At 40.0% G+C, this 72,089-nt stretch overlaps 2 protein-coding genes across 9 annotated transcripts; one reads left to right on the top strand and one right to left on the bottom strand.

Moving 5' to 3' along the window:
- Positions 1-34,837: 34,837 nt before the first annotated feature.
- Positions 34,838-49,835, top strand: HSF2 (heat shock transcription factor 2). 8 transcript variants are annotated; one of them, XM_059469124.1, is made up of 13 exons: positions 34,838-35,061; positions 38,320-38,428; positions 38,615-38,742; positions 40,131-40,255; positions 42,237-42,312; positions 43,462-43,523; positions 43,638-43,722; positions 44,523-44,692; positions 45,973-46,251; positions 46,820-46,925; positions 47,803-47,862; positions 48,458-48,524; positions 48,899-49,835. In XM_059469124.1, the coding sequence occupies exons 1-13, from the start codon at positions 34,900-34,902 to the stop codon at positions 49,186-49,188; spliced, it is 1,719 nt and encodes a 572-aa protein (XP_059325107.1). In that variant the 5' UTR covers positions 34,838-34,899; the 3' UTR covers positions 49,189-49,835. The 8 variants fall into 8 exon arrangements, 6 of the variants coding, with proteins under 6 accessions (XP_059325107.1, XP_059325106.1, XP_059325109.1 ...); XM_059469123.1 differs by having other exon boundaries at positions 48,458-48,542; XR_009418125.1 differs by lacking the exon at positions 46,820-46,925 and having other exon boundaries at positions 48,899-49,071.
- A 707-nt stretch (positions 49,836-50,542) lies between these two features.
- On the bottom strand, positions 50,543-68,705 carry SERINC1 (serine incorporator 1). The gene is made up of 10 exons (XM_059467533.1): positions 68,558-68,705; positions 61,962-62,123; positions 60,294-60,487; positions 57,406-57,485; positions 57,080-57,217; positions 55,650-55,819; positions 55,460-55,550; positions 54,156-54,297; positions 53,818-54,048; positions 50,543-52,080 (listed from the first exon to the last, which is right to left on the bottom strand). Exons 1-10 carry the CDS (start codon positions 68,594-68,596, stop codon positions 51,942-51,944), a joined length of 1,386 nt encoding a protein of 461 aa, XP_059323516.1. The 5' UTR covers positions 68,597-68,705; the 3' UTR covers positions 50,543-51,941.
- Between the last annotated feature and the right edge of the window lie 3,384 nt (positions 68,706-72,089).

Here is a 72,089-nt window from a genome sequence, read left to right as displayed (position 1 = left end):
TTGTGGAGGGGAAAAAAAACCCCATGGAATGCTCATTTAACTCCTCATTTTTTCAAGCCAATAAAATACAAAGCTGGGAAAGGAAGCCTAGGAACCCAACATCTGCTATCACACCCTGCCATGTCATTCTTTTCATAAATTCTGTCTGAAGCAGTTTAGGTTTTTGTCTGTGTTACTTGTCCTAGCAGGTTATTCCAGAGCATCCAGACTCTGACAGTCAGAGACCACACTCTCCATTCCTGGATGAGTCTATCTGTGCTTCTCCACAGACTGTAGTGCTCATCTTACACAGGTTTTCCCCTTTTTAATATTTAAAGTCTGTTGTCTTTACAGGCAATATAACCCTCTCCTCTCACCCTTTTCTCCCTGAATATTGTGATCATCACTTTTTGCATTATGAGTTACTTCTTGTCTCAGTTTTGACCAGTGCAGCCATAGTTGTCACCCCTAAAGAGATGGCAATCACAACACTTCAGAACTGAGAAGAAACAGAAGTTTTTGGTCTCCCAAAAATTCCATGTAGAGTTTTTCACTGTTTTTCAGAACAGTGCAAACAAGTATGATGACATGAAATGGATGTTGTGACCTTTCAGGAGTCTGTTAGCCTGGGTGTTGAAAAAGGATGTTTTAAATATCTGTCTTTCTCATCTGTGTTTCCCAATACAGAAATACTTAGATTAAGTAGTAAATTATTTCCTTGCCTATATTTTGACCAACAGTGTTCTCACTCTTGTTCTCCCCCTGTCCTGCTGTCAGCAGTGAATGGCTGTGGGGGTCCTTGGCCAAGTCCTGAGGCCAACTCTACACACATATAAACAGGGTGCATTTCTGAGGTAAAACAAATTTCCCCAGCTGTCCTTCAGGAACTCCTACTGTCTGTTTTGGGAACTGAACATTGCCCAGCTAGCAAGGAAGTTTCCTTATCCAGGTAACAGAAAGAAAGAAAAGGTCTGAAAACAGAAGAATGTAAAGATAATATTATTTACTCTAATTGTAAGCAGAAAATACCAAGTTTAGTAAAACCACTTTAGACTGACTCCCAATGAAGTGTCCATTATCAGATCAAAGACACCACAGATGAGCAGGTCTGGTATATGAGAAATGACAAAGCCAGCAATTCCCAGTACAAGAAAGAGGAGGAAAAGGGGATGGGGAGAATAGCCTTGAAATTATGATCACATAAGCTAGATGTCTTCAAATCTGCTTGACCTTGTAGAGTTGCTTCTAAGATGCCAGCATATCAGCACTTATTCCTGAGAACTCCTGAAGGAAGGGGGAGGCATCAGAGGCCTCAGAAATTAAAAACTGTGAACTGTGCCACTCATTAAAAGAAGATAATGGTTTGAGTTGACAGAAATTCTGTTCCGCTTCAGATACCAAAAAAAAAAAAAAAAAAAAAAAAAAATTACTATGCAGAAGAAAAATAGGAGACTGGGAATTTTTCAAGAATGCATTGTTTTAAACCATTCTGTCTTTCATCTAGGGCAATGTAATAACTGACTTTAGCAAAGCATCTATTGCCTGCTTGTTCCTACCAAATAAATTCTAAAGTTCTGTAAGGGTCTTCCCTGGATGCAATATGTTCAGTATTCATATTAGCCACCTCAGGGATATTATACAGAGTACACTTAATAAAAACACTGGCAACACTAAACTAGAAGGGATTGAAATCACATTAGATCAAAAAAACTATTTTGTTCAGGAAAAGTAAAGCGTTATTCAGGTATGAAACATTTTATAAAATAATTTATTTGAAACAGAATTAAGCTACTGAAAACATCACAGTTCTGTGGGAGCTAATTGGAAAGGTTATAAAGGATAACAAGTTAAACACAAGTTAATAACTTCATGCTGTTGTTATAATAAATTTAAAAAAAAAAGATACACTAGATTTGTATTTAAGATTACAGATTGCAAGATTTACAAAGGGATCCTTCTGTTCCATCCAACATCAAGAGCTTTTCTATAAAATGTATCTGTTGACCAAAATTCAAGGAAGACTAAGAACAACTAGAAAAGTGTAGAGCAGAGCAATAAGAACAATGAGAAGTAGAAAATACTCTTAGTTAGGGAAGCTAACAAAATTAGAAGAGAGGGTGAGGTAAGATATAGTAAATCTTTCAAAAGCAGAATAAACTGAAATAAACAGAAAATGATTAGTTTATTCTCTAATGTCATTTTACATGTCCTAATGTATCCCACTTGGCCCCAGTTGCCTGTACAGGACAGCATCCTGTAGGATTTGTTCCACATGGGCCAAGCCTTCAGAGATGCCATCGGGCATTTGAAATGTCATTGGGCACCTCTGACAGCAGTCTCCTTTTCTAATGGAAGATGACTGCCATAGAGATTATGCTGTGGGCAACAGACCTCAAGGCTAAGTAAATACTGAGCAGTGTGCCTTCTACCTATACTCCATTACTTCCAAAAGTCTTATATCTGAAATAAATCAGATGACTTGCACTCTAAGTATTTACTCGGCTCCATTCTCCACAAGGGGTGAGCAACTAAGACAGGTGTATACATATGTGCTGTAAAAATAAGCTGTGATATGACATTGGTTTCCCCCATAGTACAAATAAATATTAACTCCTGGGTCATCCAATATTTTTCACTCCATCACAAGTAATGATGCAAGAAATAAAAACTGAAGTACTACAAGCTATGCTGAAAAGGTCAGATAGTAAATACTTTGATTATTCATTTAACCTCTTCTGTTTTCTACTCTTCTGCAGAGTTCCACTAAACTTCCTGAACTCTGGTAAGAATTGCCATTACACACTGCAGAAGTCATAAATCATGAAAACAGCATGACTGCTCTGTAGGTAATATCACTCCTCCAAACAAAAGGAAAGAAAATTTTAGCTGTTATTTTAGCTGTTATGAATTCAACAGAGAAGGCAGTAGATGCACTGTAATATGGTTGTGCTTGGCATTTTATCTCTATATTGCGTTTTAAACTTCGTTGTCAGATGCCATTAAGAAGATCAAATGAAGACCACATTTTGGCCTCAATAAAAGATGAAATGTTTTCCATCTCTGAAAACACTCATTCACAGTAATTGGCCATCCACCTAGCAAGATATAACCCAGATCATTCCAAATTGGTATCTTTTAGTTTCATCTGTGTTTTGAAGGAGGGAAGAAAATAACAAAAAGGAAACAAACCAACAAAACAAAACCATCGCTTCTCTGCAGAAATTAATTTCCAGCTTTCCCATCCTGCCTATTTACTCTGTGTCAAATAGGGCATAAATGAAAGAATGGTGAGACCATTGGTGTGACTTTTTTCTCATAATCTGACAATTCAATAAAACAGCACCCAGTACACCTGGCAATTGCAAACTCCTACTGGCAACAACCTCTTCAAAGAAGTTCTCAAAGTAGTCTATACAATAAACAAATCTTCTATGACTCCAATTTACTTAAGTAGGACTGTGGTCATGTTTTCCAGAAAATTTTGCAATCCTTTAGCAGCATGGTGAAAAGCATGTCTAGGATGAAACGCATGACAGACTAGTCCTGGGTATATGTGTGTAAGCTATCAGCTGACTTGGCTCTTTGATTCCTTGTGAAGTCTTTGATAGACTAATTTATAAACTGCTGTTGAGCTTCACCTTCAGTTTCTGGCATGCTAAATGGTGAAGTTTACAGTACTTTTTATTATCTTTGTGGCACAAATACAAGCAAAGGATACAATCAAAGAAATTAAGTGAAACTGAATGGATTAGGCTTGAAAACCCTTACCAAATATGAAGGAAAAAGATCTTTTAGGCACTTGGATCTCAACTTGTATTTTGCTTCAGCACCGTCCTATAGGCAGTGTGATATTCTGGGATAACCTTGTTTCTAACACAGAAAGCAGCTGAAAAGTTTACACCAGTGTTTACAAAGCTCACATTGTATGTAGTGAAAATTAATGACCAAATAACTGTGCATAATATTTTCTGTTCTTCATTTACCTCTTGGATATCTACAGATCTGAGCACAGCCACAAACTAGTTAGGCTTTTTGCAATACTCTTGTTGCCAAAAGCTCAGCATGCAACTTTATAATAACCAATGGTAACTGAAACAAAATTGATTTCACTCACATGGATTCTCCCATACCCCCATTCTCATTTCAAACAGTCTGGCTAGGGACACTTCAGTGACAAGACAAGGGACACTGGCTATTTGTAATATCACCTGACTTAGGTCATACCACAAATCAAGCATGTATGTGCTTGTTCCCTGATTTACCTTTTGTGCCTGCTAGGGCTTGACAGGAATGCAGGTATTTTGCCTTTTCCACCAAGTAGCACTCCTGTAAGTCATCAGGTAACACTGATGATTTTGCTTTGGATTCCATTTCCATGTGTAGCCTGTCCTTTATCTTACTCTGTCCTTCATTTTCCTTCCTGCAATGTCTCGAGAATATGGAAATAACTGTACTTACCAGTTTCTAACCTGAATGCCATGAACATGTGCCATTCTCTTATTCCTTCTTCTTGATTTTTGGGATTTTTTAAAATTAATTTTATGGGTACTTTTATATATAGACACTCTCATTCCTGTCAGTCTTAACATTTCTATTGTGATTCTCTACATTCTTAATGCTGAAACCCAGTAGGGAATGGTAAACATCACTAATTTTATTAGCCCTTTCCCTGTTCATTCATGAAAACAGTAAACCAAAATCCTTTTCCTACCTGAATGCATAATACAAAGAGCAAAGCACAGCATAAAAACAAATATACAAAATACCTGAATAACAGGATCAAAATGAGTGTTAAAATGCAGTTCCATCTCATATATGGAAATTCTCTTGGCAATAAGAAGAAAGCATAGAGGTGATAATTCTGAAATTTTCAAGGCAATCACTAACTGAAGAGCAATTAAAAATCTAGGATAAAGGAAAGCACTTTAAAAAATATGTTTTCATAAAAGGCAATTGCCACTCAATCAGCATGACTGTAACAAACCCATATTTAATATGATCCCCATCACTTGCCTGATATACCAACACACCATAAGGCAGGCACGTACTTCCACAGTATCCTGAATTCAGGATACTTTGTCTAATTTTAGTGCTTTTTGTGCTTTTTACACTGCCACCAGAAAGGAATGAGCACAGAGTCTTGAAAGATGCTTTTTCTCCCTGTGCTTGGCAATTCACTGCAACTCACAACTGATCAAGGGCATTATGATACGAGTGCCACTACTCCTGCACATCAGAACAATAGCTGTTTTCAAAGGCAACAAAAGAATGATGGACAAATGGTTTAGTATGAACTAACAAATCTTAAAAGGCTTTTGCCTTGTCCTCCACCTGCCCTTTTGGAAAGGAGCTTTTGTGTTATCCTTATAGCTTAGCTACAGTGCATACACCATTTAAGTGTCTAAAAACCTTCAGAGATATTCACATTCTGTCATTTAAGGGAAAGAATGGAGTTTTTCAGAGCACAGCTATTTGTCAAGCACTGTCATATTTGAGATAATAATGCCGTGTACTTTATAAACCTAAAGATGGGGGTTTCAAAATAGCTCTTAGTATCACCGCTCCTTCTTGCTTTTAAAATGCTGCAACAGAACTAGGGAAAATGCAACATATTGTAGCAGTGTAGGGAGAAAACATGGCAATTCTGGGAAAGTAACAGAAAAGGTGGGTTAGGGTGTTCTTAATTTAAACAAGAAAGTTACCAGGGAGCTTTGTTTTAAGTGTTTGTATCCCAGCAGAGAGGAGAAGGGAGATGGTTGTGATGGACAGAAGTCTGTCTCCTCTTGATATGAAGGATAAAAATGAAGCCACAGCAAGCCCAGTACCACTGCAAGCAGCTGTCTCCACCACGGTCTGAAGTCCTGAGAAAACAGGACCTGACTGCCCAAACAGCCCCAAAGATCCCACACCCAGGAAAACGGTGTAGCTCACAATATTTGGTGCAGCTCTATACTTACCTTGTTCATTATATAGAAGATTCAGGTACTCATCATCATTTTTGTACTAAGAATGCACTGATAGAAGGCATACAGGTTACCCTTTGTGGAATATTATGAGCAAAATAAGTGTAAAGAAAATACAAGCATTAAGAAACTCTCTTATTTAACATCAGAAAAAAAAATAAACATTGAGGAATAAAAGGTTAGAATCACAATTAAGTTTCTAAAAGAGACATTAATGAAGAGACCTGTCTAAAAGAGACCTTATCTAAAATTTATCCAAATACTAAAATCTGAAACAGGAACAGGTAAAGGGTCTTCAAAGGCACATTCTTTGTATCCCTTTATTCCTCACACAGATGGGTATCTCTGGTTACTTGAAATGACAACTGGCATTCATGTGGAAGGAAGGAGTTTCTTTTTTCACTATTACCTCATTGTATATACAAAAACGTTCTTCTGAGAGATTATGCGATTTGACATGAAGTGAGGCAATGGTAAAAAGATTTTTTAAAGGTTTCTTTCAGCTTGGGTGATTCCTGTCAACTTACAAGACTGCCACAGAGCAAAATGTTTTGTGAATAATTAGCAGGTTAATTACCCATAAGGAGTGAGTAATTTGTATTACCTATGTGGTTAGCTCACCGCACTCAGACCCATGCTGATTGCACATGTCTGTGTTGCACTACAAATTAAAGGATCAACCCTTCAAGGCACTGTCTGTCCTTGAGTCCTGTTGTTGTTACAACAGTGCACAACACCTAATCCAAAAAAGATTCCTAATGGATGACAAATGTGTGGTGGGATGGATGGGATGCCCTAGGACAACATACTTTTGAAAATAATAGAGTCAAGAAAAGCAAAGGAAAGGCAAGTTTCAGTGAATGAGACCCATCACAGCAAAATGAAATACTTGTTCTTCTGCTTATAATAATTTTGCTTTATTGTCTATTCAGTATTCATGAAATCACAGGAATCATCTGCTGTAGGAAATGAGACAAACACTAATGCTGGAGTGGCCTCAGCTGCCAACCATATGCATGCCAACATCCCCTGCCTGCACCCACCTCATCCTGGGGCTCCAGGAAAATGAGAAATTTCTTATTTTGCCCAGAAACACATTCACAGTGTTCCTCTGAACTTTCTTTAGCTCATGTCTGTTGTTTTCAGTCATACAAACACACTTGCAATTTGTAGGTCAACAGAGTTGGTTACCCATGGTTAAATAAACCTTATTGATTATATTTGGAGAAATTTGTGGAATTTTACTATACTGTATACAGTGAAACCAAAACTTCCCCTGACAACACTGCACAGCCAAGCTCCCTGGTGAATCCATAAGGTCATTTTGTGACCTGACCTGAAACAGATGTGTGGCAGGAAGGCAGTGGGTTCACAGCCTGTTCATGCTGCACTGCACCAGGCACAGCCCCAAACACAAAGCATTTCCTGGATGGCACTGGATCAGGGTGAGTTTAAGGCACATCGCTGCCACCCAGCCGTCTCCCCTTCCTCTCCCACCAGGCTGTGCAGCCCACCTGCATCTCACAGATGAGACACTGCTTTGAATAGATTTCCTTTTGATTTAATAAAACATTGAGGTGAGCTACAGGACAACCTGTCTCTGAACCTTGCCTCAACTGGAAACTGTAATGCTAAAAAAGAAAATTATCAGTCAACAACAGTGACTCAGAAGCGAGTTCCCACTTTTTGGTATCCAAAAGCCATTAAGTAAGCATCAGAATGCCAAGTATCCTAGGCTGCCAAGGGAAGTATGTGTGAATGAGGCAGGAGGATAAAAAAGTATCCTGAGCTATGTAGAAATTTTACAGTACAGTCCAAAGGAAACATGTCTGAATGAATAATCATGTCTTATTTAGTATGAAAGAACAGAGTCCGTTTTACTGCAGGCATAAAAGGCTTCTTCATTTTCTGCATACTCTGCACAAATCTCTTCCAAAAAGAAGAGAAAGAAAGTTTTACTTTGCTTTTTCACCAAAATACTTAAAGGCTTACAAGGGCTTGTTTTCCCAAAGGCCTTCAAAATTCTGGTAGACAGAGCTGTGAGTCTTGTGCCACAGATCCTACAACATGAGAATTACTCTATCCTACTTTCAGGCAAAATCAAAATGCAATCTGTAATATGGCAAAAACATGAATTCAGTCATTAGACTGTGGGATCTCAGCACCTCAGGATGGAGGTGCAGAGAGGCCGAGACCACCCTTGGGGGGCTCGGGAATCCTGGAATGTTGCCAGAAGTGTCTGGTGGCAGGATTTTGATCCTACACAGGAGATGAGACCTGTATGAGGACTGGGAGGAATTCACTGGGTGAATGGTGAAGGGATAAGTTAGTTAAAGTGTAAAACACAGGGTTTAGGATTTTGGTACAGGGGGGTCTAAAGAAGTAAGATGGAGGAATTGGGGCGTGTCCTGTCCTTCTTCTTCTTCTTGGCCTCCATCTTCTGTGGTGGTGGTGGCACTTTGGGATTGGTCATTACTAAAAGTGCACCGGTTAATAAGGGTAGAAGGTATTGGGGAGAAATGATAAATATTGTACACGTAACTTAGGGTATAAAGATAAGTGACCGCCCGGGGGCTTCGGGAGTGTGCCCATGGCTGACTTGCTGTGCAGACCTCTGTCGGGCTGAAAGAAAATCTTTTAGATAAACAATTAATAAACACCAAGACCGAGACAAGATCAGAAGTCTCTCCTCGTCCTTTGAAGCGTCGGCTCTTCAAGGCCATCCCTGGGCCTTTCCAGGCCACCTAAACAGCTCACAGAAAACCTTACAAGCCAAAACAGCCGAGAAACCAAGCAAATGTCATCCCTGAGCAATCTCAGGACATAAATCACCCGGTCATAAATCAGCCGAGCAAAGAGAAAAGAGAAACGCCGAAAATTTACAAGCGGCGTCCCTGAAATATCTCAGGACGTAAATCAGCAAAGAAGAATGCCGGAAATTTACATTAGACTAGTGCTTGTGTAAGATGCTGCTCCAAGTAGCAAGCAAACTAATATCCAGCATGCTGCAGCTCTTTAATTTGACATTTGCTTAAAGAAGGGCATTTAACTCCATTTCTGAAACAATAAGCTTCTGTGGGTTTGAACAAGACCTTTAAAATATTTAAACATGTTTATCAGAAATTGTGGGCATTCTCTGTAGTTGCAAATCATCAATATACGGTCTGTTGCAATGATGCACTTCCCTCTACTCAAAAGCTGGGGGCAGAAGTTTTTCGCTGGTGCTTGAATGTTTCCCAAAACTGTGTTCTTAACCACTGGAATAGCGTTAGCACCACCTAGAGGCACATGTAAAAAATCGCTTACTTTTTGCCCAGAAAGACTAACTTGAATACGTCTTTTTCTTACCCAAAAAGACTTTCATTTGAAATTGCCTTTATGTCATATCTCTTTAGTTTAGGGAGGCTCCCTTGGGCCAGTTGTTTTGGAGGCTATTTCATATATAAAACTGTACTCCAACATCTTCACCAAACATGATATTTTTAATCACAAAAAGAGGAATGTTTTTTTGCTTTTATCTTCTGCCTTGAAAGAAACCTAGAAAGAAAATTAATTCAGATTTCTTTTCATATCATTTGAATGGAAAAATTCTACACAGCAATGACAGCCAAAACCCACAAATTGTTCTGTTTTAAACAAATTAACAAATTGCACTAAAACGGCAGTCTTAGTAAACGTAACTTTGAACACAGTTTATCAGATATGTCTTTCAAGTAAGCTCAGCCACCTTCAGCATCTCCTTAAGGCTCAGATATACTTTTCCTAATCCATATCATGTCAGTGACTTCAAGGCATCACAGAGTGCTCCTGATAAAGACTTAGTGATTCTGACTGAGTCTCACAAACAGTTTGGGAAAGATGTATGCCAACTTTTCTTGTCAATTTTATTCTGCTTTTAAAACAGTATTAAGAGAACAAAATTCATTAATATGGGAAAATGACAGTCTTTTTTTGAGGGTACTGATTACCTTTTGGTCAGTTTCAGTACTGATGTCACATTGATGATTCTTTTTAAACAACATACTGTTTTGTAAAATAGCTAAGGACTCTGTGTGTTCTTAGGTGAAAAGATAGTAACCAAGGCCCTCAGTGCTTCTACGCTATCATTCCCAATCAAAGTACTACATCAAAGTGGAAGTAATCATCCAGAATTGGATTATAATGTCAAGAAGACTGAAAGCACAGTCTAGTAATTTAACTTTCACATTGAATAGGTGAGAATTAGTTTGCCTTTTGTCTTCTAAGGCAAGAGATAGGAACGAAAAATTGAATGCAATTGTATGGACAGATTACTGGATACAATACCATTCAATACTGGATTGAATGGTTGTTTTTTGGTTTTTGATTTGGGTTTTTGGTTTTCTGTTTTTTTTTTTTTTTTTAAGGAACTAAACAGTATAAACCTAAAGCTGTTCTTTTGACTCAAAAGGCTGAAAACAGAATATGTTTATTAAACCAGATCTCAAATATAAGGCCCAAATTGTTAGATTAGCAGTGTGCCATTCTGGCCATTTGTTTTACTAGCTCAGCCATTCCACTGGCAGGAAAGGCAATATGAGGTTTTGAAAGACATGCTAAGCTTTCTGACAAGTACAGAGCAAGAATGAAAACACAAAATTAGCTCAATTTTAAAAATTGATTAGTATTATTCAAAATGTTACATTGCTTTGGTTATTTCAAATAATTGCTAGTAATGAAGAGTTACTAAAAATCTAGCTTCTGTTCTGTCTTCCATATAGGTTAGCCTTTACCAAACTAATTGCTCTTCATCCTCTCTTTCTCTGAGTTGGGTCTGATTATTTTCCTGTGCAAAGATTAAGCCCCTACATGCTGAAATCTGGCATTTTGGAATTTATAAAATACTCTTACCATAATAAATACATTGTTTTGTCTTAGTCACATTTCTATCAGCTTTACTGTAGATATATCTGCTTGTCTTGTCCAATGTAGTAGATCAGAGCCCAGGCACAGAGGACAATTATTAGCTGCACAGGCAGGATTAATCTTTACAGCTTCAAAGCCCAGTACTTAAAGCCTTGCCTTAAAGCCTTACATACTCTTGGGACAAAAAGTACTTGCTTTGGTCTAAAGGCTTGTGTTGTTAACCTGTCAGTAAAATGACTGTTCCTCTTCTTTTTTCTGCAGAAAAATGCAAGGTTTCCACTTACAGGACATCATGTGTACTGTCTAATTTATTAATGTATCACAGGTTACTTTGTATTCAATGAGGCCTTATTGATCTGCTGAATCTGCTCCTACTTTGGTGTTCTCCTCTTACAAGACTGTAACATCATCTTTTTATGATAACTTCTCACAGGGTTCTTTCACATTAGTTTTCCTACCTAGTTTCACTTTGTTGGTTACAGTAAAATTTAGGAGCATGTCATACACATGTAAGCTGCAAGCCAACACAGCAAAAATGTTTTACTAACATTTTACAGATAGATTTGAAGAATATGCTGTGATTCTATTTTCTTTTTGCATAAAATGTCTGTCACATCCTAATGCAAGAAAACAGTTCCAAATATTTTGACAACTTTCATAAATATTTTTATTTATCCTAAGACAGCATAAAAGTTTTTGTCTTTGGGTTTTGGTGTTGGGTTCTTTTTTCCATTGTTGCTGGTTTTTCTTAGGTGTTCTGTCACTTGACTACTTCTGACCCTAATTTTCGCATTCATCTTAGCTTAACAGGTAAAAAATATTTTATATGTTATGCTTGGTAATTCAGTGGCAGAATTCAGAAACAGATATAAAAAGTTTAAAATAAATTGAAAAGGACTTTGTACTTACTAAAAGATAAGATTTCTGGAGAGGAAAAAGAATGCATGTGCATGTTTACATTATGTAACAGAAGCCCTTCTGATTTTGGCAGAGTACAACTGTCATATGTTCACCTTTCAGTTCCTTTGGTAACTTGCTCCTCTAACTGTTTTCTGCCCCCAAATAAGAGTCTGTGAGTTTTCTTTGCTGTGAACTCTGTCCTTTTCAGCTCCTCAGTTTGGGGTCCTTGGCTGGAGTAAAGGTGTGTCATTCTTTTCAAAGCACTGAGTGTTTTAGTCTAATGCTGAAGAACTTTTATGTATTAGACTGTTTAAAGTAGTTTCCTCAGGGGTATCAAGATCCATAATGCAATTTCCGTGGACTGAGAATCCAGGTGCTATCTTTGTACAGAAGTGAAGAATATAGGCCAAAGACTTTAGTGGGGACATGTTTTTGTGGTTAGTGGGAGGTGTTTGGGTTTTTTCACTCTGGGTCTTTGTCAAAATGTGGATACCTCAATTGCCATTTAGACTTTAGAATATTTGAAAAGGACCTTCAAATTCCAAGAGGAGATTTCTCTCCTTCTCCCTCTCCCCACCTCCTAGTCCCATTCTGGAGAAAAACTTCAGTCTGTTTTGTTGTTTTTGTTTTGTTTTTTTCTTTTTCATAAAAGGTCAAAACTTTGGCCACATGTGCGTCCAGTTTCAGCAGCTGAATGTACTGTTCTCCTGGCTAATGCAAGTCTTAACTGTTTTCTTTTTTTCCTTTTTATTTGCACACAAAGACATGCCATTTGCCTTAAACTTTGCGTTTGTTTTTCATTACTTTTAAATTACTTTCAACAATTTATACAATATGAGTACATACTGTATACAATATGTAAATATACAATATGGGGCTTTGCTAAGCAAGAGCAATATGGTTCTGGAAAGCAGCAACTCCTTTTTCAATAAGGGTCAGGAAAATTTGCTGTGAAAGATAAAAAGAAAAGTAACTTCAATTTAAGCTTCTAGGTAATAATAGCTTGAGTTTGTTCCTTGGTTTGAAATACCACACATCTGCTTGGTTTTAGGGCATCTCACAGATCAGATACAGATATCTTCTAGCCTTGGACTTTTGGTCAGTCATATTCATATTGTAAGGTATGAGAGGCCTTTATAGGTGCTGCTGGAGAGTGTCAGTATTGCTACTATGAAGTTTTTCTGGTCGCACACTGAGGCTACAGCCTCTGTAGTGCTCTGTTGGCACTGTGGTACAAAAAAACTTTTCATGGTGAGCCACTTAACACATTATCTTCAGTTAAAAATGAAGATAAGGCACAAACTGCTGTCTCGGAAGGCACAGTTTGTGTCTGATCCCGAAATGCTGACCATTCATGCAAGTCTAACTGCTGTATCTAAAGAGCTGTATAAACAATGTTCTTATTTTGGAATTTAAAGACCTCATTTCAGTTAATGTGAATGTTAGAAGTGCACAAACTTGTTTGTTCTCGTTCTTCAAGCTCATTTTCCTTCTGTTCTATCATATGACACAAAGGGGACAGACAGGTTCTTTTAAGGATCCTGGGCATCACAATGATAGCACCAACCTGTAGTTACAATTAAAACTTTATTTTCTTCGCAGTCTACTATGATTAGTATAGAACAGAATTTACAGTTAGTATGGCACAGGATTTCTAGAAGCAGAATCATGTAGTACAATTTATAACTGCATAATACAGCACTTGCAATGCAATTATTCTTACAATTCCTAATCATCTGGACCCTCTGCAGGTTGAGTCAGGTCTTAATATGTGGTTTGCTGTATCAATATAATAACCATAATCTAGACTCACATTCATATACAAGAATACAAGTGACTCCTTCAAACCTCCAGCAGTAGAGGCATCCCTGGTCATGGGGATGTCTTGAGCCTTGCAGTCCAGCAGCAGTTTGGGTCCAAGTTCTCCACTTAGGACTTGCTGATTTTGCAGCCAGCTCTGTGTGCTGTTAGGCTTCCCTCAGAGTCAACAACAGCACATCCCTGGCTGGGTGCCTGGGGCCTCCAGGGCTGGCAGAGAAGGCAGTAATTGTCATCGTGCTCAGCAACCTTGAGACGGGTCAAGGGGAAAAAGAAATCTCTTTGCTTTGTCTGCTTGGTTCACAGGACCTTTGGAACCTGATAACAGGGGGAAGGGAATGAATCCTCTGCTCAGACACAGAGAGTGGTGGCTTGACTTACAAAACGCTGTTAGTTAGGCTAACCACAGTGGGGGATACTGGTCACAGATATGTGCTTTCCTTTCCATGAGCCTTTTGAGAATATGAGGGAGATGTTGTGGATGCTGAGAACTGGTCAGAGAAAAAGTCAGATAAACTTTCCCAGGCATTGCTCCTTGAAGTTTTGGGATATTTCAGAGAAGGAATTAAAACAACTCCTAATCTTTGCAGCTGGTGTTGTTTTCTCATAAGGATGTTTACAAAAGGGCACTGTGTCTAATTACCCAATGGTGTGAGTAATATTGATTGAGGACCAGCCAGGTCCACCTGTATCATTATTGTCTATAAAAATGTGTGTTTTTAATAAAGTTGGTTTTTTATAAAGTCAGCTTTTTTTACCTTCTGAGGCTTAGGATTCTATGTGTTGCTTCATTTAGCCATTCTCAATACAATAGCAACAAGATACTGACTAAAGTAAGTTGTTAAGCATTTGTTTAGTCTCTTTCCCACTCCTTTTATTCAGTGGGAACAACCATTTTGGTTGTTTTAGGGACTTTTATCCTGCACAGAAATTGGTAAGCATGATCTAGAGGAGATTGACAAGGTGTTAGTTCATCAGGTTCAAGGAAAGCACGATGTAACTGATTCCACAGTTTGACCATTAAAACAGTATGTTAAACCCCTCTAAAGTAGGTATTTATCAGAGCTGAGCATATGTGTTCTCTCTTGGTTTATAGGTGGGAGGTTACTTGTTTTCTTTTTTCTTATTTTCATCCTCAACAGTCAAAATCCTTGTATGTTTGGGTACTGCTGGGAAAAGTAATTCCAATTTTTCTCTGGAAAATGATCCCATTATAAACCTGCACCACTGCTGGTTGCCATAGGGGTCTGCTTAATGGGGTTGGACTGATTTGCTAATGAAATGTGGTAGGTAACAGGTTACTGTGTACTGCATTTCATGGGCTGGGCCACTGAATTTGATTTAGGTAAAGCACTGCTCTTTTTTAGCAATGCTGAACCACATTCCTAAATAACATCTTTAGGATCCCAATACTAACCAACTTAGTAATAATTTTATTTGTGACCAGGTATCAAGCAGGGAAGACAAGAAATAATCAAACTACTAAACTGAAGAACTCTAACTTGAAAATTAGATCTCTAAAGTCACCTTCTTCCAGCATGCAATAAATTACTTTTTAGATGTTCATGGCTCCCTGAATCTGGGTTCATTAGCTTAGGTGTCATCTTTTGAGAGGCCTGAAGGTGGCTGAAATGCAGCATGCCTGGAGTGCCTTATGCCTGTTGCAGTTAGTTGAGTCTGATGTGCAACTGATTTATGAGAATGCATTTCTTAAGCAGAATTTAACATCTTGTAAAAGAAAGTTAGGGAATCTAAACTGCTTACCATGTCATGTTCTTCTACAACCTTTTTTCTTGGAGAACCTCTAGTGGTGAAAGCCAAGGTGCCATCTGAGGGCTGGTACCTCACTGAGACCTTTTCACAACTTTTGAACACTTTCCTGAAGAGTTGATCTTTAAAGCTAATTCAGGAGAAGGTGTCAGTACCTTGGATAATTTGTCAGTACATCATTTCTGCTTCTTCAGGTGAATCATCTGCTCATGATGATTGTTAGCCAACTTCCTCTCCCATGTTGCTTCATGTTTTCTAAGAGAAACAGCTTCTGTAATACAAAAAATTCTTTTATTAAACACCATTACAATAATGAAGTTCTTCCCTGTCCCCAGGGATTCAATTTCTTCCTGCTGCCTTTTTCCACTGAATTGCATTACAAAATTAACATAGTGTAAGGGTGCTGCTTTCTCAATCTAGGGAGTTCCCAAAAATGCAATGCTTTCTGATATATCAAGGCACTTTTTATTTGGCCTAGATTTTTTGCTGTGCATGACATTTTGATGAAGTACTGTAACAGTCTTGAGAGATTCTGCATTATGAAACTACATGAATCTTGCTAAACCAGTATCCTGATTTTTCACTATCATCTCTTTGCAGAGACTAAGTGTGGTAAAATGATATATATCAGCTGAGGTTTGTGGAGGGAGGTAGTTGTCTTTTATTACACTGGCTTATAATGGGACAGGCTGCCACACAAGCTTTTGGTCACATGGTGACCTCAGAAGGCTTATGTGCCCAGACGCTCATCAGGGTTTTCTTCCAGCTATATTAGTTAATCTAATAAAAGGAATTACCTCTCCATAGAAACACTGCCTGACTTGAAGATTTCATGGTCTAAATGTACAGCAACATGGTAACCATTTTCAAGTCTGAACAGCGTGCTTTTCTATGTAATCACACAATTTCTCTCCTCTTTTGTTTGCCATGTGCACCCTTCTTTTCAGGTCTAGGGGGTTTTATACTTGAGATGTAAAGTCCTCTTTAATCACTGTGAATTGTAATTAAATTGGGAAACAAAATCTGTCTAAATTGAAATGGAAAATTTTGCTTTGCAGTGCCTCTGGCATGTTTCACCATCAATTTAGAGCACGTTTTTAGTAAGTGAGATCCAGATTTATAACTCTGGGAACCTAAAGGTCATCCATGTTTCAGGTATAAGCAGGTGTAATCTATCACCATGTCATGTTTGCTTTAAAACTAATTTGTGTGCATCAGCACTACAATGCTTCATGGGACATTTATTGTTGCCTTCCAGTTACTGAGGGATATTAGAAACTTGTTTACAAGGTCTACTTTATGCAAGATTATTTCCTGTTTGAGATAACGATTACACTTAAAAGCAGTTTAACTAATGAAGTGTTAGAATGTGTCAGTAATGGTCTCTTTACTTGCCCTGTTTTATCTCCACAGATCTCTGTTTTCATGTAAATAGGCTTTACAGGAGCATGATTGTTTTAAAGAGTTTAATGTTGCTTACAACATTCCAATCTCCCTTCACCTTTTCTTCTGTAAATGCTAGGCTTTTTTAAGATCCACTGAAATATTTCCCTTGAACTTTCAAGGGAAAAAGAGCCCTTTGAAAGGAAATTATTGATCTTAATGCAGAAACAATGAGGCATCAATAGCTCTGTTGAGGTAGTGAGTAACCACAGCTCCAGAGTGATGCTAAAACATAAAACTTGCTATGGTTTAAAATTGTGTCATTATGTTCAGCTTACTTAAGTACTTCTGACACGGAGGAGCATACTGGTGTCCACCTGTGTTTGCCAACTGTATGGACTTCCAACACAAATTTTGGCTCAAACAGGTAAAATATTGTGGAGGTTTATTTTGCTTCTCTCCAGAATTCTTTACTTACACCTGATTATTCTGAGGTATTTCAGATTAAATATTTAATGTCTTTCCTTATCTTAGAAATGTGTTTGTATATAAGAAGTATCAATATGACATATCTGTCTATGCAGTTAAAATGATCAAGAGGAGGGAGCCAGCAAGACACCTTTGCTCTGGTGGTTTTCACACTGTCAACAATCCCTGTAGTACCTCTGCTTCATTAGTAATATTGGTTTTGCAGGCAATTTAAGGCTCATGGCTGTTCATTATGTAAGTTTTTGGGGTTTTTAACTGTGATCTAATTAGTTATTGAGAAAACTGATTTTTGTAAGAGCAGAAAATATAGCCATAGAGCCCAAAAATATACATTTTCATAAACTGTGTGCATTTACTTTTCTATTAAAATGTGCAACCATTCCTCAAGTCTTCTAATGACTATCTGAAGTCAGAGCTCTGTGTTTTCAATGTTATTGAAGTTACAATACTCTCATAAGTAATATATAAACCTCCAGCTGTAGCCTTCTCCAAGGCTTTTATTATGGCTCTTGAAAATTATGTATTAAATGAATTTTGGTCAGTTGCTAGTAGGTTGTCCTTACCTTATCTATCCTTACCTGGGTATCAGTACTCTTCTGATTCATATCTCTTTTGTTGTTTTGGAAGTTACAGCATTCTTAATGTTAGGACAGAGGAATTTAATACAGTTAATGCCACCTCATGGTTCTGAGGTTTTTGTCTTATAAGTGAAAACAATAACTCACATGTTGCTTAGCTTGATTATGAATGAACATCTGGAGTTCAACTGATGTAGGAAAAATTACTTTTACTAACTGGAGTGGCAAGTGGTCTGTTCTCCAGATCACATTCCCTCCTCCCCTCCCCACCCCCCAAAAAAACCCCTCACATTACAATCTTATAGTCCAACTCTTGGCCTGACACAAACCCAAACAAACAAACAAAACCACTAAATGAAAGCAATAATGAAACTTTCACTTTGTGAAAACATTTGGCCAGGTGTTCTGCATTGTCTGTATCTCTACTATAGTATCTATTATGGGTTCCTCTTAAAATTTCAGTCTCTTTTTTCAGATCCAATTTAAGAAATTTCATCTCTTGATAGTCAAGTAATCTAAATGTGTGGCTAGCGGGGTTTTAGTCCTTTTGCTTCATAGTTATTTGAGTTACTTAAAATTTATACTTCTACACAAGTGCCTGTAAATGACAGACACTTTTTTCCGAACCATTTTTTTAATGTAACACCTTTTGGTGTTTGAATTCTACGTCTAAATCTGTTTCAAGCCTATTTCTGAAAGGAACTCCTGAAAAATTTGTTGTCTTATAATATGCGGAGTTGGAAAGAACCCATCAGGATCATTGAGTCCAACTCCTGGCCCTGCACAGGAACCCCAAGAGTCACACCACATGCCTGAGAGTGTTGTCCAAACACTTCTTGAACTCTGTCAGCCTGATGCTGTGACCACCTTTTTGGGAGCCCCCCAGTGCCCAACCACCCTCTGGGTGAAAAACCTTTTCCTGATATCCAGCCTAAACCTCCCCTGACACAGATTCATGCCATTTTCTCAATTAGTGTCACTGATCATGAAAGTGGTAGGTAAGAACATACACATATAGCACTTGTAATATTAATATATTTAGATTTGTTTGTTACCAGATGTCATTTGCAGGTCCCTTAAAAGTAAACAATCCATACCCTTGAGATAGAAGTTTAAAACTACTGGTGTCTATTCCCATAAAATTTGTTTTGTTTGTTTGTTTCTTTGTTTTCCCTGTATTCTCAGCCAGTAACTGTTCTATCACAAACCCCAAGATCTTACACTCCTCTCTAGACTAACTGGTGATGTTCAACACAAATTTGTGCTGTCATGCCTCCAGCTCACTCAGTCTGCATTTGAATTCACAGCTTATGGATAGATGTTACAATTAACAAAGCAGTTAATTCATAGTAGTAAACAGTCAGTTCTACTTGATCCTCCCTAAAGATGTTGAGAAAGGAATTCTTCCTCTCAGAGGTTTTTCATTTGTCCCTAGGCTCTAACTCTCATTAGCTTTTTAGCTTAGTAATAACTATCATCACTTAATGCTGATGCAGCTAATGGAGTTTTTGCAGTGTTTGTTTTTCTTATTTTCAATGGGGATCTAAATAATATGAAAACAACAAGGAGTGTATACACTGAAAAATATGAAGTAACTTTTGTGACCTCCCTGTAAAAGTGCGCTCACTCCATTCTGTATAGCACCAGTGCAGTTTTTGGGTAGTCTCAGTGTTAAGGGGTGTGGGTGTTTAAATTAAAAGCAAAAACCAGGTGCTTAACTGGAACAGTTCTCATGTGTTCTGTTGTGTATTTTTCAGGGTCAAATATCTGATTGAAAAAAGTGTGTTCTTCATGGCATTGTGAAAATATGCCACATATGACAGTAATTCTTACTACTTACATGTGGTCATTCTAACTTGCTGTTCTTGAAAATAGGTTTATTTTTAAACCTTCAAGTTACTATCATGCAGTGTTGAATTGGCATCTGTTCAGTCCTGAGACAAAGAATCTCAAAGTTGAACAAAATGTTTTAGTAGTCACACTATACTGTTAGCACAGTAATCTCAATATTTGGAAATTGAGGAGTAAGCTTTATTATTAGACTCATCTGGAAAATATTCACTTCCTGAAAGATATCCTACATAAAGTCTTGCTATGCTACTTAATATCTGAACTATTGAGCAAGAATGTTATGTAACTTGAGTTTAATCTTTTACATGCTAGTTGTAAGGGGCTGTAATTCAGCAAGCATGGTAAAAATTTTAAATTAAATGAGTACTTTTTTTTTTCAAATCCTTTGGATTTTCATCTGGGAACACTCATTTCCCTACTGAACTTTAAAGTGCCAGATGCTTTTTTGGGAATAGAAAAGATCAATTTTCTGAATTTTAAAAGATTTATTTATTTTAAACTTCTGATACAACTAAAATATTGAAAGAAATGGGGTTTGGAGCCTTCAGAGAGGAGAGGGTTTTTGAGGGACTGTATAAAAATAGTATGCCCTACTGAAAGAGCAGGAAAATGAATTGGTGGCCTTAGAGCTGCAGTCATAAGAGGACCATATAAAAGCACTAAACAACCCTGATGACAAAAAATTATATTGTTAAATGTAGGGATGAAGATCAAAATGTCAGAAAATTTACCTTTCTCTGAAAAAGGGATTTTGGTAAATTCAATGAATCAAATTTCTGAATTTGGAAATAAAGTGTTAGGAAGCCCATGTTTGATCCTTGTTGACGTTGATCAACTCATTTGTGTTATTAATGACTGAAGCTCAAAGCCCTCGTATGCTCTGTAATACCTACACTTAAGAGCAAACCTGCTACTGGAATGGGCTGCCGGGGAGGTGGTAGAGCCACGTCCCTGAAGCTGTTTAGGAAAAGAATGGATATGGCACTTAGTGCCATGGTTTAGTTGATAAGGTGATGTTAGGTCATAGGCTGGACTTGACAGTGTCCAAAGTCTTTTCCAACCTACTTGATTCTGCCATTCAAAGAAGATCTACGCTCTCTGTTGTCCCTAAGCTGTGCTGAAGCAAGGCCATTTTAGAGGTTATTCAATACTGTCATTTCTGTTTGTGACTGTAGCACTCTTCCTCACATTTCTTGTATAATCTAAGCTAAACTTCAATAATTCCTTGCAACATAAATTAAATAGGGCCATACAGTTATGTATTTTATTTTTATTTCGCTTTACATTGATTAAAGATTTAATTGTTTCAAAGAAAAATGCAGCCTTGTACGGGGAAAAGTTTGGGGCTGGGATTTTTTTGTTTGTTTCTGTCTGAGGAGTTTTTTGCCTAAAAGCAACCATTGAGATGCCTTTTTTTTTCCTTTCAGAGTTTGGAAAAATTAATGTCATGGGACAGGAAGCAGAACCAAAGTTGAAGCTGGAGTTGGTGGTCTTGATCAATGAAGAGTTGGAGCAGACATATCTCAAACACAGAAAAGGACAGCTAAAGAGTAAGAGCAGTGTATTTAATTTTAGGAGGAAAACAGTTCCAGAATTTTTAGATCTAGCTAAGCAAGGAAGCTTAGCTTGATCTTGAAGTTTAGCATTGTGCAACAAGGAGGAGAGAGCTTTCCTGTAACCAAGTTGAACTAATGTCCTTCCTTCTTGTATCCTGTTTGCCTTCAGCTGTGGCTGAAGTTGCCCTGATTCATGACAGCTGGTTCAGCATTTTCGAGCTTGTGATCACAGCTGTTTTGAGTTAACTGATTTTAAACTAAAAAGGGGAAAATTAGTAGTAGGAGAAAGGAAGAGTATTGTGTGGGGTAGGAGGGCATGTTGGGAAGGATCAGTAGATAGTACACATGTTTGAATGTTGAAAAGAGTAATGAGATAGCTAAGAATAGTGGGCTGATCCATAACCCTACCTGTCCTTTTTGTTCCTGAATAAGAACAAGAAATAGAGCTTTTGCAAGTTCTAGTAAGATACAAGGAGGCTGGGAAGAGTCCCTTCTGGTGGCAGAACGAGGGTGAGAAACACTGACATTTTTCTGGCTCTGTAGAGACTCTTTCCTCATAGACCTGCTGGTTCTCAGGGTATTACTTGTTTTTATTTGGTATATTATGAGTTGAAAAGTGAATTTTGGGTTTTTTGTTTGCTTGGGTTTTCTGTTTTTGTTGTAAGTGGCGTTAAGGCAGATATGGGCAGTGATGAGGACAGTGTGTTCAGTCACTGTAAGTTGTTGTGGTCAAACAGTTGCTCCAAGTGAGTCGTGACACAGATGCATTTCAGCTCTTGCTGTTGAGTGTGGAGTTCTGCCATGTACAAAAGTAAAGGCCTCAGAATGGCAGCTTGGGTTCAGTGCTGGTCTGAAGTGGGAATGGGCTTTTTTGGCTCCCTACCCAAGGAGTGCACGTGCCAGTTGTTAGTGCAACTTCTCTTTAAAGAACAGGTATTCTAGTTAGGCTCTTAAAAGGGACTTTGAATAGTATTCAGCATATGGGTATGCCAGAATGAACGTACATTGTGGACTCTGGAACTACCATCTGACATGCTAATGAGATACACCTTCCTGAACAAAACAAAGACATGAAGCTGTTGCTGTTTTGAATCCACTGCTGTTCTTTCAGACAGCTCAGGTAATACTTGAGATGTGCCAGGCAAAATCCCACAAATTTGAACCAGGTGTCCTTTGGTTTAAAACTGCCTCTCTAGAATATGCTTAAGAGTGTGTTAATCTTTGGCATATGTTTTTGCTGATGTCAGGTTATCTTGCAGAATGGTAATTTATTGAAGCTTTTTTTACATGGATAAATTTTCCTCCATGCTTTCTGGTGGGTTGGTGTTGAGAAGTTGTTGAGCAAATGTGTCCTATTTTGTAGTCATGCTTTAACTTCTTTGCTAGAATCAAAAGACCAAATAAGTTGATAGGCAGACCACTGTGTTTTGACTCCAAGAGAACAGAACAAAAGTTTAAGAAAATGTAGTGATTGCAGTCTGTATGCTCCTGGAGCTGCCTACCTAAATAGTATGAGTGAGCACTTCAAGAAGGCTGAGATTGAGAAGCTTGCTGCCAGTTCTGAGGAACTCAGAGTGTAACTAACTGATTTCACATCTCTGCTGCAGGGTATATGAAACAGCCAGCACTTTATAAATAAAGTGAAAACTAGATCAAGATTTGCACAAGGTTGTGGTGTCATTAAATTATTTCACCAACTTCCCTGCTACAGTCAGTAGAATTTGTCTACTCTGTTGTGGTTTGAAGCATTTCTGTTGTTTAAAAGATTTACCTCTCCTCAGTCTCCTTAGGCTTCCCTCCAACTGCAAGATCATTAGCCGAAACATTCTAAGAAATAATCCAGATCTGGTCCCTATTTTCAGTGTAAAGTTATGGGAAAAATGATTTGTTTGTTGACTATTTACTGTGTATGCACACAGAGGTGCCCATGTTGCTTGTGACTTCCAAAAATGCTGAAAATTAACACATAGTTGAAATGACATGATTCTGTGATATCAAACAATTTGACTTGCTGATAGGATCCTTTGCTTTAGTGAAGAACTATCCTTTTTTACACCTTTGCTCATGCAGTTTGAGAGAGAAAGAATGTGCATAAGCACAGTAATATGAACACAGGGGTTAAAATGGAATTTACTCCATAAGAAGTCACTATAACTGATGTGCAAAACAAGTCAGTCATTTAAGAAAAACACAGCTGTGGGCTGTGTAAAACCCAAAATTTGCTCATCACTTGCATTTCAACTCCTGTCTGGCATGGTTACTAATCATGTTACCAAGAAAAGCTCCATAACTGGATGAATGTTATCCTAACGTGTGCATAAAATCAAAGAAACTAAATTGTTAGTTAAAACTTCTGCTCATTTTATGCAAGGAGGCAAGTGGCTGGCTTCAGTCACTTTTGGTTGTTTTTTTCAGTAGGTCTAAACTTTTATCGGGGTTACCTTTTATTGGAACACTTCTAAATAATTTGGGGTTGCACAGCACATGATGAGTTAATGCTTTCTTTTTATTTTTAGTATGCTAGAACTATCTGTTCCATCCTACAGGATGAGCTGGCTTTTTTTTTCCCTTGGTCACATTCCTTACAGTTCATCTGCCTATAAATGTTTTTAGACTACACCAAATGATGATGCTAAGATACTGCTGTGTGAAGTCATTTACAATAAAAATCAAACATAAAATTTTGTGGCTCATTTTGCCCAAACACATTCCGCTACTACTACAAAATCAACCAACCTCTATTTTTAATAAAAATCTTATTTGGAAGCTTTTAATCTAAAATCAGCATTTGTGACAGTTGTTGATAATGTCTGTGGGGGACATTTTTGTTTCTAGTAAAATGACTTGAGGTTTGTGGAAAGCAAAGAGCAAAAGTTTATTTGTGATTAGGGCAGGCAGTGTGAAATGTCTCAGACTTGGGGAGAATCTGAATGTGTTTTCCAAGACACTAAGAAATTAAGGAGCCTAAAAGAGGATATATTCCTGTTCGGCTAGCAAGTTATGTTTTCTGAGAGGTGAGTGATTTTCACTTGATAATCTTCATCCAAAACAACACTGTTATTTTGGGATGTTGTGGTATAAAGCATTGTATATTTACAAAGCAGCAGAGGTTGCTACTTCTTGCTTTACCTCAGTAATTATTGATCTAAAAATACTAACAAATTTAGAGCTGCCTGCAGTTCACAAACTGTAGATTTTGCAGCAGGCTCCCCTGGATTTCTGAGCATACTTCACAAGTAATGCTTCCACTGGTGGAGCCTTGAACTTAAACTGCTTTTAAGCAAGTCATAGATCTTGTGATCCCACAGTGGAAAAAGAAAACAGGTGGTAGGGCTAGATGTAATGGCTCTTTCCATTTTTACCAATGCTCTGACAGCTTGCCCTAGGAAGTTTTCCCTTTAGAAAAGAGATAAAATAGTATGCAGAACTGCCCAGGCATATACAGTGCATGTCAGCCTCTGACTCTTCCCATAAACCTTTAAACTATAAATTAAGAATTGGTCCTTTACTTGTTTATGCAGCAACAAAACATTTTATTCTTCCTTGAAAAAAAGCCAAACTTTTGTTGTCAGTGTAGGACATGTCTGACAATGCCTATGCATGGCTTTAAAAAAAGTCTTGAGTAATTGATTCAATGCAATATCTCTATATTCTTTACCAGATCCAGACCAGTATCTAAATAGAGCTGCATACACCCACAGTCTTCTATGTAATAATTCTTATGTATTTAATATTAGTGTCTTCTAACACAGTTCCTCTTCCCTCATGGTAGAAAAGGTTTTGAAATGAGAATTCTGTATGTGTTTGAGTCAATATAAACAGCTTTGCACTGGTATTGTTCTCATCAACAGCCACTCAGGGATGAGCAGAGCACCATGCCACTGGCACAAACCTAGATTGCATCAAGAAAGAAGGAACAAGCAGAACTGATCCTATTTTATCTGTATCACCACAGCAGATACTATATTAGGACTCTTCAACACTCAAATGAGCATTGCATCCACATTTGGATCTTCCCTGTAAGAATGCTCAGGAAAATGAGGCTTAAATACCTGTGCATAATATGTCATGTCTGGCATGTCAGTATCCAAATCTTGGTGGGTTAACCAAGCTTTTTTGAAAAAGCATGTTCACTTACTTCACTGATTTGATATTATTTTCTTCTATGATGCAGCCTTTTCTTCAGATCCTTGTGCTAATTAAGTATAGCAATGATGGCTTACATGAGTTATCTCAAATGAGTATTTAAAGGGTTAGACTCTTGATTCAAATCATAATGATTTTATCCTTTAGATAGTGGGGTGACTCAAAATGCCTTTGTCAGATGTCTTTAACCTCTCCAGCTGTCCTGTCAGTGAGGATGAGTCAGAAACTGGAGTCCTACAACTAACACGCCCTAAATGTGGAAAGCTCAGCTGTTGCCATAACTGATTTGGCAGCTTGGAGCAGGATGGGGACTGGTGTCTTACTGAAGTGACAGCAGCTTTTCCAGAGTGCTCCTGCATCTTTCAGAGAAGAAAGAAAAGTCTTGTCCTTTGTTTTATTCTACACTGGTAGTAAAACCAGTATTTTCTAAGGGAACTGAGCTGACTGGGCTATAGTAGAAACAATGACCTTGGTAACTTCTGAGGCTGACAGTATTGAATGCTTTGTTCACTTCCTACGCTGGCATTTGGGGCAAGGTGCTGAACTTGTAGAACATGTATGTGGTACAGGATGTGATTGGTCTGTGGTCCCCTGGAGTCTGAAGAAAGGTGTCTAGTCCAGGCAGAGAGGACTCCATTAAGAACTGGGCATTCCCACTGCTTGGTAGATATATATTTTTATATATGTATATATACATATATGGCATACACACAGACTGAATTCATGTGTTCAGTCCTGAGATATCTATACCTGTGTCACCCAATGCTAAGGGGACAGACAAGTTCTTTTAGGGATCTTAGGCAGAAGGATGATCATGATGATAACCTGTAGTAGCAATTAAAGCTTTATTTTCTTAGCAAACTATTAAAATTAGTATATCAAAGAATTTATCGCTAGAATGGCACTGGATTTCTAGAAGCAGAATGAAGGTAGTCCAATTAAGAAGTATCCTAATACAGCATTTATAATACAACCTAACTTACAATTACAGCTCTGTGTGCTGTTAGGCTTCCCTCAGGGTCATCAACAGCACCTCCCTGGCTGGGTGCCTGGGGCCTCCAGGGCTGGCAGGCAAGGGAGTAATTATCCTGGCGCCCAGCAACCTTGAGGCGGGTTGGGAGGGGAAGAAGAAATCTCTTTGCTTTGTCTGCTTGGTTCATAGGACCTTCAGGGCCTGATAATGAGGGAAAGTGAACAAATACATTACCTACTTGGTTCCAGAATGCAGCTGCTTGCCTTATAGAACAGCATTGGTTATCCCAACCATACAACATAGGGTCAGGAGCAGGGGGTACTGGTCTCATACACATGATGGTTTTTGTAGCACTGTCCTATGGATGTTAAGTAGAAATACCCTTCCTCACAGTGAGAGTAAGAAAATACTTCATAGAAAGCCATTCTGCAAACTGTAGTTAGAGTAAGTTGCATTTGTGGCCTTTGCTGCCTTGAGGCCTTCCAAAGGGGAGCTCTGCACTTCATGACCACCTGGCAACTGCATATACAACAGTGATTTTACTCTTTTCAACTAGCCATAGTTATAATCTGCTACGGTCATATATTTTTTCCCCTGTTCCAAAGAAACTCCACAGATCTAACAGCAATTTTTAAATTTGTACTTGTTTTAAAATTTCATTTAAAATTTCAGGTCTGTAGGAATAACAAAACAATGCTTTCCTGAGGTTTTGTTGATGGTTACTATGGCTGCATGTTTGAGTAGATTTGTGTTTTGGTTGTCTTTCAGGGTAATGTTAAGACTATTACACAAACAATGCTTTCATTTTACTTCCACAATGTCTACTACAGGCTTCAACAGAAATGCACACAGGAAAGGATATTTAGTTTTAGCATTTTCATTATTATCTTTAAAATGCAGCTTTTACAGCAGTAATAATAAAATTTTCAACTGTTTTTGCTTGTTTTTTTTTAGCTAGCTGGATTTTGAGTAGTCTGTTGAATAGTTGTGAAAAGGAATTAGTGTGTATAATAAAGTTACTAAGCCTGAGATCTCCTTTAGTCAGGATCTGTTTTCGAGTACTTTAAGTACTTGAAAATAGAATTGTCTTTCAATTGGCTTTTATTGTGCCTCACCTCTCTTCATAAATCCTTTGCTGGCTGGAGAGAATCCCAAGGTATAGTGTGTCCTAACTCAAGCTTCTTAGCTCTTCACTTCCAGTGCTAGGACATTGTTTTGGCTGGGATGCTGCAACTGCTTTTGGATCTGAATTACTTAAACTGGACTATAGAACTGATACAGGATAAAAGCTCACTCCCCCCAGGTGTCTAAAGAATTATTTTTGTGTGTGTGTTTTTTAATTCAATTTGCCTTGATCTAATAGTTATTGTAACCTAGTGTGGGAGGTAGCCCAGCAGTAAGAGAGTGAAAAGCATTGAATAACACTGCATTGTAAGGGAAGACAGAGCAGGGAGAAATTGTTATTGAAGTAGAGTCTTTCATGTTCTTAGGATTCTTGCAGCATTCTCTCTGTGAAGGAGCAGCACTTAGTTGAAGTTAAGAGGAGCAGTGTCCTAACAATAGCATGGAGAAAAACCTTTGTTTCTTTAAAAGACATATTATTTGAATGTAACTAGTAAATGTGCAAGTGGAATGTCCTACTGTGTGTTACTGGCTTGGTAAAAGAAGAACATAGGATACAGCTTTCAGAGTACAGATTCTGGTTCATAATACTTGCCAGTAATGTCATGCTTGTGAAAGAAATAATGTGGCCAGTAAGACCAGAGCAATGACTGCCCCTCTGTACTCGGGACTGATAAGGACACACCTTGAGTCCTGTGTCCAGTTTTGGGCCTCACGCTACAAGAAAATATTGAGGTGCTGGAGCATGTCCTGAGAAGGGAAATTGAGCTGGTGAAGGGTCTGGACAAGTCATATGAAGAGCAGCTGGGATTGTTTAGCCTGGAGAAAAGGAGACTCAGAGGAGATCTTATCACTGTCCACAACTACCTGAAGGGAGGGTATAGCCAGGTGGAGGTCAGTCTCCTTTCTCAAGTAATAAGCAAAGGGACAAGAGGAAATGACCTCAAGTTGCATCAGGGGAGGTTTAGATCAGATATTAGGGAAAATCTCTTCACTGAAAAGGTGGTCAAGCATTGTAACAGGCTGCCCAGAGAAGTGGTGGAGTCCTCATCCCTGGAGATTTTTAAAAGACAAGTAGCATGGTGCTTAGGGACATGTTTTAGTGGTGCACTTGGCAGTGCTAGGTTGATGGCAGGACCTGATTATCTTAAAGGTAATCTTTTCCAACCTAAATGATTCCATGGTTTTCTAATTTTCAAGTGCTTTGCTCATACAGCAAATTATGACTACAATCATAAGGTGCTCTAAGAACACCTGACACTTGTACCCCAGCACTGAAGGATGGACCTTAATGATGAGGAGTGAAGTCAAATGAATATTAATTTATTTGTTATGTCCCCAAAAGATGTATTAGCCCATACCCATAGATGGGCTATGACTGTACCTCTTATCTAGAACAGGGGAGAGGAGAAAGAGACAGTGTTGAGACTACATTAAAATTCCAGGATAAGGCACCAAATATGTGTAAACCACAGACAGAATCTGCCAGAACTGTGAAGTCAAGATGCTCTGTGTTGAGCTCTTACATCTGCATAATACAGAAAACTACCAGTTGCAGGGGGTTCTCAACTTAATGGTCAATTTGTGTGGGGAAGAATAAGCAGCCCAGCACAGCAGACAGCGTTGATGCACATTCAATAAGGGTTTGATTACATTTGACTAACTTACCAAAGGTGATGACAGCTGCAATTGCAGTTACAGCATAGATAGCCTTTCAGTCACCAGCTGTCCACTCAACTCTGGTGTGTGGCTGCTTCAGCAGAACTTTTAACCAAACTGGGAAGGAAATAGCAAAATCCTGCAGAAACTACAGTAAATCATTGCTTTTCTCCTAGTATCTCTGACAATACAGGAAAACTAGTAAATTTGGGCATGTTTCTGGAAATCAAATTTTTTTTTCCCTTTATAAAAACTTATGGGAGCCTGAACAAACAATGAGAACAGTAGATCAGGTACTGACATAGGATATTACAGTTCCACCTATTCAGATTCAGGTAAATTAGATTGAAATTAGCCAGTTTGGTTTGTTTTGTTTTCAGTCTCGGTGTTTTAGGGTTTAAACAGGCTGAAGAGAGTTTTTAAATGGAGATTAGCATGGGGAGATATGATATGACAGACTCCACACCCACAGAGCAGGTGGTTTTTATCCATTCAAATCATATCTCTGAATGGCCTTGAGAGCAGACTAATCTAATCTAATTTAATATTGAAATAATGTTAATTTTAAAACTTAATGAGAACGTTGTTACTTTTCTGTGTCAAATACATGGTTAAGATTGCTAACTGGTACTTTGCAAAGAATTTCCACTGTGCTTTTGATAAGAATAAACCATTGCAAGGGACCTGCAAAACAATGCAATTCTGAATGGAAGAAAGCTTTGCCATGCTCTGGAATTGAGCTGATAGAACAGTTATTATATGGAGTCCTAATGTTTGGAATGTGAAATTCCTAATTCCAGTCCTAATGTTTGGAATGTGAAATTGCATGAGGTGGAGGCCTTAGAATAAGTAAATCATGCATGTAGTATGTGGTTTTAAACTAGCTTCCAGCGAGATGAAAGTTTCTTTTCATGCTTTACTCTGATTTATGAGCCCTTCATTGTCACAATGTTCTGAACTTCTATGCAACAAAATCTTTTTTGAAGCACAGAAAATTGTGCTAACAGGTTTTTGTATCTACTTTTCATTTTAGAGTAAAACTGTTACGTTTGGATGACCAAATGAGCACAAATACTCTGGGTTTTTTTCCTACCATTGAACTTCCATAATTGCTAAGACATGGTCACAGCAAGCTGCTCTAAAACTTCAATGAAGTTTTCTCCCAGGTGTACAGCACATGAAACCCCCTTCCCTCTTTTTTACAAATCTACCATATTTTTGAAAGCTTCAATATGAAGATTAACTTTGTAGAAAATGCTGAAAATCAGGTAATCTGGCCTGAACTCATTGTTAGCAGGTTAAGAAATGGGTTTCAACTCAGATATTTCTTGCCTCCTTTTTTTAAGATAGGCTTTTTATAGCTTCAGGCATTTTAAAGCTGGAATTTTTTAAAGACACTAATTAAATGCTATTTCCACTAAACAATGCTATAGCTTGTTTAGAATATATCTTTTCCAAGTTTGTAACTTTTCCTCATATTATGAGAAAACAGTCTTTACCAAACACCAAGCATTTTCAAGGTGTATGGAAGATCTTGTCTAATTGAGAAAGTCTGTTTCAAGTCTTCCTCACACATAAGCAAATAAGAGATGGATACCATTTCTGTGCTATTTGCAAAGCAAGCTGTCTTTGATGATTTGTAGTCAATATGAATGTAGGTCTGAATTTTCCTTTCAAGAAAGAAAAACCATTGATCATGAATGGAAGATGGTTTCAGTTATCATAGCTTAATTTTAAATATACTGTGGGGATCAGTTATCAAAACTTAATTTTGAAACTTGATGCCAGCCTTTGTTTTATCACTGTCTGGTGTGCTGACTGTGCCATCTGTTCTTCCTGCAGGGCCTAAGAAGGAAAATTAATCACTCAGCCCTCCAAAACACTGAGTGGTACTTGAATCAGATGCACAAGGATGGCATAACACTAACTGAATAGATATTACTTTGGAAGATTAATTGTCTTAGGGTAACTTTATGATGCTGACTGGTATGCCCATTCTTCTGTTTAGCCCAGAAATAAGTTTTGCACCTTTAAAACTAGTGAAGTGGGGGGAGAAGGAGAAGCAGTGGAATGTCTGAGGCAGTTGTTTTCAAAACATAGAGAGCTTCAGCATTTTTCTCTCCTGGACTGTGTTGTCTGCAGCATGGATGGACAGCAGGAGAAAGCTCTCCTTTGCTTTTTAGTTAGTGTTTTTTAGCTAGCTGAGGCAGTGAAGTTCCCTGGACTATGTTTTTTCTTTTTCTTGGAACTGTTCAAACCTGCTCTGGACTGAAAACCCACAGGAGCACCAGCAGCTCACACCTGTGGCCCACTGGGGCCTGGGATGTGGCATTTTACAGTGCAAGAGGGACTGATGAGAGATTGAGCAAGCTGAGCTACAGCCTACGACAATGACTTGCTGAATTTGCCATCTCTTCAGAACAATGAGAGGTTTTATTGTTTAATATTATTTATTTTTATGCTTGTGCATACTTTTCTTGTTAAATAAAAAGTTTTTTCCACTTTTCTCCAAGGAATTTTTTTCCCAAACCAACTGGAGGTGAGCCTGCTTGGGTTTGCTTTCTGGAGGGACCCCATTTGGAGGTTTCCTCCTAAATTTGCCCTAAACCACAATTAATCTCTATAGAAGCTCTCTGAAATGTCATCTACCTTGCCTACTCTAGCTGGTTTCATTACAAATACAGCTATCTCAGACAATCCTTGGTTCAAGAAGCATTAATTTAAAGCTAGACCTCTTAGGGCCACTTTTGATTCAAGGAGATCCTAGTGTGTGCAGAGCTGGGACTTCCAGGAACACTTTCAGTTATTTAAGTAGTGTAATAATTTTTTAAAAGTGGAAGGTTTGCATGAAATTTGGCTATGAGTTGCTCTGCAGTATTTGATCCAGGATGGCCTACTTGTGGCTGGCTGTCTGTGCTTGTTCCAGGGGTAAAATTTGTGCAAGCTCAGTGTCTTATTTGTGTCTTGCTTTCATAGGGATCAATACAGTGAATCAATAAAGATAACCTTCAAATGCTGGCCTTTCAGGCAGGACAAATATTGGTTGCAAAAAGAAGAGGGTATTGCTTTGAAATCTGTCCCCCTGCCTTTGTCTCTCCTGTCATTTCAAGTTTCTTGTTTTGCATCATGCTGTTTGTCTTAAGGAAAATCTGCAGACTGGTATCCCTTGGGGAGCTGACTCAGGCTTTAGTCAGGGTCTGTTGTAACTGGAGTTCACAGAGATTGCACTTCAGACTTACAAGAGCCAGACTAACAGCACAAGAAGGGCTGTTGACCCCTGCTGCATATCCCATTGTAGGGGAAGAAAATAGGAAGTCAGAGAAGATAGGTTAAGTTCATATCAGAAAAGTATTGTTACATGAGGGCTGCCTTGCAACCCCTATTCGTAAATGTGCTGTGGAACAGAGTCCCCATCCCGAATTATTTTTCTTAAAGCAATTCAAAACTGGACTATAAGTGGTCAAAGCTCCTGTAAGAGTATGGCAGTGCTGTGGGGCTGCCTGCTGCTCGAGCATGAGAGGAAGAGACCAGTGATGGATGTGATTTTTAGGATGTGATTTTGACATCTGGGATGTCAAAACAAACAGACAGTGATATGAACAGCTATCTAACTTTATTCTTTGGCCTCCTGCCCAGATTTGAGGTGCTACTAACTATGTAGCCTCTCCGTGAAAGCTGTGGAAAAAAAGCGCTGGAAATCAGATGTTTCCTGTTGGCAGTGCTCCCTTAGTCCCCAAGCACTAGGTCTTAGTTGGAACTCTGACATTTGGGGGACCTATGGGCCCAAGGGATGGGGGAACAGGAGAAACAGAATCTGCTGGGGCTTGAGGGGTTAATTCAGAGATATGGGAAGAGATCTGAATTCCCAACATTTCACAGTACCTGAGAAGTTTTAAAGTGTAATGTTTTTCTGGAGAGGACAGGGTGAGAACTGCATCATGGAAGATTTAAATAGCTTGACCCATCTCAGAGCTGATAATTACTAGATTTCTGCAAGCTAGGTGGAGGAAAAATTTACTGCAGTGTGGAAAAAGATTACAGACTGCTTATGAAGATACTGGGAAGTCAAATAGCCCCAGATTAAAGACTAGTGAGTCTTGAAATGGCTGGATTGTAAAAAAATGTGACCAAAACCTTTAAGAACAGGGACAAACAAGTACCTTGTGCTCAGACCTTATAAGACAGTAAAATAAAAACCTAATGGAAGCCTTACTTGAGTTGTACATTGCTAACATTTTATGTTAAGTATTAATAAATGACTTCCAGTTCTTAAGCCTTGAGGCTTCTGAAGAAAACTTTTTTCCTAAACTGAGGTTTAGAAAGAAAGGTTTAAAGACTTGCCTCAACTGTGAGACACTAGAAATCAAGTTACACAGCAGTCTTTTTCACTGTGGTGATGTTCAATCTACTGGGGAAATGAAAAAAATTAAGTGTGTGGTTCCACTTCTGTCTCAGCCAAAGACATCAATATAGGGGTTTACCTTTTGAAATACTGTCCAACAATTCTGCAAATCAACTTCTGTTTTCAGATGAAAGTTGTAAACAAGAAATATAAGATGCAGAGCAATACTGAGTCCAGATTAAGTCACAACCATTTTCTTTCTGCTTATCTAGCATTTGTATCTGGATAAACGGAATCTGGTGAGAGCTTGCTGCACATGCATGTCAGGATGAAAAATTACTGGGAAAATTACTGCAAATTTGTGTTTAAATTCAAAAGGCATTAAGTTTTCTCATTCCAAATACTGACCCTGAAAAGCTGAGCCTTAAACTTAGCAACTGTGACTTCTTTCAGGAATGATCTAGTGAATGTCAGTCCAAGGGTTTGTTACAGGCTGTGGTAGGCTGCTAATGACGACAAAAAGGAAGCTGTGTGATACGCAGCTCGAAACAGAAATAATAAACTTCATTTTCTTGCTGCCTACCCTGTTAAAGGTTCTGTTATCTTCCCTTTGCCATTGTGCTTCGTTTTCACTGTAAACTGAAGCAGGTAAAACTGAGATTTTTTGAGACTTTTTTTGAGAAATTTCCACCAAAATATTAGTAACACTACCAGTCAATGAAGGTTTGTTGTGAAAATACTAATTTTAGTTCAATAGAACAACTTCTTAAAAACTATTTGCAGTTAATATGTGATTAAGTTTTGCAAAATACTTGGTAGAGTATAAAAAAAATTAGTGTATTTCACCATTAATTATTTTCTTTTCCTTGAGATACCCAGTTTCTTTTCACAGTTTCAGCAGCTGATAAGTCTGAAGTCTAAACACAAGTTGCCATGCAGAGGGGTCTGCTTAGGGTCTGTCCGAGATGCTTTGGGGAGAGTTGGTTTGCACGTTCCTGTTGTGCACACGCCCTGCGTACTCATGTTTTTGAGCTATTAGCTACTCTTCGCCTTTCTCCCAGGCGGTTCGGAAACGCCATGCTGGGATGAGGCCTTAGAGGGCCCGCTCGAGGCCCTCGCCCGCCGGCGCCCGGGAGCCGCAGCGGGGCCGCTCCCGCTCACCGCCCGCCCCCCTCAGCCGCGCGCCCGCCCGCCCCTCGCCACGCGCCGCTGCCCCGCCGGGAACGTGCGCCCGCGCGACGCGGCCCCGCCCCCCGACGCGAGGCGCGCCGCTATTGGCCCCGTCCCCCTCCCGTGCCCGCGCTGTTGTGACACGTGAGGGCAGCGCACGTGGGGACGTTATGTAAGGCGCAGGGGGAAGGGGCGGGGCCGGCACGCGCGCGAGCTGCGGGGCCGCCGCGCATGCGGGGTGAGGGCGAGGGGCGGGGCCAGGCCGGTCTGGTTGTGCTCCCTCCCGGACAGAGGCCGCGGAGGCTCCCGAGCGACAATGAAGCAGCAACAGCAGCAGCAGACGCTGGCACCGCCGCCCCCGCAGCCTCCCCAGCAGCCGTCGCCTCCCTTCGCCAGCCCGGGGGTCCCGGCCTTCCTCAGCAAGCTGTGGGCTCTGCTGGGCGAGACCCCCAGCAACCAGCTCATCACCTGGAGCCAGGTCGGCCCTCTTTCCCCCCTCACCTCCTACCCGCCCGCGTGTGGCCGAGCCCCCGCCATCACCCTGCGCTTCGCTCCGGCAGGCATCGGGGCCTGCTGGGGCCTCGGCGTGCCCGTGGGGAGGATGGAAAATCAGGGCACGGCCACATGGCTTGGTTGGGCTCGGGCCGGGCTGAGCTGAGCTGCTCGGCAGAGGCCGGCTCGCCTCAGCCCTCAGCCTCTCCCTTGTGTTTTAACTATGGAGTGGGAGCTGCGGTGCCCGCCCTGGGGGCGCGTCCCCCGCACCGCTGCGGAGGGCGGGGGTGTCTGTCTGGCGGCTCTGACTGAGCAGGCTCGGGCGCCCGTGGGGGTGCGAAGGGGCCCGTGAGCGGGAGGATTTTGCCGTGCGGTTAAGGAGCCAGCGTGTGGGGAGCGTGGGGCTGCGGGGTGGTGGGTGCGCCGGGAACGGGGCTCGCCCTCTGTGAGCCGGGGCTGCGGGAGAGCTCCGGGGGATGGAAGAGCGGCGTGCTCAGGCCCGGTGCTGTTTCCTGTGTGCTGCCCCCGGGCCGGATCCCGCTGGGACACGGGGGGGCGGCCACGTGGGGCATGGCCGGGGGCTTCCCGGGCTCCGTGTCCACCTGCTGGGGTGGCGGGAAGGGCCATGGGGGAGCTCGAATTGGGCACCAGTTTTCTCACAGGGCAGTGAAGGGCTGGCACGTTGCTACAGTGAGCATCATGACAGTTCTAAGCACGTATTTTAATAATAACTGCTTCATTTTTTCCCCTATATGCTGTTTTCAATAAAGTCGTGTTCTCAAATCGTATCCATATCTTTTTGGTATTGAGTTAAACTCAATTGAGAACTTCTGATTTTAAATGCTCTAGAAATAATGAAATGTCTTAAATATTTTACTGGAAATGATTTACCAATACCTTCAACCAAAACTTCCCAAGGAGGGAGGCAGGAGGCCTCAAGAGATTATGGCAGCTTTTCTTGGGTTTTTTTTGTTTGTTTTGTTTTAGGATGGGATTTTTTTGTGATTTTCGGGGTTTTTTTTTTCTTTTTTTTTTTTTTTTGGAAGAGAGATACTAAAGGCTTTATGAAGATTTATATTGTCTACATTAAAAAATGCTGGTTTTGCTGCCTTATGCTTTTGATGGCGTATTTCCAAATCTATTTTTATGTTTATTTAAAGTAAATGTACCAATACCTGTGTAGGTATCTTTGTGTTATTTTTTAAATTAAAAACAGTAAAAATAATTGAGATTCTGCAAAGCTGTTTCTAGAGGGGAAGGTTCACCCATCACAGTTGATATTATTAACAACCAGAGGTATAGGGATTGCTTGTGATGGGTGAGGAGTACCAAATGAAGCACTTGGGAGACTGCTGTGTGCTGGAGTCATTGGCACTAGGAGCTGACACTCGTATTTAGGTGTGTAGTGAAGCTTACAGGCTTAATGTCTGTGCAGCTTTGCTGTAAGTGACTGTCAGGGCAACAAGAGCTTGTGGATGTGTTTCCCACATTTTTCATGTGCTAGGCCTGGACAATGTCAAGGTGCTGATAAAGTGAGGCATTGCATGGAAGTTGTCTGTTGGTGTCACAGGTCACTGTAGTGTCACTTGCTTCAGCACCTTCAGTTTGTGCATTTAACGCACAGCATTGGCTAAAATAGTCTGTTCTTGCATTTCTTTTGCTTCTCCTTTTTCTTCCACTGATTGGTTCTCAGCAGGAGGTAGGTAGGCATTATGGGCAGTTTTAATCTCCCCACGTTCCTCTGAGTGTTGAGGCCCAAGTCATCCAGTGGAGAGCCATTTGTAACATCCTGTTTCTGATGCACCCTGCTGATTGCTGGAACGAGCTGTTGTGCTTTAACCCCCACTGGTAACTAAGTAGAGCTCAGCCGCTTGCTCACTTCCCCACCCCCTGGTAGAGAAAGTAAAACTCATGGGTTGAGATGACCATTTAACACTGAAATGAAGTGAAGTGTGTGATAACAGTAATAAAACAGAAAGAAAACACAAGAGAAACAAATGCCCAGTACAATTGGTGACCACCTGCAGGCCAGTACCCAGCCCATCCGGAAAGAGCAGTTGGCCCTCCTGCTGGGTAACTCCCCAGTTTATATATTGGGCATGATGTTCCCTGGTGTGGAGTATCCCTTTGCCCAGCTTGGGTCAGCTGTCCTGGCCATGCACCCTCCCAGCTTTATGTGTGCCTGCTTGCTGGCAGTGCTTGGGAGGCCGAAAAGACCTTGACTTAGGGTAAGCACTGCTCAGCAACAACTAAAACTTAACTTACTATCAACATTATTCCCTCACTGAATCCAAAACTCAGCACTCTACTAGCTACTACAAAAAAAATTCTGCCCTAGCTGAAACAAGGACACCTGCCTTTGGACAAGGACCTACATATGGTCTTACAGCTGGTTCTTTAAGCTTCTTGGGATCACAGAGCTGCTGGCATTTGAGGATAAGAGAAGTGACTCACTAAAGGAAAAAGGCCTCTTAAGAAGATGCAGGAAAAGTGTTGACATTGTTGAAGATAAGACTTTTTATTAACTACAGAGTGAGAGTATTGTGGATGTGTAGACAAAACCTAAACCATTTTGAAGTAGGTAATTTGCATTCTGCCAATTACTTGCCCTGTAGTTTAAATGGAGTGCAGTCATTGAAGAACAAAGATCTGATCCTTCTATTTTAGTTAAAGCCTGTGGATTAAATTAAAGATCAGTCTTCCCTCACAACTGGCGTTCCAGGAGGGGAATCTTGCTTTAGGTGACTACCTTTTTGGTAACTTCAAAACCCAGTGGACACTCTCACCTCTTTGACAGCTTCATCTGCTCTACAGATCCTATCAAACCAATCATGGTTTTATACTGAAAAGCAGATGGGACTGTCAGCTGGTTGTTGGTGTTTTTTCCTTGCTCAGGTTCTTTGTTAAAATTCCTTACCAGGGCTTCAAGACTACATTCGAAATTGATAGTATTGTCCTGTAGTGAAACTGATCATTGCTGGTAAACAATTATTTCATATCTTCAAGCAGTGTGTAACAGTAGAGATGTTTGCCTTTAGATACAGGTAATGATGTAATTGATAGTACTCAGTTGCTTTGCAACTGCAAGGTTTGTACCCTTTTTGTTTTGGAAAATTGTAGGCAAGCAGATCAGTAATGTACTGCGTGCACAAAGGAAGCATTCCAATCTGGTGATTAATTCTAAAAGCCCAGTGTGTTTTCTGCTATGGTTTTTAAGTAGCTTAATGTGTCTCTCTCATTTTAGAATGGAAAGAGTTTCTTGGTGTTGGATGAACAGAGATTTGCAAAAGAGATTCTTCCCAAGTACTTCAAGCATAACAACATGGCAAGCTTTGTCAGACAGTTAAACATGTGTAAGTTCCTGGATTTTTGCATTCTAGCACAGTTTTAAGTCCTGTACATAAAAGTTGTCATTTCCTCTGAGCAGGTGCTTTGTGTTCTTGCAACTAGGATACTGTCTTATTCTCAAAGATAGTGGGGACAGCATATTTTGAATTTCTTAATGTGGGTTTTGAGATTTTTCTTTTTTTTTTTTTAAGATGGCTTCCGTAAAGTCGTCCATGTTGATTCTGGAATTGTCAAACTGGAGCGAGACGGTCCAGTAGAGTTTCGGCATGCATATTTTAGGCAGGGCCGGGAGGACTTGCTGGAACACATTAAAAGGAAGGTTAGTGAAAATCCAGTGTGTGGAAAACCTGTACTGTTCAGTATTGATAAATAGCTAAGTTCATGTCAAATTTTAATGCAGGATTGTGAGTGCAAATAAGTTCAGACTTTATGGAAACAAACTTCCCTGCTTTCATTTAGATCTTGAGCTTGTAAAGATATTTTGGGGGATTTGACAAGGCTTTTTTTATCTACTTTGCTGTCATTGTAGTAAAGTTTCACAGGTGGCAAAAAAGTGTAAGTTTTATGTAATATGACAATTTGCAAATGAGTATTAGAAGTGCAGAGCATACTTTGACTTTACCATCAGCAATGTAAGAAACTGCTCGTTTATGTAGCTTGTTTCAGAACAAAGCTTCTGTAAGCATTAGACTGTACACCCAAGAGAATGGGGCAAATGTATAAACACATTTGTTATGCTTCTGAAATGTGCTCTGCTGTTACTGAGTCAAGTGCATATGGATAGCAAATAGAAATATGGCAAATGAAACCTGATGTCATGGTTAATTCCAGCCAAGAGCACAACCCCACACAGCTACTTGCTCACTACCCTCATGTCAGGATGTGGAAGTGAATTGGGAGAGTAAAAGTGAGAAGACTCGTGGGTTGAGATGAAGGCAGTTTAATAAATAAAGCAAAAGCTACACACACACAAGCAAAGCCAAACTGGGAATTCATTTACCACTCCCCATGGGCAGGCAGGTGTTCAGCCATCCCCAGGAAAGCGGGGCCCCATCACATGTAATGGTGACTTGGGAAGACAAATGCTATCATTCTGAACATCCCTTCCACTTCCTTCTTCTTTCCCTCAGTTTTATGTGCTAAGCATGAGACCATATGGTAGGGGATGCTCCTCTGGTGAGGTGGGGTTAACTCCCAGCTGTGTGTGTGCCCTCTCAATTTTTTGTGCAGCCCCAGCCAACTGGCTGGTGGAGTGAGGTGAGAAGCAGAAAAGCCCTTGACTCCATGTGTAAGCATTGCTCAGCAGTAACAGAAACATCTCTGTATTGCCAGCACTGCAGCACAACTGCACAAGTCTAAAACAGAGCCTTGTGTTTGCTGCTATGAAGAAAATCACCCCATGCCAGCCAAAACCAGCACAGGGTGATGTACTGGTTATCACCAGGTTTTGTGATGCAGTTATGATAAAATAGAACACTTGGGAAAATGCCTGAAGAGTCAGTAGTGTACACAAATATTTGTAACAACTAAAGCTAATGTGGTAACAGCTGTTTCTGGTTTGGGGGTTTTCTTTGATGCTTGGTTTATTATTAAATTAAGTCTATATTTTGCTAACATTAGTAAGAAAATATACTTCATCACCAAAAGAGAATAATAGTTAAGCATGAGTTAAGGGAAGTGTTGTTTCTGGATTCTAATCTTTTAAAGGTTTCTTCTTCGAGACCTGAGGAAAACAAGATCCGTCAGGAAGATCTCTCTAAAATAATATGCAGTGCTCAAAAGGTGCAAATTAAGCAAACAACTATTGAATCTCAGTTGTCTCTTTTGAAGAGGTAAGTTGCTTCATCAGTATCTCATCCTTAATGCTGAGTAATTGTTGATACTAGATATTGGACAAAGACATGTTTCTAGGTGTCTCTTGGTTTCTGGTTGCCTCATTTCAGTTATTGCTTTAGGAACATAAACTTCCATAAAAATTGCTTTAAAATTGAGTTTTTTGATATTATTAAAAGTTACAGGCAGTAACTAGGCAATTAAATAACACCTTTAATAATATTTCCATATAGATGTTGAGTCTGAATATTTAAATCAGCTCTTAGTATAAAGTATGCTGAGTATTTTTGTCTTCAAGTTTAAAATAGCTAATGTATTGTTTTGAGGCAGAGTTTGGTTTGTGCAGCTTGCATATAATAATTTTGTAGGACAGTTAATGTCTATGCTCATTGTTTTTATTTTCCTGTTTTGTCCTTACGCCCCACTGTTAAAAATTGTGGAAGTGTTAATACCCATGAAAAAGTGTTTAGAAAATCTAATTTGGAAATTCATTAGTTACCTTATTGACAAAGAAACGGAATTGAAAATCCAAATGTAAATAGAGTTTTTGTAGAATTTCATTACTGCCTGCTTAGAAATTATGATTTATTCTCAACAGTGAGATAAGTGTCACAAATTACTTAATTCTTTAGAATATGTACATACAGACTAGATACATAAGCATAAGGTCATGCACTGTAAGTCACATCATCTCAGTAGAAACTATTAGAGTTTCTATTTCATCTTCTAGAAGATGGTTTCATGACAGTGTACCTCTGTGGCAGAGGTCAGTGATTAGTTCAGGTTTTAAGAAGTAAATTCTCTCATTTCTAGACTTCAGTTCTACTGACTTGAGTGGTAGAATATTTAGAGGCAAACTTCTTTTGCTTAGGGCATACTCTTTGTTAGAATTTGGACAGTCTAGAGTCAAAATCATATTTGCCCTTTTGAAATCCTGGATGAATTTGGGTTGAAAGGAACCTCAGAATGCCATCAGGTCCAAACTGCTGCCCAGAGCAGGGTTGGCTTTCACTGAAATGACAGCCAGCTGCTAATTAAGTGACAGTTTGTAGAGATGAGAACCTAGGGGTTAGTCTTTGACATCCATATTGTCATCTCATCAGTTTAAAGTGAATGAAGTAGAAACTGGAGCTAAATCAGAACACCTGGTCCTACAAAACATGTTGAGAAAGCTAGTGAAAAAGCTGAGAAAGTTCAGAGTCCCTCACTTCTGCTGTTAATTTTGTGATGGAACTGTACTCTTAAATTGTGTGTTAGACATAGGAGCACTTTGAGGAGCGAGCAGTACCCTTCATCACACTGCACATGAGCTGCTTTTTCTGAAAGTGTAGTTTAAGGTTTCCTAAAACCCCATACACCAGTGCAGTTTGCTTCTTTGTGTTGAAAATTAAACTACAAAAGAGAGGAGGGTGGTATGTTGTCTACCCATATTCACTGAAGCTTTTGGTACTCATTATCTACCTCTTAACATGGCATACACTGTGGAAGCAAAAAGGCTTATGGTCACAGTAGGGCAGTTTTTACACTGTCTCAGTAATTGGAGTCCTGTGAGTACTGGAAGAACCAAGGTTTCTAAAACAGTGTTTTGTGAAAACTGCTACCTCTGACATGCTCCTGTTATTTTTGGTCACCTAACTGGTCACCTAACATGCCTGTTTACTGGAGCTAATGGAGGTAACTGTTAAATGCTGATGGTTAATTTTTAAGTGCTGAATGTATGGGTAATGATTATTGCCAAATTTGGGAATTTTGTTTTTTTTTTTTCCTTTAAAGCAGATGGAAATTCTCTGCAGGCTATTTGTTGTTTTTGAGTCTTTGTTTCACAGTTACTTTCCAAGGCTGCTTGGTGACTGTGTGACACTCCCACTCCAACCCCCAATCTAGAAACACATTTCAAAGTGTTTAAATGAAGCCAACTGATCTTTAACAAAAATTAAATACTAGTTTTAGTGTGACTTTCAAATCATCATTTTTAAACAGAGAGAATGAATCCCTTTGGAGGGAAGTGTCAGAACTGAGAGCAAAACACTTGCAACAGCAGCAAGTTATTCGAAAGGTAAGGCTTCATTCAAGTGTTGTGTGTGCTTGAGTGAGTGCTTCTGAAACAGGAATGCTTTGCCATGTTATCTTGCTTTGCCCTCACTCAGCTTTTTATAATGTCAGATCTCTCTTTAATAGAAAAAACAGCAGGGTGGTATATGATGAACAAACCCTAGTAATACAAACATTCAGGGTATTTTATTGCATAAGTAGAAAATAAGGCCAAAGTATTGTGAACATTTTTAAAGAAAGAGGCTCAAGAACATCCTACATCTGTTACTACATTAACCTTAATATGGTCCATCCATTTCTTTATTACTTTGGGAATCAGATGTCTAATTCTCTGTCAGCTGCTTGGGAGTAACTTGCTCACTGCAAGAATTTCAAGATTCTGTATTGTAAGTTCACTGTTGCCCCACTTAACTGACCTACTGACTGTATATTCTGTTTACCAGGGGAATAAATAATTGAGTGGAACCTATTGATAATATGTTAACTTAGATTATTTAACAGTTAGATTTATGATCGACCAAAACTGATATAAATGCGTAGAGTTTATAATCTATTTTTTTAACATATCAGGGCATCACTGCAAGCAGTCTTGTAGCAAATACTTGCTGATTTTTTTCCCAGTTTCTTCAAGCCAGATACATACTTTAAAGCCTTAGATTTAAAGCATAAGAGAAGGAAGGCTAACATTTCAGAAGGAATCACAGGTGATGAATACTGTTAATTGTACATGTAATTTTTTTTCTGAATCTGTCAAAAGTGTCTTTCACCAGAACCAGTATTTACAGATTCAGGTTATGTATATGGTCCACATCCCTATATGCCTTTTGTCATTGCTAATTAGAATTCTTGTAATCTTTTGAGTTGCTGCATGTCTTTCTGTGTCTTGTATGATGTTGTATAAAAGCTGGCTTTTATCACCTGCTATGTGAAGTCTTTAACAATTGAGTAACTATTTAGGTATTATCAGCACTGGTTTATACCTTGATTTTTAGGTTTTCTGAACAGCTTTGTATAAAAGTTATTATGCAAAGAAAGTGTTCTGCTGTTTATGTATAGGTTTTATTACTGGTGTCTTTTGCTATAAGATGCCTTGGTGCTTATGAGAAACAACTACAAAATAAAGCAACCAACAGTAGTGTTCTCTCCCTTACAGATTGTACAATTCATTGTTACCTTGGTGCAGAACAACCAACTAGTGAGCCTAAAACGTAAGAGGTAAATATGATCTTGGACACTTCCTGTCCACTTGATAAACTGACACACCTTGTTGACTCATGACCAAAGAGGTGGGTTTGAGATGGCTGCCTCACTTTGCTCTTTCTGATGTAGGCCTCTACTTCTGAACACTAATGGACCTACAAAGTCGAACGTATTTCAGAAAATTGTGAAAGAACCAACTGACAGTAGCCACCATGTAAGTTTTCTATTATGGGTACTCTCTGTTTGGATAGAGTGCAGGTGGGCACATGGATCAAATTCATTGTCATATGGAGACTATAACTCAGCTGTGTACTGAGAGTTGTCAGCTTGTACAGGTGATAGGCTGTGTTGCTTCCTTTCACAAGCTGGAGGGGTTGATAATCACCCTTCACTTTCCAACATAAGCATATATAAACCAGTTATCTGTGTATTAAATACATGATGGTGCTGAAAGCAGTTTGCTTTTAAGAGTGGTGCTATTAGAAATAGCACATAAAATGTTTCAGTGTTACCTTGGGAATGTGGCATCCCTGGCCCCATACAGGGACAAGGGCCCAGGGTGCTGCTCAGTCATGTCATGTTCCTGTTACATTTGAATGAGTCACACCGCTGAAAGTTGTTTTCAGCTGTCCAAGTAGTAATAGGTGAGGAAATTGTTAAAACAAGCTCTCTAGTGTGGCACTAGAATTAGCTTTATAACAAAGTATTGTTTAAACAGCAGTCACTGTTTTAATATTTTTAGTTCTAATGTCTGACAGTGCTAGTATAATTTTATTTCTACGCCTGTAGTATTTACCAATTCTTTTTCCTATAGCTGTTATTCTCCAGCATGTTTATTTACTTGTATAGCTTTTTCTATTAAACATAGATCTATACAAACAGCTTGTAATCTCCAAGGTGTAGAAAAGCTCTTAGACTTCATTAGATGTGAAGCATTTTAAGATACAATGGTAACTGTCAAAATGCTGAAGCTCATTGTCCCTCTACCCTGACTCTTTTAAAAATAATTCTCAGGTACCTCTCAACAGAAATGAGGGCTTAAAAAAAAGGGAACAGATTTCAGATGACATTGTTATTTATGATGTCACTGAGGATGTGGGTGCGGAAGAACATCCCATGGCTGATGAAGAAAATCTTCCTGTTACACCAGAAACAAGTGAAGATACCACTTCAGATTCTTCCAAGTAAGAAGTCTCAAGATGTTTGTGTTGATAAATGACTTTCAGTGTTGTATAACATGCACTAATTCAGATGTCTTAGATAATTTTTTTGGTGAAGTGGTTAGAATTATTCAGCACATACAGAAACTTAATCTGTGAATTCACACTAGCTTTTGACTTACTGACCTCTGGATTTGTTCCAAAATAGTTAATTTGCTGTTGGAGTTTTAATATTGGGAGGATAGATAGAAACTGGTGAAAGCAATCTGTATTATTGCATAATAGTTAAATATACTAAAGCTAGAGTAAGAGAAGTCTTCTTTACTTTTTGATTGTGAGTACAGATAGGAATGACTTCCCTTGTTTTTCCAGGTTTTTGTGGAGAAAAATTTACATGTGGCGTATGTCAGATTTTAGTGTGGTCCTTGCATTAAGCCAATTAATTTCAGGGTTCTGGGTTTTTTGCAGTCCAGTTGTTTTTTGTAATTGAGTTCCTTCCAGTCTGTACTCCAGTGCTACAGAAGTTCTTCATCTTTCAGCTACAAGCAAGTTGAAACTCAGTCCAAGGATTTAGATGCAACTCTCTTCTTGAGTAGCATTGGACTGATAGGGCCTGTATTATGCCTCAAGGAAAAAAAAATATTATTTGTAGCTTATACTTGAATTGGCACTATTGTTCTTGCTCAGCTGATGCCTGGGAATGCATTCTCTGATAGAAGAGCTAAATAAAAAAAAGGCTGTGATAGAGAGGCAGCGTAACTAACAGCTTCTTAAGGGTTAAGAACCAGAATAGGCATGAAAGCAAATCATTTGAGGCTCGCTCTTGGTTTTCAGGTTTTGTTCCTGGTATGCATAATAAGGTTAACTACAAACCTGTTGACTGGGATGCTTTGTTGTGGGTGCTCCAGAGTTGATGCTGTTCAACAGGAAATAGGCAAAATATATACTGTCTGTCTGTCTTGGTGACCTTGTATGATGTGGTACATACTTCACGTTTATATGCAAGCTTACAGTGGTACTAATGACAAAAGTGTCAATGTTCCTATAGCTCTTTAGCAGTTGGTTACTGTAGTCTGGCACAAGAGTGTCTGCTAACTGAGCTGCATTAATTGTATAGATCATTACAGAACTGTATCAATGAAAGATAGATATTTCGAGTATCTTGTTGTATTTAGTATTAAAAAGCAGTAGAAAAGGTTCTTTCCTGATAGTAGCTTGACTGAAGTGAAAGGTAACTAAACCTGTGGAATAATACCCATTTAAGTGTGTATGAAATGCTGTAATTAATTTATCTCACATTACAGCTGTAGCTGTAGCTACCATTCTCCCGATATTGTAATTGTGGAAGATGATAATGAAGATGAATATGCCCCTGTAATTCAAGGGGATAAAAACACTGAATCAGTTGCTGTCCCAGGTAATGCTCCAGCCAGCCATGTCAGTGACAGCACGAGCCCGCTCATGTCAAGTGCTGTACAGCTGAATAACCAGTCAACTTCAACTGCTGAAGACCCAGTCTCTGTGATGGATTCCATACTCAATGAAAATGGAGTAATTTCACAGAATATAAATCTTCTTGGAAAGTAAGTAATCTGGTCTTTTGTTTTTTCTAGTATTAGAACTGATTATTTGACTGAAGTAAAAAGAACTGAAAAGCAGTTTCTGCTGAGAACTTTAAACTTACAGGCTACTGATATTCCATCCAATTTCTGAAGATTCTTCTATTTTAAGTATTTTAAGATGCGACCTCTGATTTTAATTGTTAAGTGAGTGAGTTGAGTTGTTTAATCTGGCAGTGTAATGTTGTGGAGATTGCTGAAATCGTCAGGATTTATTTTTGTCATTCCTGCAGGTGGATTAGACCCATAAGGGCTGTGCAAGAATTGCATCTCTGCTAATGTCATGTAATAGTGTTATGTTGACATGATTCCTGTGATACCTATTCCAGAGCACCTGTCTGCTGACTTGGGTTCTCTCCTAAAGAGGCTAAAAGTCTTCATTTTTCCAGAGGTCATTTCTTGTGAAAGACTTAGTTCATTCTAGTTCTGGTAAAGATTTTTAGATGCATGTAGTACATCTGTGTAAAGCTTACTTAAGGATTTCTCTTACTTTATTAAGGGATACAGCAATAAAATACTGTTTGCCTTCTAGAGTTGAACTTCTGGATTATCTGGACAGTATCGACTGCAGTTTAGAGGACTTCCAGGCTATGTTGTCAGGACGACAGTTCAGCATAGATCCAGATCTCCTGGTTGATGTAATTTTGACTTAAAATTAAGTATTTTCATAATAGGCTATAGGAAACATTTGTGTGTATTGTTGCTGTTTAATATGATTTAAATCACAAATGATCTTTTTTTCCTTCCCTTTACAAAGCAAAGTTATAAATTTTTATGAGTTTCTGGAGCACTGGTATAAGTCTTAATGCTACACCACTGCTCAAGTGAATGCTTAAGTTTCTTACTGAACAGTGGCTTGCTTAATGAAATAATGCTGATATTTGTTGTCATGTGAACTTAGATGTCAAGTCAATTAGTACTCTTGCTTGGAAATAACCCAGCACATTATCTTTGGTCTTCTCAATGAACTGGGGTTAAAAGAACCTTCCTCCCTGTTGCAAGACCACGTTGCTGGCTGGTAGCAGGGTGTTGTCTGCCATGACTCACATGTGCCTTCTGAAGTGCTGCTCCCTGTCCATTTGTTCCTTAAGCCTAACCTGAGCCCCAGTGCATGAGGTTACTGGGTCCTGGTGACATGTGGCTGCTGAACCTGCTGGAGTGCTGTTGGCCCCCTCTCACTTCACTGAGATCCCTCTTAAAAGCACCTCTGCTCTCCACTTACTGATGGCTCCTTCCAGCTTGGTGTCACTTGCAATTTCATCCATCTTGCAGACAGAATCATCCATGCAGCAGTGTCAGTAGAAATTGGTGTTTTAGGACTGCAGTAAACCATGTTAGATGCCATACAGTTGTTTCTTTTGTGATCAGGGTTCATGGAATTCCACATAGTCTCCAGTCCTCATAGAGGGTGGAATAAGTACAGGGGTTTTTCTCACACATACAGAAGCAATGGTCTTGTATTCTTAATAGCAACACTGAGATACCTAAAACTTGGATGTCTTTTGTCTTATTCAGCTTTTTACAAGTTCTGTGCAGATGAATCCCACAGATCATGATCATATCACTAATACCAAAGTAAGTCTTAAATCCATTGCTCAACATATGCACTAGTGAGAGATGCAAAATTCACTCATCTTTTGCTGTTTTCTTTACTGGAATCATGGCACTTTGTGCTCTGGCTTTTAAGACTTGCATGAGAATAGGAAGACTGCAGCTGAGTTCATCCTGTTGGGCTTTAAACAACAAAGTAAAAAGCACCCTAATTAATTAGCAGTGCCCTTTAAAACTTGCATTACCTCTACATTATACCACTCCCTTGACTTTTATATCCCCGAGATGTTTTTATTTGCAAACATGGTATGCACTTCTATCAGAATGGTTTCATCTGTATTGTCTGGTGGGAAGAGAAACCAGTAGTAAGCAGTGAAGTAAAGATGTAGCGCTTTGAATTTGTCCAGTTCATTTAAAGCATTAGTTTTGGTTCTTGCTTTGTAGTCTGTGTTTCCATTTCATGTTTTCTCAGCCAAGGTATGTTAGTGTGGATAATACTGATTATGCCACTGCATCTTATCACAAATAAAAAAATATTTGTCATAGTCATTCAGCTGTTCTCCAGTAGCATTGGAACAAGTTTTAAAAGTATATTTTAAAAGTTTGCTTTTGTTCCCAGGTGGAGACAAAGGGAAAAGAAGCTAACAAGAATAATGCTGGTCCAGCAGCTTCACAGGAAACACAAGGTACTAAGCCCAGATCAGGTTAGTTGTAGTCATCTATTGAAATGTTTCCACAGTTGAACATTACTCTAAAAGCCATCTCAGTTATTTGCTCCTTATCTGATTTTATGTTATGCTGATAAATAACCAAAACACAATACTTAGTATATTTGCTTTTTAGATTTTTGTCTGCAGTAGATGCAGAGAAACTGATGTTTTGCAGGTGAATCTGCACTAATAATGTTACATATGAACATAACAATTCTTTAAAAACACAAACACCTATCTATTTTAGTAATTATTCTTTAGATAAATAGTGTGGGTTGGATTTTGTTTTTTCCTTCTGCATGTAGAAAGGCACATGAATTGATATTCTGGGCATTTTTTTTTCCCCACAGATAAGCAGCTGATACACTACACTGCTTTTCCACTCCTTGCATTCCTCGATGGGAACCCAGGCTCTGCTGTTGAGAGTGGGGGCTTCACAGCTGAAACTCTTTCCACTGCTGAAAAGTCCCTGGAAGGGGATGAGCTCCTGGAGAGCAGCCTGGATCCCCAGCCCACCCAGAGCAAACTGGTGCGTCTGGAGCCGCTGACGGAGGCAGAGGCGAGCGAGGCCACGCTGTTCTACCTGTGTGAACTTGCCCCAGCACCCATGGACACAGACATGTCCTTCTTGGATAACTGATGTGAGGGAGGCTCTGTATATAGTCATGAAGATGAACTATTTATTTAGAATATTGTTTGGTATGAGAGTTTTTTGTACATCACTGTTTTATGTAACCAGATATGTGGAATCTGAAGTACCTTTCCTATCTTATACAAGCAGTTGTTTAGCTATGGAGTTAGCCAAGCCACCAGGCACAGCTGGCACTGCTGAGCCCGGCTCCTGCTGCACTGCTGTGAACACTTGGTGTTGCCCACATTGCTTGTTCTGCAAGTAACCAACACTTGTCAATAGTGAGCTTTGGTTTATGGTTTCTTATACTTCTTGTCTTACATATGATGACATAAACTAGTAGTGTATGGTTAGGGAACACTGACTTTCTGTATTTTGGGGTTTTTATTTTTTACATTTTGTTTAACACACATGAGGCTTTTTTGGGGTGGGGGGACCAGGACCTGATGTAGGCTTTTTTTTTCCCTGCTTCAACTGGGAACAAAGTGCCTGTACCTTGCTAAATCTTGGTTCTGCCTTACTTTCACTTCAGTGGAAGTGCTCACACATAGCACAAACTGGGGAAAAGTTGTTGACAGCTGCCAGGCCCCATGACTGCATGAGTACTTTTAACTTGGACCATCTATGCTGACAAAATAAATGTTACTTAAGTGTGATACTTGTCAAAAGTTTGTCTCTTATTCTATGTGCCAGGTGGTTATGGATTTAACAGCATCTTGTTTTCCTGTCATAGTAGCTGTGCAAGGTCTGCTGTGCACAGTTCCTGGAAAGTAGTTTCATTATGTCCAGTCTGACAGGTTTATTGATAAGCCTCCAAAAGAAAACTAGGTTTTCTTAACTTCATACATGCAACACAAAAGCCACATTCCCCAGCTCTGGAAGTGGATCAAAGGTTTTTTCCAGAGTAATCTGGCCACTTGTACAAGGAGCTGAATCCATAGACAGAGCAGTCTGCCCATTTTCTGAATTCAGCAATTTGTTCTTTGCTACAGGACTCAGGAACTTTGTTACAGGACTGTAGAAGCGGTGTTCAGGTGTTTTACCTGAATTCAAACAGGTGTGATCCAGTGAGGTGGCAGCAGTTGATGAGGCAAGAATGCAGTTCCAGGTGCAAAGCACGTTCATGTTTACTGGGACATGGTTGCCAAGGGCATAGGACTGTCAAAGAACTTCACCCAGGGGGTTACAGGTGACCTCCTGAAAGAGCCAGGGACTCACAGGTGTGCTCTGCAGCACTGTTGGTTCTTCTCAGAACCTGACAGTGCTACAAAGCATCCCCAGAAGAGAGGATGAGAAGGTTACACAAACCCTTGCAATAGCCACATCCGGCAGCACCATGAGACATCAAAAGTCATGGGACATCTTCATCCAAATTTATTTATTAATAAGGTAACAACATATTCCAAATTATTACAAGCCTTTACTAATCTTTCCATTACTGTCTCAAGTTTGACTTGACATGTCAGATTTTTTGCAGTAAATGTCAGTGTTCAGGTGCAGAATTAAAATAAAAGCTTAGAGAATAGCAACAGGAAGTCACAGTTACAAACACCACAGAAAGGGATGAGCATGACATCTGCTGCAGGCTCCAGGGTCACTCCCAGTCAGGCGGCTCTAGGCTCAAGTTGTAGCAAGTAACAGAGAAATTATGCAGCTTATAACTTCAGTTACAAAGCAGCAAGCACAAAAGCATTTTAAGATTTCGTAACTGCACAGGAACTATGCCTAGATTTAGACTTTCTAGGCTCAAGTCCATCTCTGGCAATGGACAACAAGCAAAATACCTAATACAGTAAAAGATTTCAAGATTCAGAGCCCCAAATATTTTAAGAAACCCTTCAGTTGAAGCCTCAGTAAATGCAACCCTCCTTTAGTTATTGTAACTTCAGTGCTTCTTTTTCTCCGCATTTTTTTTTAATCACAATACTCAATTCCTCTAAAGGGCTTACAAGCTTTTACCACTCGGCTCCTTGCAAACTTCATGATTGTAGTTTAGCCAAGAAAGTGGCACACAAAACAGCAATAAATTACAGCACAGCTATGCTACGTAAACTACTTAAAAAACCAATAATACTATGTAGATGCACATTGTAAACAGGTGCCTTAAAAACATGCTTCTGATACCAGGGTATTCTCCCCAGGGTGCCTGTCCTGTGTGCAGTGGGGCACACTGGACTGGCTCCTCTGCAGCTCCAGGTGCAAGTTTTCCCCCTCACATCTGTGCTGAAGCTACCACTGCCCTCGGCATGGGAAAAGTCAGGCTGGTAGTGTCTAAGTGCTGCAAGACATCCAGTGAACCCACAGCGCTCCTTTGAGTCTAACAACACTTACTCAAGGCTTACTTGGGAATCAAGGCAACAGGGATCATCAAAGGCAGACCCTCTTCACTTGTAAAGCCTGACCTAGCACTGTTTAATTACCCTTATTAACACTTGCACTTCTTTTCCTACAACCATTTAATGCAATTGAGGGGAAGAAAACATACTTCCCAAAGCTCTCGATCTTACATCTTGTGCTCCCAAAGCACTCAAAGGAGGAGTAATCCTCTGAAAACCATCGTTACAGCAATTACCACTGAGCTGAGCTAGAAAAAGTCATTTACTGAAATGACAAGACATGATTCAAGGTAATCATGCAGGACAAAGCAGGGAATACTACCTGGACAGCACACACACATGTATTTACACCCGCACTACTAGCTGGAATACTGTTTGTTTCAGGGACGCGTGGTGCTAGCACAGCCTCCTCCAGAGCAGCACAGCTCAGTCAAAGTCGCGGTTGGTGAGAACCAGCGGAGCCACCAGAGTCCACACGTACAGCACGATGCCAATCCAGCTGGAAGAGATCTTCACCCACACCGACGGCCACTTGCTGGTCATTGTCTCGTAGGAAGAATCCGGGCTGTGAACCAAGGAAAAGACAAAGGATCATTTGCAATTTTTTTCAATATAACATACTTGTGTTCTAAGCTACCCTTCAACACTGTTTTCACAGGAGATCATTCTCAATTCACACACCAAAGGACCCTTTTCCCAGGCAGTTCACACCAGTCTGTACAAGAACACAACTTGTATGTAGGTGTCACAGGAGGTGGAAAAACAACCACAGCACAAAAAATACTCAGTATGAGAAGCTGCCAAAAAGCAGAAATAATTACAAGGAATCTCTAACAAATCTGCAGAAAGGCAGTAAATCAATAGCACTTTGAGACAAAGAGAATGTATTTTGCCTTGCCAAAGGACACCACTGTCGCAATACGACATGAACAACACTCACACACTGATATGTCCAAGGCAAAAAAAGAGTGCATTTCCCGACCTTGTTATTTACAGAATTCCAAAAGTGACCATGGATTGGAGGATGAAATTGCCACCTCTCCAACCATACTGGTCAAACCAACAGTCCATCAATTCTCTCCTCCTCCAGAAAGGAATGCAAAACAATCATTATTTACAAGAAACTCCATGACAAAAATGTAAACATCAGAAGGCTTAGAAGAACTTTAGAAGAACAGGGCAACACACCACCTAGAGAAATTGATCATCTTGATGTCATATTGGACCCAAGTAGGGCCACAAATCAATTTCACAGCAGGACTATCTATTAAGAGTTATTTCTGAAGGAAGTAGCTTTTAGTGTTGCTTTTTCAATACAAATTGTTCTTTGCCATGTAACTAGAGACCATAAGCTGTATTTTTTATTCTGATCTGATCTAGCTGTTAGCAACAGTTCACACACAGGAGGACTATTTTATTGTTAGGATTTTTTCCAAGGATCAGACAACATAATTTCCTTCCACCAAGCCCCATCAGAGAATGGCTGTGTTTGGAAGAGACTACTGAAGGTTCTCAAGTCCATCTCCACTGTTCCAGTGGGGACACCTAAATCCAGCTGCCTCAGACAGCTTTGGAGTGCCTCCAAAAATGGAAATTCCACAACTTCCCCTGGCAACCTGCACCAGTGCTCAGTCACCCTAGCAATGGAAAAATGTTTCCTGATGTTCAGTGGGAACCACATATGTCTCAGTTTGTGCCTTTTGCCTCTGGCCGTGTCACTGGGCACCACTGAGAAGTCCTGGCTCCATCCTCTTTGCACACCTCCTTCAGGTGTTTCTACACATTGGTGAGACACCCCTTGGGCCTTCTCTTCTCCAAGCTGACCAGTCCCAGCTCTCTCAGCTTCTCCTCATATCACATATGCTCTAGTCCCTTAATCAACTTTGTGGCCCTTTGCTGGACCCTCTCCCTTGTCTCTCTCATATTGGGAAGCCCCAGAACTGGAGGAGATGGGAAGAAACACCTTCCCCTTGACCTGTTGATATAACATGTCCTTTTTCTAGCTCTCTGTACTAGACATGGGCCTAGTGTTTACTAATTTTTAATTGTTATATAATTTAAGACTTTATCCCGTTCACTTTAGCAGGATGCATTTCAGCAGTTCAGTGAAAAACAGGAATCATCCTAGAAAATATGGCAGGCACTTGTGAACAAGGTTGGCTACAGTTTTCAGATACACTTCCCTTGAGAAGGCTCACTCAAGACTGACATTCCAGAGCATGCAACTTGTGCCTCCTTTTCCAGCAAGAGACAGCCTCTTGTATGCTCATTATCAGCACAACATCTAATCAAAGATAAATACCTGTACCAGTTGGTAAGTGTCATCATGATATACAGTGATGCCAGGAAAAGCATGAAGTGGAAGAAGGAGTAACTGTAAGTAACTCCATCCCTCTCATTATCTATAGCTCGGTGAACATCATCTCCATCATCAAGGGAGCCATCACTCCTGGGCATTCCATCCTCTATCAGCGTTGACTCATCGCTGGTCAGCATCAGCTTGTTAACCTGGCTGTTGTTGGATGTCCGGATGCTGGATATGACAGGAAAGGACATGGTACAGATACCCAAATAAATACAATTTCATATCCAACAATAAGAAGTGATACAAATGAATGTATTTTTTTAAAGGAATCTCACCTTGAATAGAGAACACACAGCAGAAACAAAACCAGTCCTACAATCCCTTGCGCGTCCCACCACTGCACTACCTGACCTTGGGTTGGAATGGTGGTGCTGTTGTAACCAATGATGCTCAGCAGACTGGGGTTACAGCGCCTGTCTGTGAGGGAAATTGCATTAGAACTTACATAAAACAAGAACAGGACAAATATTTAATAGCACATTTCCATGCTGAATGCACAGAAATAGAAAGGAACGTCGTGACTGTGACAGTCTTTAAGTGAAATTTGAATTTAATTTTAGCCTACTGAATCTCTCTAGAGCAGGGAAATGACAGTATATGGCATAAAAATCTATGTCTTTGGGCAGATAAAAGGATTCTGAACTTATGTAAGATATGCATCAACTGCTTTACTATTCCATCGGACATAATTAGATGCAACAAAACAGAAATTTCTGTATAATAAGCTTCAGAAATTCTACTGCTAGAAAACAGGTTTGACAAACATATTCTATAGATGGGGTAGTCATCCCAGAAATGGAAAACAATGCCAGTAAGTCAGTTTTTTATTATGAGTGGTTCCCAACCCACAGCATCCACAGGTAACACTGATGAAGCAGCTGAAAGTAGTAGACAATCTTATTTTCCCATAATCACTGCCTGAATTAGATGACTCATGTATTCCATGACACAGAAGCACAGAAGACTGTCCACAGCTAAGACAAAAGGGTCAGAGACCCAATTAAAACCACTAAAATCAATATCTGGTGATTTATTTTAATCATCATAATTTCTGCACTGGTAGAGAGATGAAACTCCTAGACTCCTCAGGGGAGTTGCACTGATCTGCAAAATCTAAGCTTTAGAATACTGCAGTTCTGCCAGTAAAGAGCAGAAGTTACATGCCATACAAGCAGGGGGAAAAGACACAATCTTAGCATGCTAGTTGCAGGGCGGGGGGAGCTCAGAGATGTGTGGGCAAGGCCATGTTGCTATTTTACACATCCCACATTGTTGCTGGGAGTGTGGCTTGAGGGGAGGAAAAGGTGAGCACCTCCCAGAAGAAGTGGCACTCTGCTTCCCTCTCCCCCTCAAGGGAACTTGTCTGGGCAGACCCTGCCCTCCCTCCCTGCTGCCCTATCCCTTCCTATCCCTCAGGAGAGTGGGCTCCTAGCAGTACATGTAGCTGAGCCCTACCATATGCACATTCTGTTACCCTGCTCTAATGCTGCCCTGCAAGAAGTGGAAGTACAATTTATTGCTGAACTGGTTACCCAAAATGTTACTACCCAAAGTGTAGTAAAATTGTTACTACACTTACCTGGCTCATTGGTCATGGCTGACCAAGTCAAATACATTGTGTAAATTGTGATCACCGAAGACTGCAGCAAACCAGATCTTGGCTGAGATTCCTAGACAAAGGAGTCACAGAACAGGTAAGTTAGGCAATCAAAAGTTGCAGGCACAATTATATTGTGATAATACAGGAGGTAAATGAATTAAAATCGTACCTGAATCCTTGGCAGAATTGACATTACAGAAGCACCAATACACAGGAGCATATTAACACTGATGAATGTCTTGTTTTCAGAACAACCTTCTGGATGAGTGTAATAAACATAAAACAAGACAATAGCTACCAGAGACAGCAAATAGTTGACAGCTGTAGCTGAGAGGAGAGCTGTGAAGAAACAAAACCATAGTTAAACTGGTTAATAACAAAGACTACTATGATTGGAATAAATACTGCATGATTATCAAGTGTGGGATACAATATACAACAAGAATTCTGAGTACTGAAATGTAAAAGAAGTTCTCAAATAGCCCGTGAAGAAACAATACATTGGAATCCTGAGGCCATGCTTGATTCTCCAGTGCCCTAACAGCAACCAGGAAGAGCAAGGAGAATAAAGGAACATAGATAGCTGTACTGGACACACTTTGGCTAACAGCTTAAAAATGAAACTGAAGAAATACTTCAGCTTCAGAGGCGAACACAAAATCTCATTTCCAAATTACATCTTAGAAAAAACACTAAATAGAGAAGCAGCCAGTGAATTAACACAGGCCATACTGTCTTCTGAAACACCTAAATTATAAAATCTCAAACACTTTATTAAAATAACATTTCTCCAGTGAGATGACTTTACTCTCCTTCACTACCTTGACCTTTCACTCAGCGTATACCTCCAAAGAATGATTAACTGGCAACCAGAAAAAACAATTGTTTGAGATGATTCCACTCAACATGATGCACTAGCAGGTTACTTTGTTTTTAATCAGCACTGAAGAGCTAGCAAAAGCTACGACTAAAAAAAAAAAAAAAAACAAAAACCCCCAAAACAAACAAACAAACAACCCAAAACCAAAGAACCCCAACAAAAAACCCCCAAACTGACCCAAAAAACAAAACAAGAAAAACCCTAAAAGCTGCAGCTGCCACTTTTCTGATACCATGATGCACAGAAAGCTCCACCTGAACATGAGGAAGATCTTTACTTTGTGTATGACTGCACCCTGGAATAGACTGCCCAGAGAGGTTGTAGAGTCTCCCTCACTGGAGATATTCAAGAACCATCTGGACACAATCCTGTGCCATGTGTGCTCCAGATGACCCTGCTTGAGCTGGGAGGCTGCATCAGATGAGCTGCTGTGCTCCCTTCCAGCCTCACCCATTCTGTGATTCTGTGAAACTCATGCCTTGCACCCAGGGAACAGATCTTATTACTCAGAGGCTGCTGCATCTTCCCCTGCTTCCCCTTATTTAACCTGACAACAGAATGACATCAATGGAGCTGAACTACACATCTGAGAAAATGACACTCCTGCATGAAGCAGCCCTTTCTGCATTGGTAAAATGAACTATTCAGTAAGTAACTTATTTAACACAATGCACATTAAATTAAAGTTAAAACTTGACTGTAATATAGTCCCTCCATACCTGCATACCAGCATCTTGAGTTTCCTTCCTCCATTTTTTCAACCCAAGATTCATTCCAGGAATGGGCAAAGTCAATAAGCAAGACCAGCTGAATAAGAATAAAGCAGAATGCTCCAGCCATACCTACATAGAACCACACTAGAAGAGAAGTAAAACAAAATCAGTTAAGAACCATAGGTTTACCCCCCATCACAGTGTCCCTAAACACATAGAAGCACTACAGTTACACAGCTACAATTAAAACTGTATGACATCAGCATGCACTTACTTTATTTAAAACTAAGTATGATTGCACCATGATACAGAGGAAGACAACATTCCCTCACCAGTTGTAAATGGTCCCTCTGGGATGAAGAAAGCTCCAACACTAATTGCAAGCGCTGTCGCAAATTTAAAGAACCAGAATCTAAAGGGAAATAAAAGAAAATAAGGCAACTGTTAGGTCTGGTCTAATTCATATATAAAATACACATCTTTAAGAGTTGGTTTGTTTTTTTTTTTAATTTGCTCATTCTTAACTTGCCTCACTTGAAGCAGGATAAATATTTTATCTGCCCAAGATTTTTGCTCTGTAAAAAATTATGCTTAACCTGTGTTAGACTGACACAGAGTTTGACACATTTCCCAGATGTATCTTGAGAGTTCCAAATCAGGCCAATTGTGAGCTGCTTTTTTTCTTCCTAAGAATGTTTTAAACCAGAGCAGTGAGATTGTTGGTTTGTCTGCATATCAGAAAAATGGGTTAAAAAATCTCTTTGTACTTTTAATATCAAAGATCACATTGATGCCTACAATGACATCAAATATTATGCTGGAGCTCCCTACCAGTCCTGGTTCACTTCCTACATGAGAGAAATATACAAACGTCTAGATTCTTCCCATCCAACTTCAGATTCTTTAGGCCTACTGAGCTGATGAGGATTTACCACAAAAACAAAAGCAAATCATTTATCCTGCACAGAAAAGACACAATCAAGTTCCAAGTCCCTACTTCAGGGCAGTATCATTGGAATTTTTCTTCCAGTAAAAGACATGAACTCACAGACCATCAAAAGAGATCAGATGTTTCCAGAAAGCATACATGGGAATATCCTTCAAAGATACAACAACTCACCCCAAACACTAACTGTATAAATATACCCTGCATAGAGAACTTCAAACTGTTATGCTAACAAAACTGTAAGGAGGTAAAGACTATTTTTTCTGATCCCAGTGACAGGCAGTTCCAAAAACAGGCATGATGCCATCTACATGCACTTCAAAACTGAATATAACACCAGAAAGATATGTACCACACCCCCACAATGTCAACCACTTGTCAGTTTTTCAAGTTTTCTATCCCTTCCCATTTATTCCCATACTTTAGCAAGTTTAATCTCTCCTGCTGGCTGTTACAATCAAGTGATGGATACCAGAAGAACAAATTCCAGTTGTGTGGAGAGGAATTATGTGAGATGACAGGAGTGTAGAATACAGAACAAAATGGACTAACTCCCTGGGATGCAGAGAGGTGACAAAATCCAGTCTGAAAGTTGAATTAAGTTGTAACATTTACAGTGCAATACAAACCCCACTAAAAGTAGTTTTAGAATCCACTTTTTTAATCAATGTCATTCTCAATTAGAGAGAAACAGAAATGGGTTCAAGTTTATATATACTTAATCTCTAATTCTATACTTTTCTGATGGATCTTACTGCTCTACCCCATTCTACAACTGAAAACAACAGTCATCTGAAATAACACCTAAAGCTGCTGTGCATTCTGTACAAGCTAGCAATTATCTTGTGGATATAATTAATTTTTTTCTATTGCCATCATAAACCTGAGACAAGAAACCACTCTGACTGCCATTAAAAAAGCAGAGAAGGTGAACATTGGCACCAGATTGTATTATTGAGCTTAACTTGCATGCAAGCATGAAAAAGTTAATACACCTATATGCAAAACCCTAATATTCTGAATATTTCAAATCACTGACAAAAAGATTACATCTCAAAATATTACTGAACATACAGACAATTTCAAAAATTAAAAGCCATAATGCTTTTCATAAAGCTCACTGTAATGCATATTATTGAAGCAACGAGTTATTACAGAAGTATTGAAAGTAATGTTATTTAAATATTTTACCAGCAACAGTTAAATTTTTCCTTTTATCCTAGTGCTGATGTTAGATTGGCTAAGAAGAGCACACTGCTATGGGTTGCATAAACAGTACCTAAATTTGTATTGGAGAGCACAACTCCAAATAAGGTTATCAAGAAGATCCCAAACACTTTAGAAAAAATTTAGGTAAAAAACATTCCTCATTATGGGAAATCACCATGTGCCTTTTTCTGAAAAAGAACAAAAAAACAACAGAGCTCTGATACAGAATGTAGCTGAACCACTTTCTTTTTGCTCAACAAGCATGTTCTCCTGAACAAAGCAGGGTGGAGGGAAAGGCTGAACTGAGTTACTCTTGCTAACATATCTTAATATGTACTCTCTTTTTCTTTTCCAAAAAAACCCAAAAGTAAACAAAGCAATATTCTGCTCAGTCTTAATTATTTTCCCCTACAGAAATAATTTGAAGCTTTTTCTCTTTTTATGTTAGACACGTTTAATCCTACTATACTGAATACAAAATAAAATTCTTGGCTTAGCTGTTCGTAGCTTCTGTTAAATACAGTCACCTCTAAAAAGCAGTAGTCTAAGCAAACACTGTGACCACCAAGATTAGGCACCATAAATGGTTTTAGGCTTTTTAGCATCATGTCCTCTCACAAATATTTACATTTCCTTGGTTCAAGGAGCTTCATTACACATAGGCAGAACTTGGATGAAAACTACTGCTTGTGTCAATACACAAGCTGAAATGCCACTATATTCTTCCATCTGATAACCTTAACTAAAATGAAATACAAATGAAAAGTCACTGGGAAGCTCAGAAACTAGATACATAACTCTTTTCGTTTTGCAGAGGGGCAACTGAGAAGATAGCAGAAAGAGAAAAGATATGTTTTATACATCTACATCCATATATATGTGTAACTACTATGACCTTTAAAACAAAACTGTTCAGAAACGAAAAAAAGTTCTTACAAACTTCAAAGTTAAGAGGAACATAATTCAGATGAGGCTCCTAAATATTTTTATTTCTTGAAAAACTCTCTGTGGAATGAAACAAAAATTAATCACTAACTCATCTCAGCACTCATTTCTGCATCTTACCCATTGTGCACCGCTGCTCTGGGGTCATTGCTGCTCTTCACTTTGATCATCAGCAAGGAGAAGAGCAGGAAGAACATGGCCATGCCAAAGCACACGCGGTACACGGCCTTGTAGCCAACCAGCACATCACAGTTCACGTGGCCCTGCACACCAGGAATACTTGTTCCCAACCCTCCGTCACAAAATCCAGGAATCTGTGATAAATACAAGACACATCAGTCATCATTAAAAGACTTCCTGTCAGTAAATGAATATTAATACATTTCCAATACTCAATTTATTACTATTGTAACATTATGTAACTATAAACACTTTTAGAAAATATGATATTGAAGGACTGCATCATAAGCTACAGTCCAACTAGAATATCAAACACATGCAAGGAAAAAAAAAACTGCATAGGCGGGATAAAATGAAATAAATCTTTCCATGAAATAGTTTGGGTTGGAGAAGACCTTTAAAGCTCACCTAGACTAAGCCCTCTGCCATGGGCAAGGACATCTTCAATTACATCAAGTTGCTTGAGGCCCCATCCCACCTGACCTTGAATGTTTCCATGAGTGGGACAGGGATCTTATTAACAGGTTTTTTATGTTATTAGCAATTTCAGAACTTCTCAAAGAAATGCAGTTTTCCCTTGCTGATCTGAATCAAGAGATAATTAAAGATCTGTGAACTTGTAAATTTGACTTGACAGTTACTATCAGGCTTATGACATAGCTAGGAGGTGGCAGCCTAGTTACATCTCTTTAAAACAGACACAGCCTTTCCCAAGAAAAGTACCCTCACTATCAATTAGGTGTGTCTGCAATTTCCATATGAAACAGCTGAGAACATTCTCTCCAGTCACTACCAGGACATGAGCAATATCTTTCAGAAGTCAAATCATACTCCAGAAGGCTGTAATTTTCTTTCCTAGGTAACTTAACTTGGCTCTCACTGAAGCTCTAAAGTGGTAACTACACCAACCTACAATACACATTTACAGATGAATAATTTGGGGGAAAAACCATGAAAATCATGCCTAACCAAAGCTACTATCTACTGAAAAAAACTTAAGACTGCAAAACAGAACTGAAGTACATGCAACCCAAGTTCAGTGAACCTGTAAGCTCTACTGTAATTCACATTACCATTCTCCAGTTTTATATTGCACCTTCATATAGCTAATAAACTGTAAGATGCTACAAACACTTCCTAATTCCCTATGTGGAAAACAGGCTACTATGATGAGTGAAAAATACTTTTGTTACACACTGCAGAATTTAAAATAGAATTTTAACTAGCACAGCATGACAAAACTAGAAGACATCTTAGAGTGTGGTTGTTTTTTTTTAATCACAACCACAATAAAAATCAATTAAGTGCCATAAATACAAGCATCTCAATAATACTTAATTTGAAAGTACACATACATAAATTTTCTTGTTTGATACAAAATCTTTTCTGCTCTGGAGAAGAAGAGGCTTTACCTCAAAAGAGTGCTTTTCACCTACAGAGGGATCTTCCCACAACATCTCTGACTCACAAACAAATTAATGGTGACTGTGAAGCACAGCTGGTAGCAAAATGACATATTTCCAAATAAAACCCATGCTTTTCAAGATGTCAATTACTATTATTTGTAAGATTTGTTCTCCCAAAAATGCTAGCAATAAATAACCTGACCTTCTTCAGCTGCTCTTCCATGCCAGGTATTAGCATCACACAGGCAACGCTGACGCCGAGAAGTAAAAAGAAGGCATAAATCAGCCGAGTTATGGTGGAGTTGTTTCCGCTGGGGCAGCATCGGCACAGCAGGCACGGGGCACTTCCACACAAGCATGGTATCTGACAAAAAGACAGAACATGAATTATTTAAAAAGCTTAGGATTACTATATTACTAGATTTCAATATTTAATCAAGCTGTGCAGATCATCAGATATGATGGAAAATTACTCATCCTGTGCATGCCACCATTGGTGCAGACTAAGTCACTGCTACATGCCACACTGCCACCAAACAACAGCGCTTCCCAATGCGCCGCTGCACGGTGAAATTAGTGATTTCTAATACTTCTCAATAGTTGCAAGTAATCATTTAGCCATTCAGAAGAAACAAAGACTGGATTCAGGCTCATTTGTTCTCTTGAATTTTATTTCATTTCAGCCAAATGACATGCAAGGAATGCTTTTGTTAGCAACTACATCCTCCCTTCCACAGCTGCAGAGATTAAACAAACACACCACAGGAAAAAGATATGAGCACAACTGTTACGTAGGTACACTCTCAGCACCTGGCACAGTTGGGATAAATTCCTCATTGGGGCCATAAATATTTCCAAAACACAAAAAAAACAGGTGATAGAGCCTAAATCTTAGGTTGCAAACTATTTCATATTAGCAGTTACTCACATATCACGTGATTCTGTTAGTCTGCAAAATTAACTTATGCAATGTAAAAGTTACAAACAGTAAGAACAGAGCAAATATGCAGAACATGTGTTATTGATACCAAATATCAACAGCAGAAGTTGATATTTGCTATCAATACTGTATGATATTGATACCAATATCATGGTATCATGGGGAATGCTGTACAGTTGTAATACTACAAGGGGGAAAAACCAAACAGGACAAAATTTACCTGTATTTAATTCTCACATAGAAAATTGCGGGAGGAAAAAAAGGGAGCTATTTCACCAGGAGAGGGTTGGGAAGCAGGGAACAATTCTCTGCCACGTGCAGTGTGACAATTTGGGAAGTAAAAGAAAGGCAAGGTCCCACAAGCAAACATTAGCCAAAGGAGGAAAGGTACAGTCAAAATGTGTGATCACTGCCCTTCTCTAAACTACAAGAAACCATGACACACAAAGATACAGAACAGAGTTAAAACCCAGCTTCTCCCCCAGCACACATACAGGGACAACTCCACCATGGGACAAAATCCACAGTTGTCCATCACTGTGTGAGACACACACTCACCTAAGGACAGGAGTAGTTAGAAGGCCACATGACCAGGACATTCCAGTCACCCAGTAGGACAGGCATGTGTCAGAAGGGGTTCTCAGCAGTTTAATCATATGACAACCAAAAATGCAAGCAGTCCGCTGCTACCGGAAGAGCCCCAGGGGTTGCCGGGAAAAGCAGACAGGCTGCCACAACACTCCTGAGAAACCCTCCGGACAAGGCCGATTATCATTCCTACAGTTTCAACCAGACTCACACACTGAACCCACAAACTTCATCTTTTAAATAACTTCCCTGTATTCTTTTTGGCACATGTTCCGTCCCAAGGAGCCAACATCTTCACTTCACTACGATACAGAATCATCTTTAAGGTGGCAAACTTCACCATTACATGTGTCTGCTAAACCACTGAAACTAGGCAGATTCTCATTAAAAGTATTTCAGGATGTAATAGTTATTATATTGCCCCTTTTTACCTTCTCCTCCACTCAGTGCAGCACAAATAATATGAATGCATTGATTATAGGAGGTTTCATCTCAATATAATAATGAAATTATTTACACTGAGAGCAACCAGTCCCTGCAACAACCTCCCCAAGGATATGGTAAGAGTCTCCACCACTGGAGGTGTTCAGGATGCAACTGGACAGAGTACCAGATCATCCCACTCAGGCCCTCTTCTTCATAAAAGATGGAGTAGGTGTCTCGGGCTTTTGTGGTCGAGAGGACTCTTGAGGTATTAGAAAGTCTTTTTTTCTAGCCCCATGACTGAAGAAGAAGTCGAGATTCACTGGTTCTGCTTTCCAAGGTTGTTTATTTTATCTATTACATTCTTTCTCTGACCTGCTGAGATTTGTCTGGCAGGTTGGTTTGTGGCACACTGACTGACTTTGGGGTGGTGTTGACTTTTTATACTAAGAACTACGTGTACTTTATTTACAATAATTTTCCAATACCTTTTACTTATGTTAGGCAGTCTGTCTCTAAACCAATCGAAAAATGTCACCATCACAGCAGAAGATGGAGGACAAGAAGGAGGAGAGGAGATGCTCAGATTCTTTTATTTTGCTTCTTGAACCCCCCTTTTAAAATCTCAAAATTCTACTTTGTAAGCAGGAAACGTATGGCAAATATTGTCTGCAAATGCATCAGAATTTTACAGTACTACTGTCTTACACTATTTCCTACACACACAAATAACCTTTCCAGTGAAAAATATCTCAGTTCTCTGTTCATAAAATTACTTTCTTGAACTAATTCTGTCTGCATTAGTATTTCTAAACATACTTTTGAATAAAAGGTTGAGTTTGGCAGAATAGAATATATGATTAGGCTCAACTGCTGCAGAAAACACGGGGACAGAAGCACTGGTTACAAAAACTCACTTCTGTAAGGCATCCCAGTGTTTGTTAGATACCTAAATAATTCAAGCAACTTGCTCCTTGCCTCAGTGGAAGCACAAGCATGAATGCTTCTACAGACAGGAGAGACTTGCAGTAGCTGGAATGAAGATGATTGTCTCCACCTCACTGGAGCAATGTGCCTCAAGAGAGGCCGTATACCTCACTGGAGTGTCTGAGCTCCAACACCAGCTTTTAAAATGTTTTGCCCCTAAACAGCTCATGCATATCCATCTCTGAACAAGAGACACCTGTTGATACATGATACTATTTATACAAGCTGGCTTCTTACACAAGGAATCACGTTACAGTCCAATTCTCTCTTTGGCAAAAGAGAATAAAACGCACACCATTCCAACAAAATAGCAGTATACTATCAGCAAAACTACTTGTTACAGACTTCACAAAGAACAGGAACCAAGGAACATTCAGCCCATGGAATTCAGCTTATCAGCAGAGGAGACAAGGTGAGTTTGTGCCACTTTCTTCCTAAATTTAAAGCACACCTCCCACAAAAATTTCAGCAAAAAAATAATACCAACAAAAACTACTCACCCTGACCTGCAAGATACTACCATGGAGATCAAAGCTCAACTCCCCAATGTGACTCAGCTTAGTGACAGATACAGACAAAAAGTTATTCCACAAGTACTTTTTCATTTGCTTCTGTAAGGAAGCTTAGACAAAAGTTACTCAGACACAGCTGAATAAAATCTATTGCCTTCCAGAAACTTTACTTACCTACCAACTCATATCCCTTTATATTTTTGAGGAAAAATAAGCAGCTCAATGGTGCTTACTAAGGCAAAATAATAAAAGACAAACCCACACACCTATTCTGGGAGCAGCCAGCAGGGCTTACAAGTTAATTCATGCCTGCGCAAAGAGTCATTTCATTCCCCAGGGCAGTGGAAGTTGCATGAGGAACACGTAACAAGATGTATACTGAAGGAGAGAGAAGGAGACAGAAAACCCCACAAAATCATGAAAGGACAAATTTTACTGCCCTTGATGCACACAGAACAAGTTTTTAATATTAAACATAATCTTCCTACTGGCATAATGACTAAATGATTATATATTGAATTATTTGCAAAAACACTAAACCCCTGATGGGCCTAGCCAGGGTTTAGCTACATTATCCCTACTCTTAAGCTTACAGACACTGAATTAATCAAGATCTTTGCCTTGACAGAGAATATTAAAAGAGCAAAAGAGCAGCTCAGTTGTTTCAGAGAAGAGAACAATAGAGGCAAGACACAGCAGAGGGAAAACAGCGCTGCCTTATCAAGCCTGGCTGTCAGGAGCAGAAGACTTTTGCTGAGATGACTCTGCTCTTATGGCTTTGGCCTCAACCTCATCTCTGACAGGCTCCCCCTGCTCTTAAAAATGCTACCGTGAAGCACTGCCTGATCAGCACAGGGGAGTGCAGAGCAGTCACACACAGCAGCAGCACAGCACAAAAGCACAGAAGACACAAGCACGGCAGGAGGCTGAGCAGAGAGGCTCTGCACAGCACACCGCGCGGCCCTGCCGAGGAGCGGCAGTGACAGCAGCGTCCCCAGGGGCAGGGGAGCTTTGTGGCCCTGCGGACAAGCAGCAGTGACAGCAGCATCCCCAGGGGCACGGGAGCTTTGTGGCCCTGCGGAGGGGCAGCAGTGACAGCAGCGTCCCCAGGGGCAGGGGAGCTTTGTGGCCCTGCGGAGGAGCGGCAGCGAAAGCAGCGTCCCCAGGGGCAGGGGAGCTTTGTGGCCCTGCGGACAAGCAGCAGTGACAGCAGCATCCCCAGGGGCACGGGAGCTTTGTGGCCCTGCGGAGGGGCAGCAGTGACAGCAGCGTCCCCAGGGGCAGGGGAGCTTTGTGGCCCTGCGGAGGGGCAGCAGTGACAGCAGCGTCCCCAGGGGCAGGGGAGCTTTGTGGCCCTGCGGAGGGGCAGCAGTGACAGCAGCGTCCCCAGGGGCAGGGGAGCTTTGTGGCCCTGCGGAGGGGCAGCAGTGACAGCAGCGTCCCCAGGGGCAGGGCAGCTTTGCTGGCAGTGCCACAGTCCGCACCACACCAACCCCACTGCACCTGGTCCTGCGGCTCCCTCACCCTCACTGGGTGCTTCCTCCTCAGAGCCACAGACTGAGTTTGGACTGACATATCCCTAGAGAGCAGCGTGGACAGATTCCTCCTGCTCAGAACTGCTGTACAGGCTCTAAGTGCTGATTAGCTGTGGTTTTAAATGTGGAAAGAAAATGATCCCTTTAAAGCCATCAGGGGAAAGAGAAAAATAATACCAACAAAAACTACCCATCCTGATTTGTTTGAGCATTTCAAAGGAAGGGACAGGGGTTAACTACTCACAGTAAATCTGATTTAAGATTATGATCTCATGGAAATCATTTTATCTAACAGGCTGAACTTCTCTGCAGAAAAACAATCAAGAACAAGTAGATAGGGGTTCTTCAAACACTACAAACACCAACCAGTTGTCAGAAAGCCTGTTTATGAACTTGAAAACACAGTATATATTAACTCAAGCATTTGAAATAAAGCCTATAGTTACAATGTCATGAAGTATTTAACAATAATTTAAGATAATACTGTTAACTATATCCAGTTAGTAATTCAAACCTAAGTGGCTAAACCATTAAGTAGTATGCAAAATGTTTATGAGAGCAAAATGAGCCCTGACAGTAATTAGTAAAAAGGATATTATCAGTGTTCTAGTTGATTATTTACAGGCATATCAGCCTGGAAGTTAATTTATGCATATTTCCTAATTCTATGATAATTTCGTATAATTTGTACGTGAGATTAAGGGATTATGGATCATGTCTCTTAATTAAAGGTCACTCTGTACTAGAAGAGCCACAACCCATACATTCAGATGTACGAGCCTGGATAAATATGAGGTCTTGTTATATCACTAGAAGTGTGTGCATGAACGCTTTAATAATAGGTAATGTAATTTGATTCATGCATGGTACAATTATTTTTGGTATTAAAAATTCAGATTTTCACAATCCCACTGACATTCTTACTGCAAACATCTAAAAACTCACAAACCACTTGACTGTGTCAATATAGACAAGGACAAGACTTGGAAAGACATATCACTTATTGATATAAAAGCAGTGTCTCAGCTGAAGACTCTTTACCAACTTCTTCGCTTTCCTTCATCGTGCCAAGAGTCTTAATGCCATCTCAATCTACTGTTTCCCATGAACAAACATCACCTGACTGACGTGGTGACACATTACCACGGATTACTGTGCCGCCAGGAAAGGATGGCTCGGCGAGACAAAGACGCTACAAAGGGTGGAGCTGCTACAGACAAAGCCGTAAGAAAGAGGCATTAAATACAAATATTAGAATCGGGAAAACGTGCGGGTTTTGATTTTCCCGAAAGAAAGGCTGAGTTCAAAGCATTTGACCGGACTCTTTGGAGATTCGGGGAGGTGATTTCAGCGGACACCGCGGCACCACCCGCACAGCAACGCGGATTGAGCGGCGCCCAGCAGCTCGGCAGGCCGGCCTGTCGGGGTTAAGGACGCAGCTCCCCACAGCGCCGGCCAAACGGCTCCGACGGATCCCTGCGGATCCCGGGAGCAGCCCGAGAGGGAACACGGCCGGGCCCGCCCCCTCCCGCGGCGGGGAGAGAGCCCTGCCCGGCGGAGCGGGGGCCGCGGCCACTGGGGCGGACCGAGCTCGGACGGGGCCAGGCAGGGGCCGGGCAGGGGCCCGCAGCCTCCCCGTGCCGCAGGAGCAGGAGGGAAGGCAGCGCCGCAGCCGCCCTGGGTGACACAGCCGCGGGGAGGCCACGGGCGAGGCCCGGGTGCGGAGGGGGGGAAGCGCCGGCTGCCGGCTCCGAGCCTGCGGCTTGCAGGGAAAGGCAGGGAGAGACCCCCGCGCCGCCCGCGTCCACCTTACCCAGCTCGCCATGGAGCAGAGGCCCAGGACGCTGCCCATGGTCCCCGGTGGGCTCGGGCTCGGGCTCCTCCAAGATGGAAGCGGCGGCCGCGGCTCCCGACGCCGTTGTTTACTGCTGCCAGCGGCGCTTCCGGCCGCTGACGGCGCGGGCACGTCACTGCCGGCCTGGCGCGGGAACGCGCACGCAGGGCTTCTGTGGGGCCGGGGGGTTCTTGGGGCTCGCGGCTCCGTACGCCTCAGGCCTAATGATCACAGAATCACGAGGTTGGAAGAGACGTCTATGATCATCAAGTCCAACCTATGCCCTAACACCTCAACCAGACTATAGCACCTAGTGCCATGTCCAGTCTTTTTTTAAACGCGTCCAGAGATGGTGCTCTACCACCTCTCGGGAAAGAAGAGCATTCCAGTACTTTATTCTCCTTTCGGTGAAAAATTTCTTCCTAATGTCCGACCTATACCTTCCCTGATGTAGCTTTGAGAGAGAGACTGTGTCCTCTTGTTCTGTCAGTGATCAGGAAAGGAGATCCAGTCAGGGCAACAGCAGCAGCCAGCATCCTTCAGTCAAGGGAGCTGAAGCCTAAAGCTTGTTAGTTGTCAGCTGTGGATGCAGCAAATCAAGGTGTAGTAAACTGGATGTAGTAAAGCAAAACGTTGTATGTCAGTAAAACAGATAGCCAAGGACACCTAGGAGCTAGCGAACTTTGAGGATGTCATAAATCAAGGTGTTGATGCATGTCTATGGATACATTATTAACTTGGCAAAATATTTAATGTCCATGCGTCCTATAGCTGAACTATGTCCATTATAATACTAATAGTCACACAGGTCACAGAGACCCCTGGCCAGGTGCAGACCCTCACCCTCTGTGTGCACAGATGTTAGCTGGGGTTATGTAGACTGTAAGGAAATTACCAACTAATCACAGTAGATGAGCACAGCCCCAAAAAAGGGGAAAGGCCCACAAAAAAAGAAAATAGTCCTGGAAGAAAAAGTAGGGCCTGAAAATCTTTTAAAAACAATCAATCAAGGACCAGAAAATTTAGGTTATATATTTAATAATACAAACATTATAATATATACTTATATTTATTAAAAATATTTAACAATAAGGGTATTATAATACCAAGGATACTGTCTCAGTACAACCCTTTCATTTGTAAAAAATCTTAAGATCAAAACTAGACACTTAAGGATACATAAAGAAATTGGGTTTTAAAAATAAAATACTTAGAAGTATACATTGTTTTGCAATTTAAGAACATTTTTGTCTCTTACAATTTTCCCTTCTTACTAACATGCAGTCATTACACTACTACATACTGGCTCAGATTTGATTTATCTGTGGATGTTGCTAAATCTGTCACTTTCAATTGATTTTAAAGGCAATCCTATTTTCAAAATCAAACATGAAAAGGCTGAGAAGGAAGTTTTGCAGGCTGAAGGTTGAAGGCTGCAATTGTCTAGTGAGAAAAAGTGTGAATAATTAATAAAATTGTTATAGCTATTTGTTTGAAAGGTAAGTACACAGAATCAGTGGACATTGAAAAATTTTGGAGTACCTTTAGTTCAGCCAGTAGATCCAGAACAGTAATTCCTAATGTTCACTTTTGTTTGTGCACTGATTTGAGCCAGCGAGGTGTGCTGTGCTCATCTCCCACATAACACCACCGCAGTAGCCACAAGGTGCTGGAGGCGCAGCATCAGCTCACAGCCAACATTGCAGCTTGCTTCATGTGATGAATGCATAATCTCCATTTCCCTCTCCTTTGTGGAACCTTTAATCTTCTTCAAAGATGAGTTTTCATTAGCTACTGATTTTTTTCCGCTTCAGTATTCCCATAATTTTCACAGTGTACTCTTTTTCCTTACAAGAATTTCTGATAGCCATGGCAGCCTATTTCTCTCCATACCAACCTGATCTCATTTTTTTGTTCCAAATACTAAATCCAATCATTGTTCTCTGATTCAGTCATTACTTCTGCTATCTTATTTGGAGTATCCACTGTGGAAAGATACTGAAGCATTATGTACGCTTCACTGAACCACATTCTGCTCCTCCTTCAATACACATATTTTCTAAGACATTGTAAAAGAGAAAAGATCTGCTATAGGAATTTCTCTCCTGGAATTGTATTCCATTTTCAAGCCCTACAGTTGCCTGACAGCATTAAATTATATTGTGAAATACCAGTTTTACTTGATTGGAAGGGGGGTGGAATTCATCATACCCAGATGGCTTCCCAGTGTGGTACCTTGATTCCCTGTAACCCTTTTGAGTTTGAATATGATAATCATAGTTGTCCATCATTTGACTATCTCTCTGATTATTTCCTTTTAGAAAATACCAGGACTCAAATAGCAGAAAAGGTTTTTGGTTTTTTTCTTGTTTGTATTTGGGAGCTTCTTACTAAAACCTGCCTGTTTGTCAGGTGTTTGTTGGAAAATGATAATTTTTCCAAACTAGAGACCACCTTTCAGTTTCATGGTCTGCACAAGCAACCGTGATCAGCTCCTTCAGTGCACCCCAGATTTGCAGGGAGCCCAGAGCTGCCTTGTGGAGGATCCCAAACACAGCCACACAAGATTTAACCTCCAGCAGAAAAACCCTGGTAACCATTTTGTCCCCCGAGTCTGTGTCCCCAGACCACTGAGAGGAAGGGTGAGCTCCACAGGGCAAGATTCCCTACTTAAACAGGTTTATGCTTCGGGCAAGGCATCACTCACACAAATAGAACATGTAAGGGAATAAAAATGCAAGTAAAACACGGCTGTGCTGTACAAAGCTCATCTCTGTGCGTAGCATTTGGAGGAAGCAAAGTGTTCAGCCTTGGAAACGGAAGGAGAAAAGCCAGGGTGGCTTTTGTTCTCGCGGAGCGACAGCCGAAGATCCTTTCCCCTAGAGGGCAGTGCAACTTAAAGAATTGAAATCTCTCCTGGCAGCGCTCAAGTGGAAATCGGCAATGAGAAGATGTGTTTTTATCTCAACAATGTTCACAGAAAAATACTCTACGAGGGTGTATTTTCTGGAATGAATCTGTACACTCAGTACGATTCTACATTTCACTTAATTTATGTCATTTTTAAGGGAAATCTACAAAACTCACCCCTTTTTTCCCCTCTTGATCCTCTAAATGAAAAGTAATATTGAAATAATGTCTGTGACAATAGATTGTAATACCCAGGTTTTGATCTCTATTGTGAGAGAGAAGTGGAACACGAAAGAATAAAATTCTTATTTCTGATAGACTATGCAAGGACTTGTAATAGAACTATCAGAAAGTTAATGGAATTCAGAGACTATATTATTCAAGGACTGACCTAGATATAAATCTAATAGATTCAAATAGATAGGAGTATAGAATAAATGTTCCTCTTATCTCCCTCTTACAACTCTGTGGATTTTGTAATTTTTTTCTTCTAATACCTGTTTATGTAGATCAAAATCAAACAATGCAATGGATTTAAATGGTAAAGCATTATCAGGTATGCTTCTAAAATGATGTTTTATCATCCTGAAAAATACATCAC

The sequence above is a fragment of the Ammospiza nelsoni genome, chromosome 3, assembly GCF_027579445.1.
Source record: "Ammospiza nelsoni isolate bAmmNel1 chromosome 3, bAmmNel1.pri, whole genome shotgun sequence".
In the NCBI taxonomy this organism is placed as follows: Eukaryota; Metazoa; Chordata; class Aves; order Passeriformes; family Passerellidae; genus Ammospiza; species Ammospiza nelsoni.
Note: the sequence above shows the minus strand (reverse complement) of the source record. Positions and strands in the feature narration are given on the sequence as shown.

Excerpts from the sequence above, each read along its gene's own strand:
- HSF2 (XM_059469123.1), top strand. The coding sequence starts at position 34,900 with ATGAAGCAGCAACAGCAGCAGCAGACGCTGGCACCGCCGCCCCCGCAG. Across the intron at positions 38,743-40,130 it reads TGGAACACATTAAAAGGAAG|GTTTCTTCTTCGAGACCTGA; the intron begins GTTAGTGAAAAT and ends AATCTTTTAAAG. Across the intron at positions 47,863-48,457 it reads ATCATATCACTAATACCAAA|GTGGAGACAAAGGGAAAAGA; the intron begins GTAAGTCTTAAA and ends TTTTGTTCCCAG.
- SERINC1 (XM_059467533.1), bottom strand. The coding sequence starts at position 68,596 with ATGGGCAGCGTCCTGGGCCTCTGCTCCATGGCGAGCTGG. Across the intron at positions 57,486-60,293 it reads AGAGCAGCGGTGCACAATGG|ATTCTGGTTCTTTAAATTTG; the intron begins GTAAGATGCAGA and ends ATTTCCCTTTAG. Across the intron at positions 54,049-54,155 it reads CTGTGTGTTCTCTATTCAAG|CATCCGGACATCCAACAACA; the intron begins GTGAGATTCCTT and ends TGTCATATCCAG.